This window comes from Psammomys obesus, unplaced genomic scaffold (assembly GCF_907164565.1).
Source record: "Psammomys obesus unplaced genomic scaffold, mPsaObe1.curated_primary_1811, whole genome shotgun sequence".
NCBI lineage: Eukaryota > Metazoa > Chordata > Mammalia > Rodentia > Muridae > Psammomys > Psammomys obesus.
The window spans coordinates 2,516,310-2,586,258 of NW_026596088.1; the positions used below are offsets into that span (position 1 = coordinate 2,516,310).

General features: G+C 49.1%; 2 protein-coding genes across 5 annotated transcripts; one reads left to right on the top strand and one right to left on the bottom strand.

Annotated features, from left to right (window-relative positions):
• Positions 1-4,533: 4,533 nt before the first annotated feature.
• Positions 4,534-31,225, top strand: Nsmce1 (NSE1 homolog, SMC5-SMC6 complex component). Its single transcript, XM_055627352.1, has 8 exons — positions 4,534-4,580; positions 10,865-11,011; positions 24,842-24,963; positions 25,115-25,192; positions 26,054-26,200; positions 29,603-29,719; positions 30,467-30,587; positions 31,018-31,225. Exons 2-8 carry the CDS (start codon positions 10,876-10,878, stop codon positions 31,095-31,097), a joined length of 801 nt encoding a protein of 266 aa, XP_055483327.1. The 5' UTR covers positions 4,534-4,580; positions 10,865-10,875; the 3' UTR covers positions 31,098-31,225.
• A 1,769-nt stretch (positions 31,226-32,994) lies between these two features.
• Positions 32,995-57,980, bottom strand: Kdm8 (lysine demethylase 8). Of its 4 annotated transcripts, XM_055627355.1 has the most exons (10): positions 57,863-57,980; positions 56,593-57,238; positions 54,646-54,850; positions 45,091-45,594; positions 41,864-42,030; positions 40,279-40,411; positions 39,619-39,663; positions 34,985-35,134; positions 33,457-33,549; positions 32,995-33,379 (listed from the first exon to the last, which is right to left on the bottom strand). In XM_055627355.1, exons 4-10 carry the CDS (start codon positions 45,583-45,585, stop codon positions 33,215-33,217), a joined length of 1,248 nt encoding a protein of 415 aa, XP_055483330.1. In that variant the 5' UTR covers positions 45,586-45,594; positions 54,646-54,850; positions 56,593-57,238; positions 57,863-57,980; the 3' UTR covers positions 32,995-33,214. The 4 variants fall into 4 exon arrangements, with proteins under 4 accessions (XP_055483330.1, XP_055483328.1, XP_055483329.1 ...); XM_055627353.1 differs by lacking the exon at positions 54,646-54,850; XM_055627354.1 differs by lacking the exon at positions 54,646-54,850 and having other exon boundaries at positions 57,858-57,980.
• Positions 57,981-69,949: the final 11,969 nt, after the last annotated feature.

The window sequence follows — 69,949 nt, forward strand, 5'->3', positions numbered from 1 at the left end:
CAGAGATGCTCAGTGGTTAGGAGGACTTCAGCTCTTGTGGGGACCCATGTTTTGTACCCAGAAGGCCTGCCCTTCCGCTGCCAAATTGTCCATCTAGCTCCGAAGCTTCCGCAGAGTGTCACTGTGTCTGCTGTGTCCCCTTTTATAATATTGTCTGTGCCATTTTATTGATCAACCTTACAAAGTGTTTATTTCACGGGTCTGTAACGCAGCACCAGCTTTTGGTTTCTATATTATTTTGTACCCATTTCTGCTTTTTTATTATTAGCTTCCTTCTGCTTTCTCTGTTTAGCTGACATTTTCCTGCCGCTTAGTTAATCATGTCCTTAGCTCGAATACCTGCTGGATCCCAGGCCGCCTTGCCACGCCAGCTTTGGCCCTCCTCCCTTCTGATTTTTGATTCTTGGGTCTGCAGGCTGCTTTACCATGCCGGCTTCACACACGCATTTCTGGGTGTTTTGTAATTTCCACACTGTTGTTCTTGTTAACCTGCATGTATTTTTCAGTTTCCAGATAGGTTATTTTTCTGTTTAAAAGAAAAGTGCAACGAAAATATTTTCTCATTCAGAAAGGCCATAAAGACAAATATAATAAACACCTGTGGGTACATTGCCACGCGCACTGCTTAGTTTCAGAAAGAAAACTCAAGTGTATACTTACAATTCTTATTTTATTTTGCAAATAGGTACTTACAGTAAAAAGAAAAAAAAATCGCCTGACTTCCTGGCCCCTTCCTCGGAAGCAGCGGCAGTAGCTGTTTTTGGGTTTTCTCACGGGCTCCTGGCCTGGCATGTTGTTGATTTCCAGTCTCACTGTGCTGTGGCTTGCTGAATGTGATCTGAAGATTCTCTGGAAGCTGCCAAAGCTTGCTTTGAGGCCCAGTGTGCAGTCAGCTTCTGTACCTGTTCCAAGAATGTCTGAAAAGAACAAACACATCAAAGCTCTTTTCTCTACACTACAGTTAAACTCACTGCTTCCTCTCTGATTCCTTCCATAGTCTTCTGGCAAAGGACCTGCCTGCTCAGTGTGACCCCTGACCCAAAGCTGTCTTCAGTCCAGGCCTTGACCTCCTCTGTCTTGCACAGCACTCGTGAGTGAAGCTCTCTGACATTTTAGACTCAACTTTCCTGGAGCATTTGAGCTGTGACGTAACGTATCAAAGCAGTAAACACAGAGCCAAAAAGACACTTTGAGTCTTCATTATTGGGGTGACAGGTGCCCCGTGGGGAACCTTTTCTCCTTGGTGGACCTCAATCATCTCTCAATATTTGTTCCTGCTGAAAGGTCTTGGATGTGAGCTCAAGAGGGACACTGAGGCAAACTGTTGAGAGTATGGAGTTTATTAGAAGAGTTACTAATGCCATGGACAGACAGACAGACAGTTAGACATACCACAGAGGGGCCTCTGAAGAAGGGAGTCAAGGGCCCACATAGTAGAAGCGGGAGAAATACTTTTCTGAGGATGGGGTGCTTTCACAGTACGAGCCTGCAGCTTTGCTTTCTGGTTCTGAGACTGATACCCTCTTTGACGTAAACTCTCTTCCCCAGGTGAGACATCCTGGCACCTGGAAGTCTGCCGGGGATTCGCAGACCGTGCCTCAGAAGGTCTCTGTGAGAGGGGAAGGAATCACTGCACTCTTAGACCCACGGAGCCAGTTCACCTCACTGAAGCCCTCTGCTGACTTATCCTTTCATTCTCATTTGCCGGAACTTTCCCACATCATGGCTTGACTGTGAATATCCACTAGCCTTCTGGTTCTGTCACCACCGTGGAAAATCACTTCACAGCAGTGCCCGACAGGAGCTTTACATCCTGGAGTCAGCTGCATGTGCCCAACTAAAGGCCTCTTTGAATCCCTAGTAGTTTTTCCTCTGAGAGGAGCAGGGCTCAGATAACTATCACTTCTGCAGTCATGGTATCAACCTTAGGCTCTCTTCTGCACTCCTCTGTTCCAAAGCTTTACGGTCCATCCTCTCACCCTTCTCCCCAGAACTTCCTCAGCTCCTACTCGGCAGAGTGATACTCTGTTATAGAGAAAATAGAAAACATAGTGACACCAGGCTGTACTTAGCCATTTACCTCCCATTTTCAGAGATGGGAGGTTCTTCCTCCTTTAGGTGGGGTAACCAGACCTCCATCTGCTCATGACACATCTCTTCTCTGTTTTTTTTTTTTTTTCCTCTATCCTTTAATCCAACTGGCTTTCTGTAGAAAGGCTTCCCTTTCAGAGTTCCATACTTCCTAAAGAGAGTGCTCAGCTGCCTCCACTTCTCCGATTGACTCCTTTCGGGGCCTGTTCTGGATTCCTGGCTGCTCTCTGTAGACTGCTGTGTCTAAATTGTACGCCTATAGACCACCTTCCTGGATCTCCTCGGACTTCTCTGACAGACCTGAGCACAGCCTTCTTCTCAAGAGTCTCCCCGGTTTTGGCTGCCCCGAACATTGCTCCCTTGTCAGCCTCCATTTCTCTGACTCTCCTTCCTTGGACCCTGAGATTGCTGGTGTTCCAGGGTTTTATCTTTGCTCCTCAGCTTTTCTCTTGTGCACAAGAGGAAAGCACAGCTTCATGACAACAGAGGTTAGGCTCTCCCCTGCTCCAAACAGGTGCTGCCAAGGCAAAATACTGGTTCGTGGTAGCCAGATGTCTTGCTTTCCAGATTGGCTGGATATGCCACAGTCTTTTGTGAGCTGCCTTGACTTTGAGTAATTCACTTGTGGTGTGCGTGTGTGTGCGTGTGTGTGTGTGTGTGTAGGTCAGAGGACAACTTTTGGGAGTCAGCTTTTCTACCATGTGGATCTAGTTGGAAAATGAGTATTTTGCTGTCACACAAAGAAACACACTACCATGTCAAGTTACCCAGCAGGGCAGTCTTTTTGTCAAAAGGCTGTGCCAGGCTTGATTAGCAGACCACACATGGTCAAAATGCCCTCTGTCTTACCCTCAATGCAAGGGGACCTTGGCTGTTCCTCAGTGGCTAAGGTTCAACCTCACAGTCTATCCCTGATTGGCTATGCTAAAAGGCAGCCTGAAAAAAGGGGCAGAGAACTGAGGGAGAACAGTAGAATATCTCATACAGTTAAGCATTGCAGCCATTCCAGGTAGCAGACTGCACCTGGTCCAACAAGCCTATTTCACCAATTACTAACAAAAGGGACTTTTTCAGGGGCCCTGAACACTAGGGGAAACAGGCACACAGCTTTTAAACCTGCTTGCAAGAAAAGGAAATGACTAGATGTCTCACTTCAGCTTTGGGGGCAAGTGCCTTTAACCCCTGGCCACCCATCACTCTGGCCGGCACCTTAACTTTGAGTACTGACAGTGGTTTGAAAGACTTTCCAAGACCGCAGGGCAAAGCAACTGTGCAAACTTCCATTGGTGCTGTGTTCTCCTCTTATTCTGATGCCTAGCTGACAGTTAAAAGTTCCCTGTCATCGATAGTTTAGGTAGGAAGGGTTTATTCATCCCACCTCCAGTGGTCCACAGCCCAAAACTATTTATCCTTTTTACAGATGTGGAGGCTAAGGGGTTGAGTGCTTTGTCCTAGAGCTCAGAGATTTGGGGTTCACGAACCAGAATTTGATCTTAGCCTTCCGCCTCCTAAGATCAAGCGTTAGTGACCTTTGTACTGTTAGTCTTCCTACCCACTTGAAGACCTCCCTAGAGGTTAAACTGTCCAAGACTGCAGGGGCAATGAGAGGCAGAGTAAGGATGTGTTTTCACAGAGATTAGACTATGTAGTTCGTGCAGTTGTATAATTAGTCACTTTTGGGCGAGGCTGCATTTCCAGCTGGGGTCTGGAATGCATTATAAAGGAAATGCCTTCAGCAGCCAACTGAAGTGATTTCTTCGAAACCCTTTTTGCAATTTCACGTCTTAGTACACTTAGGTAAAATCAGCTAAGGCTTTACCGGCACTTCTCAGCTGCTGTCCTAGCCCTCCCTGCACAATAGTTCTGAACACGTCAGTCTTCAGGACTTTTATTTGTGGTTGTGTTTTATTTGTGGTTTGTGTTCGTGAGCATGGTGTGGAGTCCAGAGGTCAACGTCAGACGTGGTTCCTCAAAAGCCCTCCACTTTGTTCTTTTGAGACAAGGTCTCTCACTGCCTGCCGAACAAGCACTTTACAGACTAAAAAACTATGTAGCCAACTCCAGAACCGACTCTTAATAACCCAGGAACGGCCAACGCTTAACCAGTATCAGCACAGCTAGAGGAAAACAAAACCCACATTCTTCGTGTCCCGTCAAAAGCCCACATTTTTCCACAAGACACGCCGTGGGCCGCGGATTGGCTCGCCCAGGGCTCTCCTCCGCGAAGTAGGTGGCGTGGGAGGCGGAAGCCGTTCCGGGAAGTACGACGGCCGCGCGGGAAACCACGAAGCTCGGAAGGCAGCCCACGAGATGCCAAGGCGCCATAGCAACGGCGTGGGCGGAGGGATCGGAAGTGCTCCCCGGTGGGCGGGAGAACGCACGAAGCTCACCAATAGCATCTCCATACCGACCCTTCCTCCGCCCCGGAGGCGGGTCCCGAAAGCGGCTTCCGGCGTGACTGCGGCGGGCCGGCTTCCGGGTGTGCGGTGGTGCGTATGAAGGCCGCGGGGTGCTGCGGGGATCAAAGCGGGCGTCGATGGGCGATGGGAGGGCGGCGTTTGGGTCGGTGCGGCGTACTCGAGCTAGCTCCGTAACAAGTTGTTTATTTTCAATTTAAGTAAAAAAAAAAAACAGTGTTGTTGTGAGACACGGCCCAGGCTGACTGCCTGCATCTCACGGTGGGGCAGGTGGAGAAAGTGCTCCTCGTAATTGTCGCTGTTGGATGACAGCTGCTTGTACCGTTTGTCCAAAACGACACCCCCCCCCCCCCATGCCTCCCCCCCAGCACACCCCGTTTGTTTGTGGAGCCCGTGTTGGAAAGCCCGTTTGTCCGATTTTGGGAAGTCCTAGGGTTGATGTGCTCCGTATTCCCTTGCACTTGGCACTGATAACCCCAGGTAACACCTCCAACCCAGGTCAAGTTCTCAGACGGAAGAATAGAGAAACATAGATGAGAAACCTGTATTTATTTATTTATTCATTTATTTATGATTATGTGTTTCGAGACAGGGTTTCCCTGTAAAACCCTGTCCTGGAAGTCACTCTTGTTGATTATGCTAGCCTTGAGCTCAGAGATCTGCCTGCCCCTTCCTCCTGAGTGCTGGGATTAAATGCGCGCGCCATTACCAGCAACCGTGGTTTTATTGTTCGTCCAGTTTTTTTTTTTTTTTTTTGGAAACCAACTGGAAGCGCGTTAAGAGCAGAGGCTGCCTTTGTAGTACCACCCACTTCACCATCGCTGTCACCGGTGTAACTGTAGCTTCAGCTCATTCTGTGAACGTTTGGTCCTGAGGTTCTGGTGAGTTCCAGACCAACATTCGCACTGCCCAGCACAGGCCACCCGTACTGTGCCCAAGCTTTGCTTATTGTGCAAACACTTGTGTTTTAAAGTTCTTTGAGTAGGCAGCTAGTATCCTGTCTCCAACAGTCCCTCTTCATATATGGTTGCCATCATAGCCACAGGCAAGCATGATTCCTGTGCATCTTTTCCACTCCCATTTCTGACCCCTCTCTCCAAATCACACCTTCGACCCTTTTCTGTAACCATACTTCTCTGGTTGAAAGTTGGCTTTAGGTACTTTTATTATGTAACATACCTATAAAAAGTGTATGAAGAACAAAAATGATGTGTGCAACCACCAAATTAAGAAATATATTATCCCATCCCACACACCACCACTGAATTCTGTTTCCTTGATGTTGGTAGGTCTCCCTGCCTTTATATGGTCCTGTGATGAACACCATATACAATTCTTTCAGTGTTTGACTTCCTGTGTGAATGTGTGACTTGGAAAGAGTACATGGTATGGCTCTGTGTGTGTGTGTGTGTGTGTGTGTGTGTGTGTGTGTGTTTTATTTTGACACAGTCTTTCTGTATCCATGGCTGGCCTGGAACTAGCAGTATAGACCAGAGTGCCCTTGAACGCAGAGATCTACCTGCCTCTGCCGCAGAGTGCAGGAATGAAAGGCATGCCTCACAGTGCCCAGCTTGCATGCAGTGTGTTTTGAGCGGTACCCCTGTTGATGCGAATAGCCTCCTTCTTCACTGTCCTGCATTCCACTGTGTGATTAGAATCTCTTTCTATGGCTGTTCCTTGGTTCATAGGCATTAGTAGTGTTTCCAGACTTCCATTGCATGATGCCTCTAAGGACACATTTCCCAAGGCCAGTGTGGACACTTTTGCAAGAAATGTACATAATAATTTTGTTTCTGGGGACATGCATGCTTGCCAGAACCTGTGTTTCCCCCAGAAGTGGATAAGTCTCAGCGCAGGCATTCCACCACTTTTACCCATCTGAAGATTCTTCTTTTTGCTCCTGTTCACTCCCATTCTCTCCCCTCCTTTTCCTTCTCCTCCTTTTGTTTTCTTCTCCCTAGATTTATTATCTGTATATATGTGTTTCTGAGTGTGGTATGTGCATGATGCCTTCAGAGGCTGGAGGCCTTGGACTCCCTGAGCTGGGCTTAGAGGTGGTTGTGAGTGGCTTACGTTGGTCATCCGCAAGAGCAGTGCATCCTCTTAACTTCTGAGCCGTCTCTTCTTTTCCTCTTGAAGGGCAGTCTCTCCCTATAGCCCATTCTGGCCTGAAACTCACTGTGTGTAGGGTCCAGACTGACCTCAAACTCGTTCTTCCTCCTCCTGAAGCCTTGTGAGTCCTGGGATTACTGTTGTGTGTTACTGTGACAGTGGCAGTGTGCCTTTTTATTCCCTTGTCTGATCACATGTTGATTGATCAGCTTTTTATTTTATTTTTATTTTAATTTTTTCAATACAGGGTTTCTCTGTGTAGCCTTGGCTGCCCTGAACTCACTTTGTAGACCAGGCTGGCCTCTAACTGACAGTGATCTGCCTGCCTCTGCCTCCCTGAGTGTTGGGATTACAGGCTTTTTAATGTGTTCTTGTTTATACCACCTCTTATACTGTCTCTGTGCCCATTCGTCTTTATTTTTTTCTTCTTGATCTGGAGGGGTTCGTAGTGTGTTCTGAAGAATACTCTTGTGGTTATGTGTATTTTAAACACCTTCTAGCTTGTAGCCTCCTCCCCTTCCTTCTCCTCCTTTGTTATTTTTGGCGAGGTTCTTTAATGAAGTCTGCCGGTAGTGTATTCTTTCATGCTTTGTCCTTTGTGGTTTTTGTATCTTTTAAGGATATCCTTTTCTACCCTTGGGTTATATATTCTCGTATGGTATAATTTAAAGTTTTTCCTTCCTTAGTTAAAACCATAGCCCTGTCTGTATGTTTCATTTTGCATATGGTATGAGGTAGGGGTTAAATTTAATTTTTCACATATAGATAATCAGTTGCCTTGGTACCTTTTGTGCGTGTGCATGTGCGTGTGCGTGTGCGTGTGTGTGTGTGTGTGTTGTATGCCACTGCATGTGGGTGAGAGCCAGAGGACAGCTTTTGGGATCATTTCTCTCCTTTCACCATGTGGGGTTGGGGTTCACACTCCGGCTGTCAGGCTGTCTTATTACAGAGTCGTCCTGTGAGCCCACCCAGGCACCTTTCACGGAGGGCTCGCTTTGACTTGAGCCCAGCGTCTCCAGCATACCATGTCTCCACACACATGCATTCCTCCTTCTGAGCTCTCCTCTCTGTTCCAGTGGCCTTACCCGACAGTTTCTGTACACTGCCGCAGAATGGTCACCACTCCTGTTTCTGATATCTGGTGGGACAAGTCTTCTGACCTTTTGTTCAACAATATTTGATCCTTTGCCTGTAGCGAGTTTTAGAATCAGCCTGTCAATCACATATGGACAATTCACAAAGCCTGCTTGAATTTTGCTGGGCTTTGTATTGGTCCAATGGCATTGAATTCAATTATATTTTGAAGTGGCTGCTTTCATCTTTTTGTTTGCTGCACTTTGCCACTTCATAGATAAAAGACATTTTCTCCAGCCCAAGAGTAGTAGCTCAATGGTAGAGTACCTGTCTAGCTTGTGTGCAGCTGTGGGTTGGACCCTGCCATTACAATACACACACACACACACACACGCACGAGTTCCCCTCCATCCCATCTTTGTTAGCTTTGTACTGTGAGCACATGTTATCAACTTGTTTTCTGTGTGTACTGACTCAATACCTTCTTTTCCCCTTTCTTTCCTCCTCTCTTGCCTCCACCCTCCCAAAGACTGGATCCTGAGGCCCTGGTATCACCAGATCTGGCTAGAAGAGATTATTTATAACTGCAGCCTTAGAGTCTGAGCAAATGGGCTTTCTTAGTTACCTCTTTGGTATTGGCTTCCAACATCCGTGTTTGTCATCCGTGCATTCTGTAGCTTGGCTTGGCCTGCTCTGCAGCCAGCACGATGGGCATGGCCATCGCCTTCAACCTTTGTAGATCGCTGTGCCTGGTGCTCCCTGTGTGTTCACCTCGTGAACCAAAGGACTGTGAACTCTCCCACTCTAGGGCGGATCTGTTCAAAAGCGTGACCTTGAGGCTTGTGAGGCTTCATCAGAAAGGCCTAAACGTTTTAAGCAGTTCTGTGTTCTTGTGTGATCTTTTGCCACTTTGTATTGATCTGTATTTCTGCTAATTCCTTTTTTTAAACATAAATGTATTTTGACTCATTAATAAAACCATACCACATCCACAGTTTACAGGATAGATTGGTTTCTAGCTACTTTTAAATCTAGTCTGACAGTTTCTAATCTTTAAATTGTTTTTCTTCCTTCTTTTGCCCTTCTTGTGTTTTTTTTTTTTTTTCCTTCCCTCCCTTATCCCAGGGGTTGAACCTAGGGCCTGGTGCATTTTAGGTGAGCTCTCTGTTATTGAGCTATTTTTCTTCATTGTTATTATTAATCTAATTGTGTAGCCAGAATTTATTTTGCTTGTCACGCAGGAGGCAGAAATTAAATACTTAAGCAATGCATATTCATTGAGCTGGCAATCTGGGCATGGTAGTTCAAATAATCTCAGCATGTTCTGGAGACAGACAGGCAGAGACAGAAGGATTTCTATGGGTTTGAGGCTGGTCTACATAGTGAGTTTTAGGCCAACCAGGCTACATAGTGAGACCCTTTCTCAAAAACAAAAATCTGTTTTCCTCTTCTCATCTTCAGAAAGCTAATTTACAGGGAGCAGGAAATAGAGGCTGTCAGTCACTGCGAAGTGTAGTCTTGGCCCTCTGGCCACATACTCAACCCAGCCTCTGACACTTGGGATGCTTCTCTGGGTATTCTGCGGAGTTTTCCTCTTTATAAGCTCTCCTTGGGTTTAGGGAGAGGAAGACCAGCGTATGATGCTTGGCTGTGTGGGTGTGTGGCTGTGTGGCTGTGTGGGTGTGTGACTGTGTGGCTGTGAGGCTGTGTGGGTGTGTGGTTGTGTGGGTGTATGGCTGTGAGGCCTGCCCTGTCAAAGCAGAGAAGGACTCCAAGGACAAGAGAGGATGAAGAAGGACTGACTTAGAATTTGTTGAAGTGTATATTTTGGTGAAGTGGTCTCAGAGATGGCTGGCATGAGGCAGTGTGCCTTTCCAGCTTGGAGGGCCAGCCCATGAAGCTGTGACAACAGTGACAAATATTTTTATGTTTCTTTTCTTTTCTCTGAGTTCTTGGTAAGCCTTTGGTAATCTTATTTCACTTAAATTCCATTTTTCTGCCTTAAAGATAAATTTTTTATTGCTTTATAGATGAACAGATTGAGCATAATAGCTGAAAATGTTTCCACACTCTCTTGGCCTAACATCTTGGCAATATGCTTGGTGAACGACAGATTACCTTGGGTGAACGGTAACTGCCTCAGAATGCTGTACCATGCCGCTAGCAACAGGCAGCAAAGGAGCTTAGTTGTAGGTGCTTGTGAGGACCAGGCCTGCCTGGTAAGCGGGGCTCTCGGGGCCTCACACCCATGTGCTTACACAGCCCCGCCTGCCTGGCAGGAGCAGGTGTTTTGATTTGGCTTGTGTTGTGTGTTTATCAGCTCTGATCTTTGTGGTTTGTAGAAAGATACATTTTTATTACGTTTATTTTTTTATGTACCTGTGTCGCTGGGTGTGGACAGACACACGCCATAGCATTCATGTAGTAGTCAAAGGACAACTTGTAGGAGTCAGTTCTCTCCTTCTACCTTGCTGGTCCTGGGGATTGAACTCAGGATGTGAGCCTTTGTGGCAAATGTCTTTACCTGCTAGGCCATCTTGCTGGGCCCAAAAGATACACTTTTGTGAGAGAGGATGGTAAAAATGCCCACAGTCCTCCTGTGACAGATGTTTCATTGGCAGCTGGGGAGAGAGGAGGGAAACTAGAGTCTATTAAGTCCTTCTCAGCCATGGGACTCATAGTCTTCTAGGAAGAACTCAAAGCCTTGGCTGAGTTTCTCCAAGGCTGTTGAGCTGGTAAGTGGCCCAACCAGGGTACAGATTCAGAGTTTGTCTACAGTGACCGGCACAGGTTTGCTGCATACTGTGGCACTAGGCTGTTGCCTGTGTTAACTCACTGAGTTACCGGAGTTCTTAGGAGAACATTTCTGTAATGTTCCCACTTTTCAGGCCAGAAACTGAATAACATGGAGACTTTAGTTGCTTGGTTTTCAACTTCATAAGTAGTTAGTCCAGGAGGGCTGGGAACTAGTTGTTCTGGCTCCAGAATCTCCCATTTTCACACTGCTCAAAACTAATGAGCCTGACCCCTGTTCTTTTCACTTCCGGAGTCATCAGCGCGAGCTGAACTTTAACAGTCACAAGCAGCGTTTGCTTCTCAACATAAAGTAGGGCAAAGCCTCCGCCATTGCTGTCGTGTGCATGGAGGTGACTGTGGCACTTCTTTTTCAGCTCCCTCCAACATGCAGGGCAGCATGAGAAGAACAGGAGTCATGACAGATGTCCACCGGCGCTTCCTCCAGCTGCTGATGACTCACGGTGTGCTGGAGGAGTGGGAAGTGAGGCGCCTGCAGAACCACTGCTACAAGGTCCATGACCGTAAGTGTTGTGTCCATGTTCCCAGAAGCCACTGGTACTGCACTGATCAGGGATCCCAGGTTGAGATAACAGCACTAGAAAAGTCATCAGGTAGTCCTGAACCAACCATCCCTCTCCACCTCTCTGAGGTGACTCTGGCGTTCAGTGTGATAGACAGAATCTTGGACTCCGAGGGTGTGAAGCTACAGTTTACACCAAGGCTACAGTGTGTGCTCCAGCCCTGGTGTCCATGTCTTCAAGGTGGGGAGAATGACAGTAACTCTCGGCATTCTGGGAGTTGAGGAGTGGCTCAAGCAGAATGTCTGGCACGGGAAGAGTGCTCAGGTGGCTGTTGTTAGAAAGAGGGCAGCTTAGCACATGGGCAGGACAGAGCGTTAGACCCAGCCAGCCTGGATTGAGTGCCAGCTATGTGCCCTGTGCTAGATGCATTTGGAGCATCTCTTCTGCAGGTCACTGGGAGGTTTAAGAGGGTAGTTGGGGATGAGGCTTGGCTCTCTCTGAGGCCTCCGGCCATTGGAAGGACAGTAGAAGCAATAAGGTCAGTCACAGAAGTTCCCTGAAATCACAGAAAGCCAAGTGTGTTGAGTGTCCATATAGGCAGAGTTAGTAAATGAAAAGGAAGATTGATGCTGCTTTATGATATTACTTGCTAGGTTCGGGGAAAGGGCGAAATTATTTTCTTTGCGTAGGAAAGTACGAGAGTGGACTGGGAGACTGCTGTGTGCTCCAGAGGTGGTGGCTTTTGCATGGCAGGGTGCAGAAGAGGATAGGATGGTCAGTAGGAACCGGGGACGTTTCATCTTATGCCCTGTTCCTTTACAAAAGAAAGAAAACTGGAAGTGAACATACTATAGCGTTGGTGGATTTTTTTTTTTTTTTTTTTTTTTTTTTGTGGGACGTTTGAGACCGGGTTTCTCTGTATAGCCTGGTCTGTCCTAGAACTCACTCTGTAGAGAGGCTGGTCTCAAACTCAGAGATCTACTTTGCCTCCTGAGTGCTGGGATTAAAGACCTGTGCCACCGTGCCTGGCTGTATAAGTGTATTCTTGATGGTTTCTTCATAACAATAGAAGTGTTTGCTTTTGTTCTGCATTCTTGTTTCCCTCCCTGTATTTCTAATTTATAACAGCAACAGCAGCAGCAGCAGCAGCAAAATGGCTTTTAAAAAAAGCAAGCTCAGGCAGAAGGCATGAGGAAAGGGGTGGAGATTGAGGGCTCACAGGAGTGGAGACGAGGGCCGCGTGCAGTTAGCGCTCTATAGAGGTGAGAGAGAGCCCGTGGAGATGGAGGTGAGTGTACTGAGAGAGGGAGGCAGAACCCAGAAATGGAGTTCCACAAGATATGCAGTGGAGGAAAGGAAAGATGGCAGCACAAAGCCTGTTCTCCAAAGCAGCGGGACACCCAGGGAGCAAGCTGCTGCACAGGAGCAAGCCCAGGCTGGAGACCTTGAGTAGGGTGGCCTCCTGAAGTGTCCTCTGCCCTGGAGCTAAGCCGTTCTGGCTGGCCCCGACAGGACAGTTGTTTCCAGATGATGAAGAGCCCTGTGCGTAGTGCAGACCTCTGGGAGGAGTTGAAGCAAGGGCGTGTGATTAGGGTCTGCTTGGAAACTGTCCTCTAGGAGATCTGTGAGCAGCAGTTGCCTGAACAGCATGGAAGGGAAACTTCGTTGAGGGCCTCCCAACCGAGCCACAGTCTTACACCTGTCCTCCCCACTTCAGGTCCCACAGGACTTCATGTCCACCCCTCAGCATCCTCCAGAGATGGCCTGGCTGTGAGATTGTTTCTTATGCTTTTTTTCTTTGTGTGTGTGTGTGAGAGAGAGACAGAGACAGAGACAGAGACAGAGAGACACACATACAGAGAATAGGAATGCATTTGTGCATGTGGAAATCAGGACAACCCTGAATGTTGGTCCTCACCTTCCCCTTTGTTTAAGACAGGGTCTCCTGCCCAAGGTTCCAGGGATTCTTCTGTCTCTGCCCCATCTCCCCATATGAGCGGTGGGATTACAGATGTGCACTTTGAAACCTGGATTTTCATGGTTTCTGGGGATTTGAACCCAGTCCTCATGCTTGCACAGCTAATATTTTCCCAGCTGAGAAACATCTCCCTAGCACCTAAGTGGAAGATTTCCAACTTGGGTCTTGGTGGAGTCAAGAGACAGAATGTCAGCTACAGGGCAGTTCTTTTGCTTCTGCCTTTTGGTTTCTTGTTGACAGGACAGGTTTGTGTGGTACTGGAGCCAAATGATACCTTAGTGCTGGGAATGAAAGTGTGTTTTTTTTTTTTTTCCTTTATTTGACCTCCGAGTTGCTATGACCTAATTTAGGAAAATCCTGTAGAGTATGTCCAGGAATTGAGTTATAGCAGTATCCCTCATCTGCTGGGATGCATTCCAAGACTCTCTAGTGCACGCCTGAAATTAGAGCTGGTACTGAATTGCTTCTTTCTCTCTGTACATTCCTGCAGTAAAATCTAATGTATGTATTAAGCACAACAGGAGACTACCGCAATGACTGAGCAGAACCTTTACAGCAGTGAGAAAGGTCAAGTGAATGTGTGCTCTTGTCCTCCTGCCACTGCACTGTCCTCTCCTGGCTTGATTGTGGCCGACATCTGACGAATTAAGCACCAGAAGCTGGCTCCTTGGCTAGGGAGGACTCTGCAACTGTATGCACGCTTTTCTTTCTGTTTTTCTTTTGGTTGCTTGAGACTGGGTCTCTCAGTGTAGTCCTGGAACTCAGGATGTAGACCAGGACGGCGACGGCCTTGAACTCACAGAGATCCACCCGCTTCTAACTCCAGAGCACTGGGATTAACGGTGTGCGCCACCACGCCTGGCCATATGCACTATTTTTTTGTGTGCCTGCGTGATGCTGAGGTAAGCAGAGTATAGCCAGGCTGTCGTTCCCCATCTGCTAGTAAAGAAAAGGGCCACTTCCTAAGAGTTCTTGTTGCTAGAGAGACTGTAAAATAACTGATGATGGAGATAAATGATGTAAAATCTAACAGACTTATAAGACCCAGTATTGTTTCTCTTTTGTTCTGAAGTAGTGCCCAGGAAAGTCCCTTGTGCAATGGGAAACCATTTTAAGAGAAGTGCAGTACAGAGTAGCGACTGACCTGTAGGTCGTTGCCTGCCAGTACCTCATTTATGCACATCAGATGCACCCTTGACCTGACCTCTCTTACTGCCCTTGGGGGGGTGTTTATTTCTCATTTCCCCTGCCAGGCAAGAGTGAGATGTTGTCCTGCAGTCCTGCCGCAGAGCCGTCTGGCTCCTCAGAAAGAACCTGGAGGCCTGTCTGTGTTGTTAGAAGACCTTGGGTGCGATTCAGGGCTTATACCCATTGCATGCGCATTGATCCAGCAGCACTGCCCGAGACTGTCCGCTCAGCTCTGTGCTAGGGACTGATGGCCTTGAGTCTCATGAGTCCCATCATGTCTGTAGAAGACCCTTGCTGGCCACAGGCATGGAAGTTTAGAGAACAGAGGTTAGGACCTAAGTGGAAGATTTCCAAATTGGGTCTTGGTGGAGTCAAGAGACAGAATGTCAGCAAAAGCCAGTGAGCTCCTGAGATACTGCCTGGGTTCCTGCCTCACACTAGATAGACACATGCTGTCTGTTTATCCTCCGGAGAGTGGCTGGTGTCCAGAAATTCACTTAAGCCTGACACTGTCTTCATGAGATTAGCATCAGATTCCACAAGCAAAGGGTGATGGTCCCACACACTGTCCCAAGTTTAGGTGCTAGCCGCAAGTCTTGGGTCACCTGTACTTCAAGGGCTTTCATGACCCCATTGTCCTGTTAGATAATTTGCTAGGCTGACTCAGCACTCAGGAAAATTCTTTAAGTACATTTGCTGGTTCATTAAGAAGTGAGGTCTCTGACACTTCCTGGGATTCCACTAGTGTTCAAGGGTTTTATGAGGGGCTCATTACACAGGCCTGCTTGATGAAAGCTTGCCTATCTAAACTGATGCAGTCTCTAGTCCTTCCTGTCCCTAGAGTTTGGGGGATTCTGATACTTAACGCCACCTTTCTGGTGACCAGCCCCTACCTTGAAACTACCTAGAATTTCCTCATTATAACAAAAGGTGCCCCTATCTCCTCTGTCACCCTGGAAATTCCAGGGCTTTTAGGAGTTCTATGCTAGGAACTGGGGGCAGAGGCTGGGTGGTATTTCCTGTATGACAGGCAGGAATGGGGTGATATGCAGCTGTCCCAGCTCTCAGCTGGGCATTCAGCCATGGCAGCCTGCCCAGGCAGAGCTGGAGGAACATCTGGAGTGCTTCCGAGGTTCCCAGTATACCAGGAGAATCTCCTGTCACCAAAGGAGTAACCGCTTGAAGGCTAGAGCCAGGCGGCTTCTGGGAAGACTGGGATTCCCTCTTCTTAGCCCAAGAACCCTCTGCCATAAACTTAAGTAAGAAATCTAGGCTGAAAGCTAGCTGGCGAGATGGCTTAGTGGGTAAAGGTGCTTTCTACAAAGCCTGATGACCTGAGTTCAATCCCTAGGACGTACATAGTGGAAGGAGAAAACCAATTTTCTGGCCCTTGCAAAAATAAACGAATGTAGAAGGAAAATAAAATTTAAAAAGTACAGATTAAGCATTTCTAAATCAAGTGTTCCACAATCTGGAGCCTTTCAAGCACAGCCTGACACATGGAAGATGCCACACTCAGTCTTTCATTTCATAGTGTTCTTTAAGCTGTTATATAAAATCATCTTTAGCTCATCATCAGGCATATAGGAATCCTGAGTGAATTTCATATTTAGACTGGGGTCTTATTCCAAGATACCTTGTTATGTAAAGTCAGGTATTCCAAAGTCTGAGAAAGGTCTAAAATGCTTCTCTATATTACTAATCCTGCCCTGGCCCTGAGTGGATTGTGACAAGAAGGAATTACCTATCCTCATATTTTATGAGGTCTGCATCATTGTCATGTCAAAGGCGTTGCAAGGAAAGAAATCACAGACCTGTGGTTTATCGTGAGCATTCTAAAGCTAATGTTGCCGAGTCTAACTCAACAATATATAAGAAGGATGACACAACATGACCAAGTGGGCTTATTCAAAGAGTGTTGTGTTAGTATTTGTCTTACTTTGGGTTTTATTGCTGTGTAGAGATACCGTGACCACAGCAACTCTTATAAAGGAAAGCATTTAATTTGGGGCTGGCTCAAAGTTTTAGTCCATTATTATCATGGGGAACATGGCACTGTGCAGGAAGACATGATGCTGGAGAAGATGCTGAGAGCGCTGTGTCTTAGTCCGTAAGCAGCAGAAGGAGACCCTGTCTCACACTGGCCTTAGCTTGAGCATATAAGACCTCAAAGCCCGCCCCACAGTGACACACTTCCTCCTACAGCCTCCTAATAGTGCCACTCCCTATGGCCAAGCATTCAAACACATGAATCTGTGGGGGCCATTCCAATTCAGACCACCACAATATTTGAAAAGTCAGCCAGTGAGGTCACGTAGCTTAGTTGGTAGAGTGCTGTTGTAGGATGCATGAAGCCCCGTGTTCTAGCCCTGTACTGCATAAACTGGGGATGGGGGTGCACGCTTGTAATCCCAGCACTTAGGAGGTGGATGCTGGAAGATCAGAACTTCATTCTTGGCTACAGAAATGGTTCAAGGCCAGCCCAGGATACATGGTAGAAAAAAAGAAAATCAGTCCATATAATTTTGTAATTCAGCCTATTAACAAAGTGGGTTCCAGGCACAGCAGTACACACTCATTCAAGGTTACTTAAGAAACACTTTACATATTTAAAAGTGCTGTAGCTGTGGAATTCAGTGTGTGTTTTTACACGTAGACTTTGGGGGGGCCCACAGCTGACGTGCTCAGCAGCTACATGGGATAACTGTAGAGTGTTCTTCAGCTCCTGTTGTCTGAAGCCTCCTCCTGGTTAGATCCAGACTGCACACACTTGCAGAAGTGCGTGCCTCATGGAGAGATCCTTTAAAATGCACCTTCTAACACTGTGCGTGCATGGTGAGTGTAGGGCTGCCCTCCAGGGTGTGCTTGTGGAGGAAGAGGTGTCTGCGTGGGCGTCTGTGGAGTCTGTTGTGTCCTTCCACCCTTCCCTGGGTTCCAGGGGTTGAACTCAGGTTCTCCTGCTTCCATGGCAGGTGCTTTGTCAGCTGCATCCCTGAAGCCTGGGGGGCATTTGGAGACAAGGTAAATGTCCAGGTTGACCCCCTGGCTCATTGCCCACCAGCATTTCTCCAGAACTTTTCCCCCTAGGTGCTGCTAGTGCCACTGACACTTTGTAATTGATTTTGCTCTTAATTTTATGTTAACTTTTAGTCAAGTTTAAAAATTAAGGTTGGGCTTGGTGGTGCACACCATTAATCCCAGCACTCAAGAGGCAGAGGCAGTCAGATCTCTGAGTTTGAGGCCAGCCTGGTCTACAGAGTTAAGTTCCAGAGCAGCCAGGGCCACACAGAGAAACCCTGTCTTGAAAAACAACCCAACCAACTAACCAGCCAATCAGAGGACCCAGGACCTCAGTTCCCAGCACCCACATTGTGGCTCACAACCATTTGTAACTTCAGGGATCCAGTTCCCTTTTCTGACCTCTAGCACATGTGGTGCCCAGACATACATGTAGGCAAAAAGCCATAGACAATAAACAAACAAGCAAACATTAAGCTTTGAAAACTTTGTAGCAAGCCTAACAACAAATACCTGAAATCTGTGTGAAGAGCTCGGTGAGCCTGCTTCACCACGGAACTTGGGAGGCTTCCCAGTGTTTGAAGCCTTTCCCTGCCTCACCCAGGTGAGACTGTAGCAAGCTGCTGACACCTCTGCACCTCTTCCCTTGTTCTCGTGGTGCGTCACAGGGATGCTGACATGTCAGCTGCGTTCCGTTCTGTCACATTGGGTGCCCACCTCTTCCCAGAGAGGACTTAGTGGTAATCAGAAGCTGGCTCCAAATGCAATGCACTTGTGCTTTAATGAGTTCATTTTTTTGGCTGTGATTAACAGTCAACGAGCTCACCTAAGTCTGGGTGTGCTATCCCTGGAAGGAGTACTGAAAGGGGAGGAGCTCTGTGCGTGAGCCGTGGTCACTGTTCACTGGAGCTCATCCCCGGAGACTGGAGGGAGATGGGGCCCGGTTAAGAGGAAAGAGATCATCCTGGAGGTGGGACTGGCGTCTGGCTCCAGTCAGACAACATACGGAGAGGCCAGTCCACTGCCTGAGTGCAAGCTGCGGGGGCTCAAATGAAGGTGAACTGGTGGTGTGTGCCGAGTGCGAACTTGGAGGCATTATGACAGTGCGTGCCCACACCCACGCCTAGCCCCCAGGGTTGGCACTGTTCCTCAGTCCTGCAGGACAGAGTATTGACAGACTAGCGCTGGGCTGCAGAGCGGCTTGCTGTGAGCCTGTGCTGTACGTGGTGTGCTCCTCCTCAGGAGGAGGCGTGCAGAGGCCTTAGATGGCTCACAGCCTGGGGAAGCTGAACGCAGCCAGCTCTGTAGGGATGCACACTGTAGTTGAAGCAGGGAAGCTTTCAGGTGTCAACCCTGTCTTGGCCATTCTGAGCCTGCCAGCTCTGGATAGGTGCTTTGTTCCCTGGGCTGGGTGTTAGAGCTGTGATCGGACTTACCACAAGTCTACTTAAGGAGCTGGCTTCCTGAGCTAGGTCGGTGGCTTTAGGGTGACTGCCTGGGCTGCTGGCTCACAGTTAAGCTTTTATGCATGGTTAGCCACCGCCTGTCTGTCCAGATTCTGGAGAAAAGTGTTCACCATCTTGCCTTAGTCAGAAACTGAAGCTCTTTATCAGACAACCAGGGGACAGGGTGGACCCTTTTAAGTCTCCTCACAGGAGGGTTCCAGCCCACACCAGAGTTTGAAACTGTAGAGCCCTGTAGTATGCGCTGCCCTACAGTGGTCTAAGTCAACATGTTAAAAACAAAAAAACACCAGGTTTTTGTGTGTTCGCTTGTTTTTAATAAAAACCTAGCTGAGTGTGCGTTGCTGTAGCCTGCCAGCTGACCGTGCCGGCCAGCACTGCTGTCACGAAACCTGAGAAGAAAGTTCCACATCAGAGACACAGCAAGGTGAGGTGCTCCGTTCTCAGCCGGGCCTCTCCCGCTGCACATGGAAGCAGGCGGGAGACGTGTGGCACAGAGCCGTCACAATTGTAAAGGGTTGATGGACACCTGCAGGCGCAGCGGGATCTGTACTACCAAGGACAACAGTAAAATTCTGCTGAAAGTAGTTTCCATACGTGGCCATTTACGTTGCTGTTCAGAGCTCAACTGCGATGGAAAAGTGGCAGCGTGGAGCAGTGCTCGCAGTGGAGCCCTGGGCAGAGGGATGTCCTTGCATGGATATACGGTACGCATGGGTGGCAGTGCTCAGAGATTCAGCCCGGAGGCAGGGCTGCTTGGTGCTACAGAGTGAGCACACCACTCTGTCCTGTGGTGCAGCTGAGTAGGCTTGCTCACTAGAATGTCTTCATTTGTTAAGCAGTGGACAGCATGCTTGGAAATGGGCCTCTGAACAAAGCATCTGAAACCCAAGCGAGTACGCCAAATCTAGCTGCCCAGGCAAAGGCTGGCACAGGAGGACCATAAGTTGAGGGCAGCCAAACCCTCTCTCAAAACCTAAATGGGAACCAAACCAAAATGCTCACATCCATTTGTTAGTTTTATGTCAACTTGACAAAAGCTGGAGTCATTTGGGAAGAGGGACCATCACAAGAGCCAGGCTGGAGACTTTTCTCTTTCTTGACTTGACTCCTGAAAATGGAGGAGTTGTTATATGGGTGTAAGCCCAGGGATTTTTTTTTTTTTTAAAGCATTGTTGCATGGAAGAACAACCACAGGAGAAGGAGGAAACAGTGCAGGAGGCCCTCATCACTTGCGCTGAACCAAAAGGGTGGCTGGAGTCAGAACGTTTGAGAGACAGCTCTGCCCGGCACTTGGATCTGTGGCAGGGCCTGGCCTGCTGGTACACTTAGCCTTCTTGCTGAGGGTGGCAAGGACTTCTTGCTGTCACAGGGCATGTTGGCTCACAATGGTTTGGCCCCAAGGGGATGATTTTTAGTCTTATTTTTCTCTACCTAAAAATAGCATTTCTATCTTTGGTGCCTCATTTAGAACAAAAATACTTGTTGGCCAGAGGTGAGGGCAGCAGACTTCCTGACCACTTGCTGTTAGGGCACGGTGTGCAGTGAACTGTAAGCCCCACACGCTGTGGAAGCAGGCTATGATTTAGCAGGAAGTTCCTGCTGTATGATTTACTCTGTTATAAAAATGGGAAAAAATACATCCAAGCCAAAGAAAAGTGGGCCGAACTCTTGAGTCAGAGAGGCCTGTTTTGTCTAGTGTGAGGCCAGGCCCAAGGTTCTCATTGCTTCTCTGTCAGGCATGTCCTAATGGAGGCGCAGCAGACCACCCGTCACGGATCTTTATGGGTCTTCGCCTTTCTTCAGCCATCCTAGGGTGGGACCAGACAAGGACTGCATCGATGCCAGGCATGCTGACATCAGCCACCTGACTTCATCTCTGACTTCAGCAGGCCCTTGGGTGACTTCATTCATGGCACTGGCACTATGGTTTCTGTGCTCCTCTCGCCCCTGGCAGAGCCCCTTCTGCGACCAAAATGCTGTGACGCTGCCAGGGTCTGGTGGAGGAAGGCCCTCAGGTTTCGTCTACTGAGGGTACATGGCTTAGTGCCCGGACTGAGGATCTGGAGTCTGGCAGGCCAGCTCCATGTCCAAGTTAGGGAAACTCTGAGCGAGTTGTTTACTCTCTTTAGGCAAGCAGTGTATAAAGAGAACATGAACAGTGCACCTGGCAGGGTGGCTGTAATGATGAATGCACGCGGCAGTGCCCAGTGCCCAGCAGGCCGGAAGGTGCATCAGAGTTACATGATCACAGCCTGGAAGAAAAGCAGGTGCCTGCATGACAAGTAAGGAAACATCCTGGTTAGGGCCAGGGCCTGCTCTCCTTGTAGCCAGGCACTCCACCCTGCCGCTGCAGACTGCCAGGGAAGCAGCCTCTGATTGGCTTGCATGACCGTCGGTGTTTGAAGTACGTGCCATTTTCTCAGTAGGTTTAAGAGTGCTAAGAGAGGTTTGGTGTGAGTAATGGGAATTAACTCCCTTACATCCTTCACAGTAGGATTTCATGACTAGAAATAGTTTCCTGAGAGTTCCATGGTACAGCCTGTCTTACTCCCATGGACTCAGAATATGGGGACACATATTTTATCCCTGTGGCTCTGCAGGTTTGTAGCTTCTTGACCAAGAGCCCCTGGAGCAACAGAGGCAGAACAGTGACCACTCACTGTTGAAAGACTACAGGGAAGGGAGCACCGCCATGTGTAATCTTAACGCTGAGTTACGGCATCCTCAGTCTTGGTAGCACAAAAGAGACCCCAGTGCTGACCACCTTAGAATGGAGTGTGCTAGGAGGCTCCTGGGGAGGAGATGGGGCTGCTTGGCCTCTGAGGCCAGGCTTGGGACTGGGCACAAAGTATGTGCCAGAGTGGTCTTCCTTTTCCTAGCAGCTGCTGGGCTGGCAGCATTGCCAGCTGGCCTTTGTCCTAGCACATATCCATAGGCTGTTGGGTGGGCTGGCCTGAGTTCTGGGTCCTCTCCTGGCTGACTTGAGCCCTCAGCTTCTCAGGGGCCTCCTGGGTCTGCTTCTCTGAATAAAAGTCCCTAGAATTACTCCCCCCCAAGCCGCATGATAGGGAAAGACCGCTTAAAGAGTCTGGTCTTGGTAGGCAGGGCATTGGCTGCGAGGTAGCCAGACATTATCAGCCGGCTCCTGTGTGGGCGGCCAGATGTGATGATCAGTGATGGTGATGAGGTGCTGCCTGAGAACCATGGAGGGCAGAGCTGGGAACTCTGGCTAGCTTGTCAGGATGAGCCTGGCTGGGAGGTTGTGGAGAGTAGAGGGTGCTGTTGAGAGCTGTGTGTGGCCATCGGAGTGGCTGAGAGAGGTACGGGAAGACAGGCTCACAGAGAAGCAGGTCTTTGCTGCTGGCCCGTTGCCACCAAATAGCAAAGCCAGTTTGGAGACAGTGAGGGTGTGGGCCTGTGAACACAAGGTCATCAGTAGAGGCAGCCACGTGGATATGGCCCTCCTGGAGGATTGTGTGAAAAGAGGGTTGGGTCTCATCTCGCCCCTGGAGTACTTGGAAAGTACAGTTTGTTAGAGGGCCTTTGATCTGCCCACAGAGTACACTTTTCTGAATGACACTTGAGGTACCTCTCTGGTGGAAAATGTGAATTGTCTTTTTCAGAGGGAGGTGAGACTTGTTTCTTATGTCACATTGGGGTGAACAGGGCTGATCCTGTTTACAAGGGTAGTATTAACTGGGTAATGTCCTTAGCTAGTGGGAGGTGGTGATGCAGAAGAAACTTAAGATAATAAAAGTGATGTTATAAAGGACTCAGTAATGAGAGATTTGCTTAGGAGGCCTTAAGTAGAGTTTAGCTAAAGGATCGCTGCCTCCAAAACCCAAAGGTAGTCTGCCAACAAGGACTGTTGGAGATAATCGAGATTTAGGATGTAAATTTTTTACTCACTAGGAGTGAATATTTATCCTAGGATGTTTATTCACTAGGAGTGCCCAGCCATTAGGTTCCATTCCTGTAACAAAGGAGACAGCACTGGCTTAGAACCAGCCAGGAGGCCCATCTCCAAAGACAGCTAAAGAGGGCGGTGCAGGGTCACAGCCATCTGTAGTCCTGTCTGCCATTAAGATCCCTGTGTCCTTATCAGGAAGAGCACTAGTCTGCCAGGTGGCTAGATGGACCTGGGTGACAATAATTCAAAAAGAACAACACTGGCATACATTAAAGATATTTCTGACAATGTCTTTGCTGTGTAAATCTCCCATCCACCCAAGTGGACAGACTTGCAGCCTCCTGTCTCTTCAAATTGTTCAAAGTGTGACTTGGGGCTGGGACCTACGAGAGATTTAAAGATGACAGCATATGTAAAATGCATAAACCTATGGTATGTATAAGTTAGTAGAATCTTCTGCTCAAGGCAGTAGCCAGAGCTGGACACACTCTTCCTTCATCTCCTAGGTGTGTGGAGTGACTCCTCACTGGGAAGCCATGGCATGTCTATTACAGTGACTCTTGAGCACCCGACTCTTGTGTCAGAGTCAGTGTCAGTCTTCCAAAGTTGGTACGTGGGCGTCAGAACGGGTCCTCAACCTGCATCAAGCATGGGCTGTGTGGACAGCCATCTCACATGCCCAGGAGAGTGCTTCAAGGGAAAGGCCTTTCGCATTGGCGGTCATGACAGGAGGCAGCAGTAGGAGGTGTGAATGTCAGTGCTGAGTCCTGGCTTCCTTCCGCATCATGGTTTTCCACTTGTTAGCCACCACTGACTTTTCATCTAACTTGAATTTATTAAAAAGAAAGGGTAAAAAGCCAACACAGACACATGTATGCTACCATTACAGTGGTGATCTGTCACTCGCCCTGTTCCTTTGGTGAACCTGTGAGCTGGGTCTTCCTATACCCTGAATATGTAGCATGTCTTGCCCCGCTACCAACATGACCTTTTGCCTTTAAGGCTGTCTTCACTTTCATTGCACAAGGTTGGAAGTGCCCCCTTTTGGTAGGAAGCCAAAGTCACAGCTCAGGTTCCTGATGCCCTTTACATGCGTCTCCTTCCTCGTGCTAGCTTTAGTCATCTGTGTGGAGCAGAGAGTGACCTAGTCTTTCTCCTGTGGACGATTTTGTTGTTTCTGTTATGGTTTTAGACGCAAATGGTGCCATGTTTTCTGTTTTTGTTTTTTTCCTCAGTTCTTTTCCCCGCTCAGAGTGAGTTTGTTTTTTTTTTTTTTTTAAATTAAATTTTTTGTTTTGACTTGATTATTTTGAAACAGGGTTTCTCTGTACAGCCCCGGTGTCCTGAAACTCATACTGTAGAGTAGGCTGGCCTTGATCTGCCTGCCTCTGTCTCCTGAGTGCTGGGATTAAAGGCATGCGCTACCACCACCACCTGGCTTCCCAAAGTAATTTTAAAGCCTAAATCTTTTGAAATTATTTCAATAAATGAACACAGTGATAGTCTTGTCTTGAAAGTATCACATTGTGGAAGGGTAATTCCAGTGTATGAGGCTGGCCATATGCCTTCCCTGTGTCTGCTGCCTACAGAAGGGCTGCATCTCCAAGCCAGGATGATGGAAAGTATGTCTTTTCCCTTTACAGCCTCTCCAGTCCTGTCCTACCAGCTAGTTAGTATCAGTCCCCTGCAGTGCTGGCTCTGGATTTACCCCCCCTTCCCAGCCTCGTGGCTCTTGAAAAGGTTTCTGTCCATGGCCTCCTGATGGCACAGCATGAGCTTCTGCTTGAGCCAGTCCCCCACAGCTCACACCAGCTCACACCAGCTCCAGAGGGCTCCTGGGGCCTGAGAAAGGTCAGTGGGAGGAGGCTTGGGCAATGACTGCAGGGACCATGCTCAGAACAGGACCTCTCCTGCCGTGAGCTCCTCTGTGAGCCTCCCCTAACCTGCTGTGGCTCCTAGGTCTAGGCTGGCCCAGAGCCATCAGGTGTGTCCTAGATGGCTTCACGTCACTGGCCAGAGGAAGGAAGGCTATTGTCTCAGTGGTCTGAGGTCACACTCTTAGGGGCCCTTCTACCTCACTACATCCTCTCTGTCGCAGCTTATCTTTGAGCACTCCGGGAAGAAAGAAACCACACAGTACTGGCATCTGTCCAAGAGAGCCCAAACATATCTGGCTAGGCTTCCAGTGTGGTCAGGTGCCAGAGTGATTGAAACGGGCTGTGTGTGCTTTTCTGATGAATCCACCCCCCTCCCCACCTGCTTACTTCCAGGAAATGCTACTGTAGATAAGCTGGAGGACTTCATCAACAATATCAACAGTGTCTTAGAGTCCTTGTATATTGAGATAAAGAAAGGAATCACGGAAGACGATGGGAGACCCATTTATGCACTGGTATGTGTGAGGCAGCGCCCTCTAGTGGAGCTTTGGGAAACTGGCGCAGAGGCCTTTCCTGACCCACTCTTTGGAGAGAGGGAGGAGAAAGGCAACAGTGATCACCTGTGTGGTGGAGACACAGCCTGATTCTTATGTGATTTACTTTCAGGTGAATCTTGCTACAACGTCAGTTTCCAAAATGGCCACGGATTTTGCAGAGAACGAGCTGGATCTGTTTAGAAAGGCTGTGAGTACAGTACGCTCATCGATGCCATAGGCTGTGCCTCTAGTGGGAGCAACTAGAAACTGAATTGTGGAGGTCACTGTCATACCCCCAGCTTCCTGGGTCACACAGGGAGTGACAGGCCTTAAGACACTTGCCAAACAAGTCACCTGAGAACTTGCTGGAGTGCGTGGGTCCCAGTCCCTGCCCCAGAATGCTGAGCCCGAGCTTTAATGAGGTGCTCACTGAATGGCTGACCTGCTAGGGCCCTGTTCTTCCACGTTTGCTCAGCCCATCTGTCACTCACCTGGCTAAGACAGTGCCTCCCGGTCCTGGAAGCACATTATTGGAAAGATAGGAAAGGAATGCCCCTCTCCAGTTTCACCTTGACTGAGACCTTCAGGACAGGTAGGCCTTCTGGTTTATGGTTTCCTGGTGCTCCTGGGCTGTCAGCAATGTCACGGACAACGAGGCCACACCCCTGTGCTGACACAGGACGCCTGACACCTGTCCTGCCGCAGATGGAAGTCTTAGTGAATATGCCTGGAGCAGCCCATGCAGCCTCCTGACCCACACCAGCTCTGCTCCTTTGCAGAGCTGCTGCAAAGGAGCAGAGGAGCGTGCTGCCTCATACACGCAGCCATTCGGTTTTCTCCTTCTGGGAGATGGAGGGAGGGCAGGAGTGCTACTCTGGGATGGTGTGACAGGAGCGGTCATCTTGTCAGTTGGACTGGACATGTCTACTGATATTCTCTTCCTGAAGGGCTGTGTGTGATGGTTTGCCTGTACTGGGGCCATCTTAGCCCATCCCTGCAAGGGCTTCCTGGTGGCTAGGTGCTGTGTTTGTTCTTCAAATAGATGAACAGGCACCCCTTTCTCTTGCAGTTGGAACTGATCGTTGACTCAGAAACTGGCTTTGCTTCTTCTACAAACATTTTGAACCTGGTTGATCAACTCAAAGGCAAAAAGATGAGGAAGAAGGAGGCAGAGCAGGTGCTACAGAAGTTCGTGCAGAGCAAGTGGCTGATTGAGGTACCCTGATGGCCTGATTCACTTGGAAGTGTGCAGCCGTTGTCTTCTGAATCTTTGTTTATATCAGTTGAGCCAGGCCCATCTGTGGTCCCTTCTCTGCTGTAAGCTTTCAGTGACCTATGAGGGGTGTCCGTGTCCCCTGACACTCACATGGTCTGTCTTGGATGCTGCAGCCACAAGTGGAAGAGGCTGGAATCGATGAAACGTTCATCTGAGCTGTGGCGCAGATAGAAGCATCGCATGGCGGTGTGAATGAAAATGGCACCACAAGCTCAAGTTTGAATATGTGGTTCCCAGTTAGTGGAACTGTTTGGAAAGGGGTAGGAGGTGTGGTCTTGTTAGAGGAGATATGTCTGGAGGGTGGGCTTGGAGGTTTCAGAATACTCCCACCATCCCCAGTGTGCTCTCTGCCTCTTGACGTAAGCTGTGGGCGACTGCCCCAGCACCAAGCCTGTCTGCCTGCTGCCATGGTCCCTGCCATGATGGTCATGGTCTTTAACCTCAGCACTGGGAGCCCCAGATCAAATGCTTTCTTCTATAAGTTGCCTCGGGCACAGCGCTGAACATGGCCCTGACCCTAACACCTGCTGGGGCTGATCCCTGGTGCAGGTGACTGCTCTTTCATTCCTGTGCCTGGGGAGAAACGAATCCTGGCCTGGGAGGGGCAAATGGGAGAGTGTGAAGGGCCTTGTTGGGCCACCTGCTGTAGGAGACTTCTACGCTTGTTGTGAGCTGTTGTCAGCACCATGTCGCAGAGGGCCAGTGCCCTTGGCCCTTCCATGCATGACACTCACCCTGGAGGTGCAGTGAGGACCTGTAGACACAGTGGGTCTGGAAGAGGAGCAGGCCAGGGAAGCCTGCTGCCTGGGAGAGGCAAATGCCCCAAGTGTTTCCCCATAAAAGGTACTGACCTGGGCTCAGGTTGGCCGTGTTGGTCACAGCTCTGCCCCGTGAGAGCCCCAGCTCACTGCCAGCAGTGCTACATTGCCCCCAGCTTCCTCCCTGCGTAGTCAGTGCATGGCCTGAGGCTGCTTTCTGTGGCCTGATTTGCCCTTCCCTCTCTGGGAACCATGGTAGAATTCTAATCTGGGAAGAGAGATAGGCTGGCCATGGGGAGGGAGGGCCAGCCGCATATCATGTGTCCAGTGAGGGCATGTGGTGACCTTCACAGCTTGGTTGGTTTGTTTATGTTGACACCCTGCCAACATGGAGCCCAGGTAACAAGGCTGGTTGGGAGCCTGCAGCACACATCAGCGGCTCTCACAGTTGCTTGTCCTCTCTGGGTGGGTTTGTCAGTGTAGACGGTTCTCGGTGTGCTCTCTCTGGGGGAGACTTTTGGAGAACAGGGCTTTGACTTCACTGCCCTGTTGCAGAATTTGCCTGACCTGTGGTGCTCAGTAAGTGCTTGCTGGAGTGGGTGACTGGGTCAGCAGATGCAATTCCAGACACTTGAAACTTAGGGAGTAGTAGAAAGGTTTGCTCACTGGGGACAGTTCTTTGCTGCTGGCCACAGAGAGGAAGCTTCCTACCTCCAGCATCTTGAGGCCTACCATGGTGTCCATGGCATCCAGGCCCCTGTCCTTCTGGTGCCTTCCTTTCAGAATGGAGATGCTGCCTCTGCCTTCTGCAGAAATGGCTCTGAGTTGTTACAAGGGCCTAATCGGAGCTCTGAAGAATTCTATGAGTTGTGGTGGAGGAGAGCATGGAGTACCTCCACCTTGACACCTGACAGCCAGTCCCTTAGTGTCCTCAGTCCTGCCACTGGGCATCTCTTGAGTTCTTGTTCACCATGTATCTGAAGGAAGGCACAGGCTCAGACAGCAGGGGGCGTGGTTGGGAGAGTACCTCCTGGCTCCTCCACTGTTCTGGCTGTGTTTTCTGGCCTGGACAGCCTGAACAGGGCTGCTGTGAGTTCTGTAGGGGACCCACTGATGGGCTGTTGACTGGGCTGATGGCTGCTCCCTGCCTAGCCTTCTTGGCCCAGCCCTTGAGCAGAGGGACTGGGTTTTAGAGTCAGTCATCTTTGGCCTCATCTTTGGCCTGCCTCTGCTAAGGTTTCCCACAGGGTTGTATCTTTCAAGGGCATTTCCCTTCCTGGGGCCTCTGGCTTGGCTCTGAGTTACTATGCAGCTGTGTGGTTCACCAGGAGGCTCTGGACTAGAGGGTGGTAAGTGCCTGGTCACCTTCAGAGCCTGGTCGCTGCTGACTAGCCTCATCTGCATTCCAGGTTGGCTCCCTCTGGTGGGGCCCAGCCTCAAGAGCAGGGGAAGGAGGGTCAGGAAGCTGGGTGACTAGCGGGTCTCCACAATGGGTCTAGTCTCTTTGAGAGGTACCACCCACAGGACTGAGATAGCTTGAGATAGCCATGCTCTCACACCTGCCTACCCAGCAATAACCACTGCTCAGGATACTAGTGCTTTGTGCACAGAGGCCTTTCTATTTCTGGGCTCCTTTCCCACTGCCCCTCTTGCTAGTCCCACTTTCACTTGCTTCTTTGGTCACTAGGCCCTTCATAATGGCCCCCACCCCCCCACTTCTGCCTTGGAAAGGAGCCCAGCTTCCATAAGCACCCATCCCCATTGTGTGGTGGGTGGGGAGGGAGCTCAGGTGTGTAACTGTCCCAAACTCAACTCTTGCTTGTCACAGCAGGAGGACTGTTGGGGCTATCTCCTCAGCCTCCTCCTGTTACAGTGCCTCCTTTTTATGTGGCCTGAGCTGGCAGCTTCCCTCTACCCACCTCACATGCCCAGGACCACAGAGACTCCATGCTGCCTCTTCTAGCTTCCCCTCAAACAAGCTGGCATTGCAGGGACCGTGGCTGAGTCCACATTGTTCACTGTTGACTGTGATGAAGCACCCCAGCGTTCTCGCCTCTGCTCATAGGTGGTGGCGTTTGCCACACTGTTACAAAACGGCATAGCTCATGTTTCCCGGCCTTCCTAGGGTGTGGACTGTGCGCAGACATGGAGATCAGGAAGCCTGGCTTCCTTTGGAGGCTGTGCCAGGCACACGTCAGCTTCATTTGTGGAGTGGCAGGGCTGGCAGTGGCGTCGGAGCACTGGGGGGCATGATGGGAGAAGTAGGCGCCCGGCTGGGGTTGCCTTGGGTCACCAGCCGGAAGACTGCCTCTCTTACCTGGACTCGGTCTTCCCTTGGTGAAGACACGGACTCTGACTCGCCTGTGGGGCTGGGGTGGCTGTGAAGATGGGTTATCCTGTCAGTTGACAGTAAGGGAGGGTGAGAGGACTCTCACCTCCACTGTCCTTTTGACTTTAGTTTCCCTTTCTTGAGGTTTGCTGACATAGGGCTGGCTGGGATTAGTGACAGCCTGCAGTGACTAGGGCGTCCGGACTCTGGGCTGTGGGAGTCAGCGCTGAGCTAGTGCGTGTTGTGTCCCCGCAGAAGGAGGGGGAGTTCACCCTGCATGGCAGGGCCATCTTGGAGATGGAGCAGTTCATCCGAGAGACCTACCCGGATGCCGTGAAGATATGCAACATCTGCCACAGCCTCCTCATCCAGGTACCGAGGGCAGTGGTGGGAGGCGGGCCTGAGGCTAAAATGGGGCCACTGTTTAGCCCTCAGGAGTAGGCACCTTCTGGGTAGGCCATGAAACATGATCCCCTACTGATGCACCCGTAGTTCTCGCCCTGGCCTTTCTGTTCTGTCTCAAGGATGCTGCTGGCTGCTAACTTTTCTGTCCAAGCCTGGATGTCTGTGTGACACATGTCGCTCTGTACCCACCATTCTGCTCCTCAACTGCAGCTTTGCAGGCTTTCCCTCCATTCAACCAGGCTGGGTGCCCGTGTTTGCTTCTTTCTGATTATCCTGGGCAACCAGGCCCCATGCCGAGCTTCTGCGTGCATATCCACAGGTGCCTGTTGTATTTCCATGGTCACACTCTTGGAGGTGGGGCCTCTGGCCTACACCATGCTCGTCTTGATCTTAAAGCATGTGATACGTGTTGCCCCTCAGCCTACTGCAAAGCTGTATACCTGTATCTCCCACCAGGGGCTCTTTGGGCGGGAGCCTGAGCTTGGAGTTACAGGGGCTTGGTAGGGAGTGAGGTTTTCAGCTTCTCCCATCTATGTCCCCTTGTTCAAAATTCTGTAGTAAAGGCTGTAGTGTAAGGGCTTGGGGTTATTGCCAGCATTAAGTTGGGGCCTGGAACTTTAGACCTTTCAGTCTGCTAGCCATTTTCTTGCAGCTTTCTGAAGGTTTGTGAAGTTGAGAGACGTACTCCATGGTCATCAGCCTTTCTTGTTTCAGGGTCAAAGCTGCGAGACATGTGGTATTCGGATGCATCTGCCTTGTGTAGCCAAGTACTTCCAGTCCACCTCTGAACCACGCTGCCCCCACTGTAACGACTACTGGCCCCATGACATACCAGGTACGTGGCCCCCAGTGGAATGAGGTGGGGTGGGCTTGTGATGGGCTGTCTATGGGACCTCTGTTCTGAGTCTGAACCCTTAGAGTACCCTTGGAGGGAGGGCTAAGGAGGACTCTGAGCATGAAGGTCAGTGCTGCTGAAAACTGCCTGTTCCCCTTGTTCTAGATGGCTCTAGAATCCACTAGAAACCCCAAGGCTTCTGAGGGTCTCCAACAAGCCACCCAGGGACAGGGTTTGGGAGAGCCACTTCCCAGCTCCCTCAGGGAGCTATGCTGCCTGGCTTGCGGTGCTGGGGAGGAGCGTTAGCAGCGAATCTTACAGACAGGGCGTGTCCTCTGCAGGTGACATAGCTCTAGACCTCAGCTGTGTTCTGTGTGATCAGTCCCTTCATCGTGCTGCTCACTGTGTCTCCCTGCTGTTCTATGCACAGAAGTCTTCGACCCTGAGAAGGAGAGGGAGGCTGCCATCTCCAAGACGAGCAGAAAGTCCTTGCGGACCCGGCAGCACTAGCTGGTCTCCTATCGTCCCGGCTCCTGGTGGGCTGACCCTCTCGGCCCATTTAGAACTGCCTCCCTTGTTGATATTTGTTCTTAATATGTTTTTAGTAAATATTTCCTGACGGCTGCTGTGCTCTGCAATCTAGAGCTTGTGTGGGGCTAGGTTCCTCATGGTGAGCTAAGTGGACTGGCCCTGAAAGACAGCACTGGGTCAGAACCACTGCCAGCCCTGGGCAGTTGTCTCTGTGTCTGGCTCTGGGTGGTTTTGCTTTTGTTGCGGTTTTGGTCCACGACATTGGCCTTGGTGTCCACAGCTACAATAGAACCTTACTCTGGCCCCAAGCGCAGTAGCGTCTGCAGGCTGTACTATATTTGTGCTGTTCCCATGGGCCTTTTATTGACCATCAGCCCACCAGTTATTTCGGCAAGTAGCCTGAGAGTCAATCCAGACTCTTTATCCCTGGCATCCGTATCAGGTTGTCCTCAAATCCTGTTCAGCCTGCCATTTGGCCCCACAGCTGTCCAGACTAAGTTCCATCCGTCATCTCCAGCTGCAGCAGCAGCTGCTCTGCTCCTGGCTCCATTGTCCCTGGACAGGATACCCTGCTAAGATCCTGTTTGATTTCGGGTGACTAGGTTGAGTTAGGACTCATGGTGAGGGTTCTCACCTGCTCACCTCAGCCTTCCTTCCTTTCTCAGTTCCTCCCCTTTGGTCCTTGGGCTCACCACTACAGTACTCGGTGCCCTTCCTTGATCAGTTCTTGTCACACTGTGGTTCTCTGCCTGCTTCTATTTGCCCCAACAATATCAGGACCCATACTGAGGAAGGATGTGGCCACAGTTTCCTTCTGAAGGGGCTTTGGCTGGTGGTTTCTGTGATGCCACCAGGTCACCCCAGTTTTTGCCTCTGTCAAACTCTGGCACAAAGGCAGAACCCATCTAGAAAACCCAGAGCTTGGAGTTGGGGGCTCTGGGTTGGCAGCACGAGTCCCTAGTCCCAGGATCCCCTGTGTCCAAACAGCCTTCAGGGTGAAGCTCAGGGGCAGTCCCTAGACCCCTGCTTTCAGGACTGCACTGGGCAAGGTGGTTCTCCAGTGCCTGCGTTGGGATAGCTGCCTGTAAGTCCTGTGTTGCGGGGCACAGCTCAGGCCATCCCTAAAGGTGACCAAGGAGCTCTGGAGATAGCAGTGCTCCTGCCACCTGTCTCCTGCCTCCTGTCAATGATCAGCCATCCCTGAGGCCACAGGGATTGCCCCAGGCCTGGCCACCCGCATCCTTATGATGACCCTTGGTTTGCACTGAAGGGACCAGCAGTTGATACTGGTGGTCAAGATATGGGGAGGGAGATGGAGTCAGAGCTGATCTCCTCCCTGTTCCAGACAAGGGAAAACATTAAAACCAAGTGGAGACCAGAGAGGGAAGGAGGGGAAGCATGGAACAGAGGCCTGGAGTGCTGTAGGAACCCACTGGATTTACAGAGGTTAGTTCAAGATGGGTTTTTATCACTGACAAGCCAGGCTCAGCTATCGGAAGCTGGGCCTTCACCTTAGTTCCAGCCTGTAGTGCCAGCCTCCAGCTACCTGCAGGCCCCTAGGCCTTAAGACTCAGCTCCTGCCTGGCTGTGCTCTGCTCCTGGCTTGTCTGAGGCAGCTTCCTTTGTGAGACACTTGTGGCTCTCCCTCCTTCAGTGCTTCTGATGGAGCGTCCATGGGTGGGGTGTTTCCTTTCCCTTCTAGGGGCCATGTTCCTACTTTTCCTTGCCCAATACCTCTTTTGTTGCCTGCCCTACTTACAGGCAGCAGGGGGATTGGAATTTGGTTGAAGACATGTTTTTTTTTTTTTTTTTAATTAAGAAAAAAATTTTTTTTTTTTTTTTTTGAAAAAAATTAAATTACAAAGCTAAAAAAAAAAAAAAAAAAAGAAGAAGCATCCATAATCTAGATGGCCTAGGAACACACAGCAGCTTGGCCAAACGTATGTGGGGTACACAGAGCAGCTCTGCAATACACACATGTATCTTACAGACACTGGCTGGGGAAGCAGGGCTGCTGGAGTCTAGCAGAATCCTCGGCCCACACCTTCACTGGGCTCACTGCCTTTGGGTGAGGTGTCTGCCCCTCTCTGGCCCCATTACGACCACCAGAAGCTGACAGAGAAGCTCAGGTCCAGGGCACGCACGTAATGCCAGTACTTAGCAGGTATAAAGAGGGTCTCTCCTGGGGACAGGATGCAGGACAGGAATGGGGCCTCAGTGAACTTGGGGAACTTCTCGAGGTCAGGGTTCTCCACGTCAACCTACAGAAAGCAAGAAGTCATTTGCTGGTCTCTAGGGACAGCAGGCACCATGTCACCTTGATTCCCCGTGTGCCCACCTGGCTGGTGTTATGAAGAATGTGCGTCTCGTGAGGGTAGACTGCTTCAGACTCTTGCGGGGAATACAGCCGGATGTACTTCCTTCCTAAGACCTGGGAGAGGAGAGGCTCATCAGCGTTGGGTAGTGAACTGCCTGACTGACTACAGGCCTTTCTGTGGTCTGTGTCCTACTGTGCCTTGCCCCACCACAGGCTCTGATGATCTGAGAGTGCTCACCTTCAGGTACCTTACAGGTCAGTGTTCTGCAGTAACTCAGCCCAGCACTGAGTGTTGGCCTAGCTTAATCTCAGAGAGGTCTCCTCTTCACCTCGGCTGTGCGGATTTGAGGCAAAGAGGTAAAGTGAATTGCCCAAGTTTACTGAGGTGACAGCTGGGACCATGCTGGGAATTGGGCTCCTGGGCTCCCGCTCTTAGCTGCTACTGAGCTGCCTACCAGGGCTGGCCCAGTGCATTGCAAGAATGCTCTCATTTACTAAGTTTCTAGTGACGGAGCCTATGACAAGGTCTTAGAGCAGTGAATGCATGCTGCTTTCCTCGTGACAAAGCTGCCTGAGTCTCCGGAAACATCTATCAGTGGCTGACAGGCTGGTTCTATCAGCCCTTACCCACAAGTGCAAGTTAGCAGTGGGAGTGAGGGAGGTTGGCAGGTGACAGGGTGCTGAGGCTGCTAGAACGAGTTAGGTCCCCCACCCACGAGCTTTCCTTTCTGGCCCCACAGAAATCCCACTTGGTGCAGCCTTGACCTGGGAGAAGCCCTATCCCAGGACCTCAGGACTATTTTTTGGTGTTCTGCCTACATTCCTTTCACTCCTTGTTGTAGGCAATAAATGAATGTTGGGCTAAATAATGTTATTTATTATTTGCCCTGTAATTATATCAGCGGTATTATCTAACCCACTATCACAAAGAATAAAACAAAGACACCTGTTAGATTTTATAATTGCCTTATTACCTTGGGCTAGGCAGATATTTCTAGGTAGACTATCTCAATAACCTCACCGTCCATCTTAATCATTTCTATTTAGGCTACCCTCCATCCATAATTCAAAGATACTTGCTTGTATTCTTCATCTGTGCCTTTTCATGCTGTTATTGGAGTCCTTCCTCCTGGCCCACGTGGTTTCTTCTCCACACTAACCCATTATGGAATCCTTCTCTCTCCTCTCTGTCCTTCTGTCTGTTTCCATCTCTTGAACCCCAAGCCTGGGAATCTTAGCCATGCCTACCCTATTCTGCCCTGCCCAGGTATAGGCTGATTACCAACCAATCAGGTATAATGTCTCAGGCAGGTTTACACATCAAAGATAGATGTATCCTGGGTAGTAACCAGACCTTGAGGGCCAGTAACTAACATCAATATACAAGCATCAGACCAACCCCCCAACAATTCTTCTTTCCTTCCCCTCCCCTTCCCCCCTTTGAGACTAGGTCTCATGTAGCCCAGGCTAGCCTTGAACCCCCCAAGTACTAGCATTATGGTAATTTACCACAAGCTCCTTACTTAGCTGGTCTGGCAGCAACTCCTACCTGGACCAGGAAGTTCTGCTGGGGATCCTGATGCAGTGGGGAGATGGTTCCTTGGGGACCAAACCAAGCATTGATAGTGATCTCTTCCTCTTCTCCTTCCCCCAGGCAACAGTAATCAGGGATGCTGATGTCCTGTTTCAACTCTGGGATCTGAGGACAGTGGCAGAAAGCACAGGCCAAGGCTAGTTATGCCACTCAGGACCCAGCTGACACCTGACTGCTTAACAGCCAAAGACACACTCGTAGATGTGTTTTTATTGTTTTGTTTTTGAGACAGCCTTTCTAGTTCTCATCCTCTTCCCTCAGCCTCCCAAGTGCAGGTATTACAAGTATGTGCCAATGTGCCATACTCCCCAGCTTAGGCTCATATTCTAATGAATATAATAGAAATAGTGGATATAACAGAAATAATAAATTATAATCTTGCTTCATGTTTGTTTCTATGTCGTGTAGATTCTTTTCAGAAACCAGGTATTGTTGCTTTATACTTTTTGTTTTGTTAAGCACCCTGTCATAATGTCTTTTGCTGTGTTTTGTTTTTAGGGTGGGCTAACTCTGTAGTCCTGGCTGGTAGATTAGGACGGCCTCGAACTCCCAGAACTCCAGCTGCCTCTGCTGGCATTGAAGGCACGAGTCCCACACCAGGCAAGAATTAAGTTTAAAACAACAATAAAGAACACCATAGGTGTTGAGCTTGTTGGTGCACACCTGCAGTTCCAGCACTTGGAAGGCTGAGGCAGGAGCATGACAAGCATGACCCAGGAGGTCAACCTCGATGACATAGTGAGCAATCCCCAAAAGTCAAATGCATAGTTATCAGACCTCCGGAGGAGATTATTTTCAAAGTTACTACCAGTGAAGAAATCCCAACCGGTGTATTTTAACTTGATTACTGCAAAGAAGTAGGCTGCGTACTAAACTCACTCTGGGAAGGGAGGAGTTACTGAAGAGTGTTTGGAAGCCAGAAGAGAACTTTAGGACCAAGTGCACACACTTCCCAGTCGCCAGGGACTAAAGCAGGCACTCAGAAGTGAGTTAGTGAGGAAGAGTCTGGGCCTAAGTAGTGGGCTGACCTGAAGCAGTGGTCAGCATTTCCCTACTAATGACATCACCAAAGGCTGAAGGCGTGATCTGGTGCAACGGGGATGGGACAGGCTGCTGGACCCTGACCCAGACAGCCACTCAGTAACCAGTACAAGACTTCAAGAGCACCAAGGGCTGACCAGCGGGAAGGGGACACACTGAATTCTATGGTGACTCCTCAAGGAGGCTGTGGCCTCAGTCACCCCAGGAATAGCAGTGATGCATGGTACCCTAGCACCAGGTGGCGTTGTAAAATGCCCCCATGATGCTCCTAGCACCAGGTGGCGTTGTAAAATGCCCCCATGATGCTCCTTTGCTTCTGTCCCCACTCCCCTCCCCTGCCTACTACACCCTGTTTGAACAGTGTGCATTCTGATCCCTCTGGGATGGTGCACCTGTAACAGTGGCATGGATTTTTCTTGGTTTCTGGCTTCTGGCACGATGGCACTGAGCAAAGAAACCACCTAATGAGACATGTCTTAAAGGGGCATAATGTAGTGATACAGAAAGCTTCTGGGCTAGCCTCTGCCAGGGAATAATGCCACTGTCAGGTTCTGTGTGAAACTCAAATATGTTGGCCTGGCCTCTGGGAAGAAGAAACTACTTTTGGGGAAGCCCCAAGTGGGCCCTTTGCAACTTGGATCTGAGCCCAGGAGTGCAGGCACAGCCCCTAGCACCAGGCAGCTTGATGCCTCAGGTCCTGGGGATACTTTTCAAACTTGAGATGAATGGAAACAGGAGCCCTTCAGAGAGCACATCTTCCTTGCCATTCCTTCAGTGACCTTACTACAACCTGTTGCAAGTCAGAAAACAAAAGGCCATTCCCCAAGCCTCTGGCAAGCCCGAATGTTCTTTCAGGAAGGTCGAACTAGCTACTTCTCTCTATCACGTGTAGCCAGTGCTGTCATATAGGCTGGGCATGGGGGGGGAGGGTTAGTGTTGCAGGGGTCCTTGGATAAGTCCTACAACTCCCAATGTGGCTAGAACCCCAGGCTCCTACCATACCAAATGACTACTTTGATTGAATGGCACCAGGCCTTGCCACAGGATGCTGAGCATAGCTCTGGTTCCTGGTGATGTCATCAGGATTTTTGAAGGGTGATTGGTTTGCAGGATCTCATCATCAAAATAACTGGCCAGGGATTCAGAGACCCCCTCAGAGAACACATGCTTCAGAGATGTGACTATCGACAAGCCCAAGGCAGGGGCCAGAGGCTTCAGAGACAACACTCTGGGAGGAAAGTCCATGCAAGGGTCCTGGCAAGAACTTGTCAGTAGCCAGAGGTCCTGGAAAACAGACTGTGCTCTGTCCCCAGGATGCATGGCTGCTCAGAACCCTCCTTGAGGTATTCTAAACAGCAGAAGAAAACTAGGGAGCTATGGAACAGACCGCATGATTTGGCCTAAGCAGCCTTACACAGTTCTGACTCACCTTAAAGGTTATAGCAGCTCTGCCTTCCAGCCCTGGGGTTAGAGTTACTTAGGAGACACTGCTGAGAGAGCGAGTGTGAGTGAGTGAGTGTGAGTGTGTGTGTTTCCAGAGAGGTTTAAGGTGGAAGGATCCACCTTGAATGCAGGTAGTCCTATTCTATAGGCTGAAGTTCCAGACTCAATAAAAAGGATAAAGACAGCTGGGCACCAGGTTTCATCCTTTTGACAGTGAATACAGTGTGACCAGCTGGCTGTCATGCCTTTCCCATGATGGACTGTGTCCCCTCACGTCAGAAGCCCAAGTCAACCCTTAAGTAGCTTTAGCTAACTGGGGTGAGCCCCAGGCCGAGCTGAGGTCACTCCTGGACTTTCCATGTTCATCTACCAAGGGTTTAGTTGAGACTGAATATGCTTCCTCCACTGCTCCTTCCCTTCACCCTACCGGTCTGCGGAGTGCACAGCCGAAGCTGCCCCACGCCTAGCCCGCCAGTTCTCTGGTCTGGCAGCAGCCTCCTCCACTTGCCTGCCATCAGTATCCGTGCCTCTCCTGATGATGGCCCTGGCAAGCCACCGCCCCCCCCCCCCCCAGAGGTCCTAGCCTTCCACTGACCATGCCACTTGAGAGCCTCTTCTGCTGTACACCTGTAAGGCTTCCCTTCTGCTTCCTTTGAGTCTCCTGGCATCAGAATACTGAGGTTGAGAAGTGCTCTTTCCTGTCCCCAAATCCTCAGGGACTGGCACTGGGCTTGGAACAGGGAAGGGCTCACAGAGCATCCCACACTGAACATGGAGCTCCCACTGTGCACCTTGGCCAAGGCCCCAGAGAGGCAGGTAGGGCCGGGCAGGAATGAAACCAGATTAATTCCCCAGGATGAGCCCTCTGCCATTGTTTCAATATGTTAACCAGATAGCGTTGAAGGATTCCCTATGCAGCTCAGGTTGGCCTTGAACTTGGGATCCTCTGGCTGCAGCCTTCCAACTGCTGAGATTTCAGGTGTGTGCACCACACCCAACTAGAAGCAGCTCTGAAGGCACACAGAGTCTGTTTTCCCACAGTGATGGTCAAACACGCAGATGACATGGGAGCTACAGGCAGGGGAAGACCGGGCTGCTTTCTGCCTTCTCCTTGCTCTGTGAAGTTAAATTCTGGTTGAAAACTAATTACATCATGACAGTACTAAGAGGGAAGAGAGACATTAGGAGGTGACTCAGTCATGAGGGCTCTGCCTTATGGATGGACAGATGCCATTAACAGACTTGCTTTTATAAAACCAAGTCTGTCCCACCCTGCCTAATCTGGTGTCCTTTGTGGGCTCACTGATGTGCTAGATCACCCTCATTGTGTGGCCTTTTGACCTTCCCAGACCACAGAACTAGATACCACAGAACCAGATAAACTCCTATTATTTATAACTTAGCCTTTGTGTTTGTTACAGTAGTGCTCAGAGCAAGTCTGTATCCTGATTTTCTTTCTTCACCCCCAACCAGGCAGCAGCGTTACCAGCTATCTGCTCTCTCCTCCACTCCAGCTCTTCATAGCATAGTGCTGTGGAGGCACACCTGCTCTGCTAGCCACCGGCTAAGCCTGCCACTGCCTCCTAGAGGCTCCCGGGCTGCCAGTTCTGGGTGGCACTGGGCTAACACTAGGAGGGGCAGGCCTAGTCATCTGCTCTTAAGAGCCTGATCCCTGCAGAAAATAAGCATTTCTCTCTTACACTGCCCGGGATCTCCAGGGAAGCCAGCCTCACCATATCCAGGTTAAATCCAGATTATGGCCTGACCTTCAAGGCCTCTACCACCTGGCTCTCCAGCTCTGGTGAATAATCTCCTGGCTGGTGCTCTCTGCACTCTGCTCGTGTTCTGGTGCTGTGGCACTTCTCAATGGGAACATTCTCCCACCTGATCCCACTCCAGCTTGGCCGACCTCCACCTTCAGTCTTTGACCAGTCATTGGGGGATCCAAACTGGGCCTCAGACTCAGCACACTCAATTTCACAGGCAGCCTCACTGCTGCCTGTGGTAACTTGGGAGACTGCTTGCACCAGAAGATAGCCATGTGTGCTTCTTGGAGGAGAGGAGCAGGTGAGAGGTACAGCGCAGGGACATGGTCTCAGACTCACCTGGTCAAACAGCTGGTGCTGAGCAAGGTACCCGATGTCCTTCGCCTGACCCAGAGGAGGAAAGCAGAAATGACCACTTGTTAGTTTGTGTCAGCCGCTTTTCTTTTTTTTCTTTAGATTTATTTATTATTTATACAGTATTCTGCCTGCATTTGTGCCTTCAGGCCAGAGGAAGGCACCAGATCTCACTATAGATGATTATGAGCCACCAGGTGGTTGCTAGGAATTGAACTCAGGGCCTTTGGAAGAACAGCCAGTGCTCTTAACCTCTGAGCCATCTCTCTAGCTCCTGTCAGGCACTTCTTGATGGCCCTGTTGCTTAGTTGGATGCTGAGCCCCTGCCATGGCCCTACATACACCACTTTCCTGTGTGGCTGCTTCCTCAACCTAGGATCTGATGTGATCAGTGACTTCCCAGGCAGGACAGAGCTGAAGGGCAGGGGCCTTCCTTCTGCTCTTTCTGAGTGAGGCCTTAGCCCCTGCAGCTTCTCCCTTACGTAAACAACACAGGTGGAATGAATAGCTAAGGGGTGCTGCTTGTCATTGGACATTGTTTTAAAAATCGTGGTGAGATGTACATGACAGAAATTTTGCCTGTAAGTTCAGTGGTGTTAAGTTCCAGTCACACTGTCCATTTGTTAAAGAGTAACTCACACATACCTCACTCAGGATGTATTTCTGGATGAACTCATTGACGGTCATGAGGGTCTGGGACCAGTCTTCATCTGTGTACCTTGAACCCACTTCCACGGGGACAGTTCGACAGCCAGCAATCTCCTGGATGTACTGCAGACTACAAAAACAGGCACTGACTTCATCACCATGATGCGCGTCAGCATGCGTCATTGCTACTGGTTTCCTTTGGTTCTCTTCGTACCACAAAATCTCACGACCAGTGTTGCCCTCACTCTCCTGACAGCAGTCTCACCACAGAGAGGCGAGGCTATTTGCCTGAGACCACACAGCTGATGCGGCTTTGCATGTGGATCTGGGTGGCTGCCCACACCGTGCCCAACCCTCAGGCTCAGCCCCAGTCACATAGACTGTACACTGACCGCCTCTACTGCCCAGGATCCTGCTGCACTCTGCACTGTTCCCATTGCCACTGAACTGAGAACCCTTGGGACAAAGGGAAGGCAGTATGGGGGATAATAAGTGCTGGCTCTGAGCCCTGATAGCCTGGGATGGGTCAGGGATCCTGTAGTGAGTTACTTCATCTTCCAGAGTCCCTACTCCCCATCTGTTAAAGGAGGAGATGCTGGTACCAGCCCCATTTGCAGCATGACTGCTATGCTGTGTCTCCTACAGAATTCTTCCTCCTGTAGTCTCAGGGCTACTTCCTCCACAAACAGACAACAGGCCAACTGGACTCAACCCACTCCCTTGAGCTACAGTTGTCTCAGAGAGTGCCCAGGGCACGCGCACATGACCCCTGTGGATGCTGAAATCTCAGGATTCTCCAGGCTTTACAGGAACATCAGTGTTTGCGAAGGACCTAGCGCTCCCCGTGTCTGAAGCCGTCTCCTGACTACTAGTGCTGCCCACGGGCCTGCCAATGCCATTGAAAGAGCTGTTCCACTGGGTAGCTGGGGAATAACAAGAGAAAGCAGGGTTGTGCCCAGGCAGCCCACATCCTCACAGCCCACACTGTTTCTGATTTTTAATGAGCTGCATTGGAGGATGTGGAAGAGGGAGGCCACTGGACCCCTCATTCCCAAACCTATTCTCAACTGCAGATTTGACCTCTTACTCTGAACCCAAGCAGGTGCCACCTCCTGGGAGATTCTAGTCATGGCCTCAGGGAGTGGAGAAGGAAAAGCTGTGGGATTCCTAGAATCCCACACTACCACCTAATAGGTTTCCAGCCAGTTACTCAGGCACTCGTAAGGATTTGCTCAGGGTAGGTGCATGTCAGTGAGCAGCTTGGACCCCTGCAGAAACTCAGGATGCCCATGTGCTGGGAGGTACACCTGCCACTGTGTCATGTGCGGGGGCCAGAAGACAACTTCGTGGTTCTCTTCTACCTGTGTAGGTCCCAGGGCTTGAACTCGGGCCATTATACTTTTGCAGCCATTTTGCCAGCCCTACAGTACCCCACTTTAAAGTCTTCATTAAACCTCTGCAATCAATCAAGGGGATTTTGGTCTGGGGCAGTGACTTATGAGGAGCCAGAAGAGGCCTTCAAGTGGTCCTGGAGACATACAGGTAGGAGGAAGGACCTCAGTTCCCCACGGTGGCTACTCACCTCCACTTCTTCATGCACGGCCAGTGGTCAGCCACACCTTCCAAGATCACAGGCCTCCCAGGAACTAGAAAGTGCTTCCTGAAGTACTGCAGGGCTGGACAGCGAAGCCTGGGTACTACCCGCTCTAACACCACGTCAGAAGCTGAGTTGGAGTCAGGCTTTGCCTTCTGTTTAGAATCCAAACAAAGCAAGATGGCAGCTGTCTCCGGGAACTGCCCCAGTGGCAGGATGTCTTAGGTGTCGTGAACAGCAGCAGACAGCATTTCTGTCTTGTTCTGATCTGTGCGTGCACACGCGTGTGGAAAGGACAACCTCAGGTGTTATTCCTTATCATGCACGTACTGTCTGCCTTACTGAAAGGGGGTTTCCTCCCTGGCCTGGGACTCAGTGTATTCAGCTAGGCTGACTGGCTAGCAAGCCTCTGGGATCCATCTGTCTCCACCTCCCCAGCTCTGGGATGACAAGTACATGTCACCATGTTAAGTCTTTTACGTGGCTCTAGGAATCAAACTCCAGTGCTCCAACTTGTGTGGTAAGCTCTTGACTGAGCTATGTTGTGGTTAATTTAAAGGAATGGTCTAATAATGTTTATTATTAGCCCTATAATTATTATGGTGGTGTTACCTAACCTGATAGCAGAATCAATAAGACACAGACACCTGGTAGATTTTAGAGTAGCCTTATTTTACCTGGGTCATGGCAGATATTACCTCCTAAACTACCTTCACCTGCCAAACCCCCATCCCACGCCATCTGCTCTAATAATTTCTGTTGGGCTACCTCCCATTCATAATTCTATACTTGCTATTTTCTCATCTGGGCCACTTCCTCCACCCATGCCGATCCGGCCATGTGCTCGCTCCTCTTCATGCTAACCCATCAAGGCTCCCTCTTCCTCTTCTGGTCCCTGTCTCCTTCTCTTTCTCATGATCCTCCTGTCCTCAAAGTCTGAGAACTTTGGCCACACCTACCCAATTCTGTTCTGCCCAGGTTTAGGCCTTTTAATCAACCAATCAGGAAGAATTTCTTACGTTGAGGTAGGTGAGTGTCTGCTCATAAAAGACAGCAGGCAGACCTTAGGGAACAAATTAATAATAAAATACAGAGCACCAGACCATCCTGTTACAGAGCTATCTCCCCAGTCCCAAGTTTTGTTTTGTTTTTGAGACAGTCTCAACAGGTAGCCCTAGTGGGCCTCACACTCACAGATGTCACCTGCTTCTGCCTCCCAAGTGTGAAGGGTAAAGGTGTCCACCACTACACAGAGCTATGCTTTGTGTTTTTGAGGCAGGTCTCCCTAGGAAGTCCAACATGACCTTGAACCCAGAATCCCCCTGCCTCAGATTCCAGAGTGCCTGCTGCACCCAACAGTAAATAAGATTTCTACACCATTTGCTTTCATGAGCTCAAGGTCCCTTTTTGCTTAGCCATCTCAATCTTAGAGCACAGCCGGCCCAGCAGTCCTGATGAGTGACTAGCTCTGCCTCGCATCCAAGCACTGTATCCTAGGCAGTTTCCACGCTGCCACTCAGTCCTTGAGATGTCACACAAATGGCTGCACCATACTTTCCCTATCCATTTCCCTTGGGTAAGCCGAGCAGGGCCCTGACTGTACCGGAGCCTCCATTTCCTCATCTGTAAACTGGTGGTGACAGCAGCACCACGTTTGGTACCCAGGATCACTGGCTGGCCTCTTCTGGCCCTGCTTCCTTTATACTGTCCCCACATTCAACATTTTCTTGCACAGAGGCCTCCTCCGCCCCTCCTCTGGCAACAGAAGCTTCTCCAGCCTCACAGGAACATAAGCTGTGGGGGTGGAGGTGGTGCTATTCTGTACACATGCTCAGCCACTTCATCTAGGCCACTGCAGCTGCCCTGCAAGGTTGGTAAATGGATACCCGCTTCCAGTAAGGAGCGAGGCACAGAGAGGAAGGGACCTGTCTGATCAGATGGGGTGAGCATGGGAACTGAGCCCAGGCAGGCTGACTGAGGTGCCTGTGCTCTCTCCTCTTTGGCTGTGCATCCCCCCCCCTCACTCCAGTGAGGACCACTTTGGGCAGGAGTCCACGTTACATCTCCTTGGGACACACTGATGGGAAGATGGAGGGGTGTACCCTCAGGCCAAAGGAGACATATTTGTCTCCTGAACTGTAGACTATCCTGTTCTCTAAAGCTACCCCGCGACCCCACAGATGGTCAGTGGCACCCATCATCCCCTAAGCTGGCTGCTGGTACTCCCCAAGGCTGTCTGCTTCTCTCTTAATTTGTAACTTATTTCTGTTATTATTTGTTCAATTTTTTTCCAGGTGAAATCTCACTACACACCTGCCTGGCCTCAAACTCCATCCAGTGCCTCTGCCTCCCAGGTTCTGGGTTGACAGATGTGTGCCATCATGCCTAGTTTCTCTTTACTTAGTAAACAGAGGCAGCCACATTTGATTAATAGCTCTACATCTTTAGGAATGGTTGGCTGTCCAGGGCTCAGCTTTTCCCTTCGGACCCCTCCAACTCCTGACACAAAAGGTTCCACCTGCCTTTCCTCCAGGCTTGTGTCTCTTCCCACTGTGGTCACACTCATGTGCTAATGATAACCATCAGATCTTTCTTATACATAAGTCACACTCAACAGGACATGCTAAACCTGCAGGAAAGCACTGAGGACTACTTGAGAAACAGTCTAGAATTCCGTGGCTGGCATCCAACACAGCCCCTGCCTTTCCTCTCTGGGGCTCAGGACCTATCTGACAGTCTACAGATGAGGACACTGAGGTCCAAAGGAGCTCACTCAGTGGAAGCTGGGTGAGGTCTGTGTGTATGCAGCCTTTGAGTGAACTGTGCTCCAGGCTTGGAAGGAACTCTAGGATACTTAAACACCATGGCCAACCTCCATGAGGGTAGGAAGGGCACGACACACCGACTCCCTGAATCTCAGTCGGCTAGCTGTGCTATCTCTCCCAGACTAGGTGGTGCGAAGACATGCTGGATTTCCTTCAGCGCTGCAGCAGGCTGGCTCTGCCTAGTTCCTGTGAGCTGTACCCCCACTCCCCAATTAAAAGGGCACTGCCTATGCAGAGACGTACGGGTCCAGCTGCTCATTCCCCAAATCTACACAGTACTCTTTTCTGCAGGGATGCTGCCTGTGTGAGAATGTACCCCAAAAGAGTATTGGATCCTTCTGGAAGATGGTTTGGGCTGCTGGATGGTTCACATGGACCCACTCCCCATACCTTGGTAGCAGGCTGGTCCTGGTGGGGGCCACAAGCAGGCTGCTTTCTTGGGAGCAGGTGTGCCTGGAGTACTGTGACAACTTTGAGAAGGATGTCCCCAAGGATGGCTGCCCCCATCAACAGCCCCATGTCGCACACCCGCAGTGCTTCGGCCACAACAGTGGCCTTCTGTGGTGCCTGGCACAGGCACAGGGCCTTTAGGAGGCAGCCGAAAGCGTATACGCGGCGCCATTCCTTGTCCACATCTCTCCAGGGCCCAGTGTTGAGCTTTTCCCAGGAGTAATCCAGGATGGCCTCGCTGGCCTGCAGGCACTCCTGCCAATGGTCTGTATAGAATAGCCCCACAGCCCGCTGTAGCAGCACGACCATGCTTCTGTCCACCTTCTCACCGAGGTCCAGCTTCAGCTCCTCCTTTGTGTCAGGCAGGAGTACCCTGAGGTCCTTCCAGAGGGTGCTGGACCCCATCGAGGGCTCTGCAGTGTCCTCTGTAGACATGATCTGTACCTGGGAGGAACAAGGCAGGAATCAGAGACCGCTCATAGCCCCTGTAGCTCACACCAGTACTTTTCAACGAGGTCTTTGCCACTGGCTGCCACACTAGTGCAGGGCTTTCTTTTGGGGTCTCTGCTCTATTTTCAGGGCCTTGCACAATGCCTACCACTAAGTGAACACCAGGCAGATACATGTTTTGAAAGAGATGAGTGTGTCCTCATCTGGAATGACCCCAGCACGCCTCCTCTGCCTGGCAAATTCCTACCCAACTTTTCAGGCCCATCCTAAATGAGCTATGAGAAGTCTGAGGAAAGTCTCCCCGGTGTTTATTTCCACAGCCACAAGGTACATCTACAAGTGTGTATGTGTGTGATTTGCCTCTCCAAGTCTGTGCCATGGCACGTGCCATTTTGGTTTCCCTAGAGCCTAAGCCTACAGGTGCAGAAGGAAGTGCTCTACTTATGTGTCCCCAAAGGCCTATGTGTTGAAGGCTTGGTCCCCAGCCTGTTGTGGTACTGGGGGATGGTGAAGACTTGTTTAGAGCTGTAGCCTAGTGGGAGAAATTATGGTTATGAAGATATGACCTTATAGTTGGGACATTAGGACCTCAGCCTGGCTTCTTGGTCACCATAAGGTAAAGCACCATCCTTTGCCTCGTGCTCCCACAACGATGTATTGAGCTGCCACAGGGTTTTCTGTGTAGCCTTGGCTGTGACTTGATTTGTAGACCAGGCTGGCCTCGAACTCACAGAGATCTGCCTGCCTCTGTTTCCTCGAGTGCTGGGGTTATAGGCATACACCACCACAGTTGGCTTGTTTGTTTGTTTGCTTATTTATTTATTTGGTTTTTCAAGACATGCCTTCTCTGTGTAGCCCTGGCTGTCCTGGAACTCATTCTGTAGACCAGGCTGGCCTCAAACCCCAGAGATCTGCCCACCTCTGCCTCCTGAGTGCTGAGATTAAAGTGCTGTGACTAATCTTTCTTCTTTGTAATTTATCCCAGGTATTTGTTACAGAAACAGAAAGCTAACAAACACGAAAACCTACAGAGAAGAAACTGCTCAGCACTGGGAGTTTGGTGGCCCAGTCTGAGTGTCATGTGTGGATGGCTATACTAACACTGACAGGACCTGCACCCCGCAGACAGCCCTGGCCTCTCTGTCCTGCTCCATGCTCTCAGCACTATCCTAATGGCTGTGGCATTTGCTATGTTGGATGTGATTTATCCCTAAATGTTCATGGGCTGGGAGTTTGGCCCTCAGTAGGGGATATTTAAAAGATGAGGCCCAGGACGTGATTAGGTCATTAAGGGCACCGCTGTGAGGGGTCAATGCCCATCTCTTAAGAGTGGCCTAGCTCCTATAAGGCGGTTGTTATAATGTAAGGTCTCCCTCATTTGCATGTGTCTATGCCCCCTCCCACTTCCCTGCCACGTGGGTGGCCCTCACCAGATGTCTGTGTCAAGCTTTTGGGACCCCGCACCCATCAGGATTATGAGACAAGGAGGCCACCCCTGTTCATACACCCCAGCGTGTGTCAGATGGTCTGTTATAGCCAGATAGAGTTAGGGAGACACATACTCTGCCTCCCATGATTTTGAGTGACGGGACCACGTTTTTTGGACAAAAATGAAACATCAGGCTTTGTTGGCCACACAGTCACAGTTGCCACTACTCTGGAATCATGAACCAGAATAAACACATAGGGGTGGTTGTGTTCCATTAAAGCTTTATTTATAAAAACAGTAGGTGCCAGATGCAGTCTGCCAGCTCTTGTTCTTTGTGTACTGGAGTTTTACCCGCTGGATTTCATCTCTGGCTTGAGGTAAAAGAAAAGAATGGAAAAGAAAAGATACCCTTTTATTTATTTATTTAGCCCTGACTGTCCTGGAATTCACTATGTAGACCACGCTGGCCTTGAACTCAGGAATCTGCCAGCCTCTACCTCATGAGTGCTAGTATTAAAAGCATGTGCCACCACCAGCAGGCAGAAAAGTAACCCTTTATCTTCTTCCTGGTCCAGTCAGACAGGCTTCCTACGTAATTCATGGTAGCAGAGGCAGTAACTGATGTCCAGCCACAGACACCTCCCAAAGGTCCCCTAGAAGGTGGAAGTAGAGGAGGGCTCTCAGGCTCCAGGGAATGAAAGTGCCACATGGAAAAGGGAATTGTGGAAAGGCCACTGAGCCTGGGAGAGCCACATGGGAACAGTCTGAGCAAAAATAAGCACACTTAGCTGGTTAGCAGACTGCAGCTGGCGCTTCTTACAGCAGTTAGCCTCTGCTGACAGACAGATGACAGCACTACAGACGCTCATGTCCTAACTTTGAATGATGATTACGTCACCTAATGGGACAAAAGGGACTCTGCATGTGTGACTGAGACTAGGACCTGACATGGAAGATTATCCTGGGTTATCTGGATGGGCCCATGGATTACATTAAAAAGACTGTTTTGGGCTGACATCAGATTTGGAAGGACATGTGACTTCAGAAGAATGGTCACAGAAAGGTGAAGTGGTTGGCTTTGATGACGAGTAAATGGGCCACAAACTGAGATGAATTCAGAGCAACTTCCAGGAGCTGAGAAAAAATGAAAGAAACAGATTCTTTCCTGGGGTTTTTGGATAGGAAGGCAGTCCTGCTGTCCCCTTGATTTCAGCCCAGCAAGACGGGCAGATACCAGCCCACAGATCTGCAAGGTAGCCAGGCTGGTGTTTACCGCCACCATGCTCATGACAAAATAAGATAAGATATATAAGATAAAAAGAAACCAGTGGTAGTGGGAAGTGACAGGGCGCTGCCTCTGTGGCTAGGCATACAAGCCTGGAGCTCGTATGTGACTGTGGTGACTCTAAACTGACCAGTCAGCTAGCATGTGTTGGCTCATGCCACCATGTTGAAAAGCTACGAGGCGAAGAGATGAAGGTTGCCTATAGCTAACAGAGAGCAAGGAACAGAGGCTCTGTGTGCTGTAGCTGCCCACACTCATACGGAGTTCCACCAACAGAACCTGGGGCGTAGGTCTGTTAAAGCAGCCACTTGCTTTTTCCTCCCCTGTGCAGCTGAGTCTGTGAGAGAGCCCAGACCAGACCATAACCTTGTAAGGGATTCTAACACAGGACCTGGCTAAACCACGCACACCACTCGGCTCAGAAAACCAGGTCCTGAAGGCCAGCTTGAGTATGATGAGCATGGCTTGGGCAAGCCTTGCTCTTCTCTCCAATTCCCTCTGCCTTGCAATATAAACCGTTATATTCCATATCTAAAGCTGGCCACCAAAAGCTAGCTGTTCCCTTCTTTGGCCACCGTCTCCTCCTGAGGTTGACTACCAAGGTACAGCTATCAAACTACTGAAGTCCAGCAATCAAAAGCCCCCTTGGTTCACCTAATTAACATGCCCAATCAAAATACACCAGCACACCCTAGCCCATTCCTCCACTTTTTCTCTTCCTAAAAGTTCCACCTGCAAGGTCACTGGCTGCTGTTTTCTGCCTGAGTCAGAAAGCAGCTGCTTTAACTTTTCTTCCCCACTTAATAAAGGATCTCTCTGTGAGAACAGGTGTTTGTGTGTGGCTTGTGCTCAACCTGGGTCCAGGAGAGAGGCTAAGTGTACACTGTTCAAGCCACTGTATTTATGGTCCACCATGCAGTGGCACATCTAACTCACACTGCATCTTGACTTCAGGGACATGCCCAGCAGGGGAATTTCTGTTACTCAAGCTAAGTAATTGGGTATTCGGAAGAATAAAGATTTCGCTGGCTCACAGTTCTGAAGGCTGGAAGTCCAAGGGTACCTTGCAAACATTTTCTTTCTAGCACTGGGGACCACATAGTGGGTAGAGGCTTTGAACCCAGCCGCTGGCCTGCAGAGCCCATGACTGTATAGATGAGGGAACCGAGCCACAGTCTGGAATCAGCAAGTGATGAAGCAGGGGAGCCGAGTTAATTATCAAGACCCTCTATGGAATTACTCCTTCCGAATTATTACTCCTTTCACATGAATTACTTCAGGTGAAGAATGTGTTTCTCAAGCCCCTTACCCAGGACTTTGCTGGTCTCTTTAACTCTTTCTGTGTCTGGATCCCTAATTGCTCAAGCATAGCATATGCCCTTTATGGAAAGGCCCATGAAGAACCTCCACCCTCTCCAGTCTCACCAGAGGCTCTAGAGGTCATCTTAAACATGCCCTTTCCTAGGTTCTACCCTGATGTTTCCGGACTCCCTCAGGCCCCCTTTCTTTTTCTTCACTCCATTCAGGGATGAACACTGGCAGCCCTTATGCAGGCTTCCAGTAGAAAGTGTGGCCCGGATTAGATCAGCAGTAAAGATCTGGATTAAAGGTGTGTCTTCCTACCTCAAAAACCCAGATGAGACCTGGATCTTGCCACTTCAAATTAAGCAGAATCCCTTACAGATGTGCCCACCATTTGGGGGTTTTATTTAATTCCATATATAGTCAAGTTGAAAACCTACAACAGCCATCACACTGTGGAAAAAAAAAAATTGGTCTCAGATGGTGTCTTAATTAGGGTTTCTATTGCTGTGAAGAAACACCGTGGGAATTTTAACAAAGGAGAACATTTAATTGGGGATTGTTAGGACCAATGAAATGATGATGTGCACAGTAGATTTTATATGAAAGAGGTTTATTGGATGGAGATGGAGAGAGAGAGAGAGAGAGAGAGAGAGAGAAGGAGAGAGTGAGACATGATAGGGGGAAGGGAGAGGAGTACCCTGACAAGAAAGGGGAGAGGGCAAGAGGGTAAGAGGGCAAGATCGAGAGGGCAAGAGAGAGACAACGTGGTGGGTTGAACCTTTTAAGGAGAAACTTAACCATGCCTGCCAGGTGTGGCTACCTGGTGGGTGACACATGATGACATCATAGGTTTCCAGGCAACCCAGAAGCAGGCTGCCTAGATACTAACATTCCTCCCTTTTTCTATAATTAAAAAATGAGGAGCTTGGGGTGCTTCTCATATAAGGCAAGTTAAAGTATATCAATTTAGGTTCACTGGAAGCAGCTCTTGGGGCTAAGCATGCAAGGGGCTAAGAAAGAGAGAGAGAAAAAACAGCAACAAAATGTCCAGATTACGTGGTCAAGAGGAGGAGGGGAAGCCCCTGCTCTGGAAAGTTCAGGGTAGAGGGTTGCCAGTAGAGAGTTGCCAGCCAGGCAAGGCAGTAGGTAGAGACTGAGGAATGGTGGGAGAACCTGGAGCTCCCTGTCCTGGTCCTGAAGCACCTCAGGGATGGCTTATAGTTTAGAGGTTTAGTCCATTATCATCACAGCAGCAAGGATGGTGGCACAAATGCAGACATGGTGCTGGAGAGGGAGCTGAGAGTTCTACGTCCAGATCAGCAGGCAGCAGGAAGAGAGAGTGACACTGGGTCTGGCTTGAGCTTCTGAAATCTCAAAGCCCACCCCTACTGTCATACTTCCTCCAACAAGGACACACCTACTCCAACAAGGCCACACTTCCTAAGCACTCAAATATAGGAGTCTATGAGGGCCAATCTTATTCAAACCACCGCAGATGGTTAGCTAATGGCAAAGACCTCCCTCCAAAGGCCACCCTCCACCTGGAGGTAAAGGCTGTGGACATCTTTGTCTCCATCCACACCTTGGATCCATGAAGCATCTCAAACTCTCTCCCCTCAGAAAAGCCAAGCCAGCCAAACCCCATCCACCCTCTTGATCTGAGGGCTCCCTTCCTTAAAATGCCTGTCCTCAGAATGGCAGCCAGCAAATGTTCTCTAAACTTCAGCTTGACCTCAGAAAAGACTGTTGGATCTGTCTGAGGGCAAGGCAAGTTACAAAGTTTGGCACAGGTTTAACCAATGACTCCACATCCAAGCCCTGTCTTTGGGCCCCACCTGTACAAGCCCTGGGCATAGCTGACTATGTGGCCCCCATCCCAACTGCACCAGGCTAATCCCCAACTTGAGAGCCCCCAATGACACCTATTTTACACGCCCCACAGCCTCTTCTCTTGCCAACCCTCATTACCCGGTGTGCCAGTTTGGACACTTAGTTCCTGATCTTACAGTTATTGTGGTCATATAATAAATTATCAGCCTACCGCTACCTAAACCAAAAGGTGTGTCATATTACTTGCATTCCTACTGGTAGTGACCATGGCACAGCCTGTGGGTCTGTGGGGAATGGTAATTGAACTCCAACAAGTACAACACTGCCAACATGCTCAACAGTTCAAGGCACTGACACCAGTACAGAACAACACTGAAAAACTCAGACTCAGTTGGACCTGGCAGCCATGGTATCACAAAACAGACTGGGATCTGATCTCACCATGACAGAGAAAGAAGGAATCTGTGCTGTTAGGAGAGAAATATTGCTTCTACATGAATTTCTCAGGTGTCTGGGGGAGAATGCCAGGTAGCTAAAAGAAAGAAAAGCATCACAAGCCAGATGCCCATGTCTGAGAGACAGGCTTATGGGACACTTGGGGAACATGGATATCTCCCTGTATTGGGACCCCTATCATGATTGTTCTAGCTCTAATCTTCAATCCTTTTGTTTTAAAATTCCTCATTAAAAATCTGTTATAGTAAAGAGTACAAGCCCTAATCTCCTCAACATTGCTCAACTCTTCCTGATCAAGGACTGCCTCAGAGTCCCAGAACCACATGAGCCCCAACGAGTCAATATACAGGCTCACAGAACGGAAATACATCTAAAGACATGACCCTGAAAACCGCTGTTTTTTTGTTTTTTTGTTTTTTTTTTTTAATCTCCCCTTACAAGGATCCCACTCAGCACAAAGCAAGGGGCGCTGCGCTGTACCCGACTCCAGGGTCCAGAATGACAGAGTGCAGTAGTTGTTTAAATTATGTGGCCCAGATTAAAGGTGGGTCTTTCCACTTAATATCAAGTGTAGAAAAATTCCTCAGAAGTGCACCCAGTCACTGGGGGTTTGATTAATTCCAGATGTAGTCAAGTTGACAAACAAAAATAGACAGGAATGTTTGTAGGGACAGCCTACAAAGATAATCTGTCCTTCTTGAAACAATTCCAGGAAAGAGGGGCTGCTGACCCCCATGTGGTCCCCTCCAGCTGCAATAATGTCCTCATTCCTAAGCCAGCACCCCATCCCGATAAAGGGTTCCAGCCAGCTTTTTCTCCTACAGGCACTCCTTTTCCCACAGGAGAGTCTGTCCTTCACTGTTTGAATAAATAGCCCCATCTATTGACGCCAGGCTCTGGTCTCTTTCTGCCTTCTGTCTCTAGAAACCTAACAGTTATAAACTGCTACTTCCAATGGTCTTGAAGATTAGGACCCCATGTTGTAGAGACTACATGAAAGCATTCTGGGAGAGGGCCTCACACCGGCTGTGGTAAATCATCCTCTCTCAGCCACATGAGCTAGTCTTAGTAATTATAAACAATTTGAATTATGTTTGCGTGTATGTGCATACATCTGTGAATGGTGAGCTTGTCCCATGGTGTATGTGGGGAGATCTGATGATAACTTCAGGGCTGGTTTCCTCCTCCTACCATGTGGGTGCTGGGAACTGAGCTCAAGCTGACAAGCCTGGTGGCAGGCGTGTTCACTCCCCGAGTCCCAACTTAGTAATGTTGTTTGTTTTGTTTTAATTCAGGGCTCCTCAGTGAGGGTCTGACGAGGTGGACAGTAAAAAACAGGCTACCAGACGTGAGAGGTTCAGTTAGGTGTCTAAATTTCAGTCCTGTAATGGTTGTCAGACTGCCTTGGGGGCTGCTTGAAGTAGCTTCTGACAGGACGACTGAAACACAAGTTTCCCATAGGGTCTTGACAGCATGACGAAACTACAGAGTGAGTGGCCTCACAGCTGTTCCCACAGCCTCTCTCAGAACCTCTCGAGACTTGGCCCTTTAAACAGCCACTGTCCTTGTATTATACAACAGATGTCCATCCAAAATTACTTAGTGACTCATTTTAAAAACAATTCATTATAGCCGGGTGTGGTGGCACACACTTTTAATCCCAGCACTCCGGAGGCAGAGGCAGGTAGATCTCTGCGAGTTCTAGGCCAGCCTGGTCTACAAAACAAGTCCAGGACAGCCAGGGCTCTGCTACAAAGAGAAACACTATCTAGAAAAAAACATATTATAGATTTCTGAGGGCCATGTTTTGGTGGTGCAATATTATGTAAATATCTCATATTCTAAACAACTGGAACTTAAAAAAAAAAGTTGTATGTATTTATTATTTATACAGTATTCAGCCTGCATGTGTGCCTGCAGACCAGAAGAGGGCACCAGATCTCATTACAGATGGTTGTGAGCCACTATGTGGTTGCTGGGAATTGAACTCAGGACCTTTGGAAGAACAGCCAGTGCTCTTAACCTCTTGAGCCATCTCTCCAGCTCCCCCTACTGGAACTTTTGCTGGACCCCCTACCCCAGCCACAGTTAATAATACAGTCTGAGGTCACTTCAGACTGCCACCTTACTGTGTAAATAAACTGTTTGTTTAACCTGCCTTTAAGAGAACACTGTATCAATCAACTTCACTTGTGCTGGGTTTCCCATGTAATCAACTTTTACAACCTAAGCTGATGCATAGCTCTAATATTAAGTAATGTACACTTTCATGCCCCTGAACCAGACAATGCAGTTGAGTCATTTGTTGAAAGCAGCAATTACAGAAGTTGAAAGCAATTTTCTAAAAAAAATTTTTTTCTACCAAAAAAATTAAAAGCAACATTTATGGATATTGGTTGATAAGCAATGATGCTTATGTCAATGGAGCCAGTCAGTAACTTCACCCGTTATGAAATTCTGTTAAAGATGTCTGTAAAGTATCCCATTCCTTCCCCATGTGACGCTTTCTGTGCTGTTCAGTGAACACAGAGTGAAGCTCTTTGTAAGAGACACACAGTCACACAACACACAGAGAGACAGACAGTCACAGAAGACAGAAACACATAGAGCACACAGACTCAGGGCCAAACAGATTCACAAGACAGCCTTCACGCAGGCACAGATTCAGACTCATGCAACAGACAGACAGATGACAGAAGACATGAGGAGCATGAAGTGGAGAATTCAAATCTGGACTCACTGTTGGCTAAATGACTCTCCAGGGAAGTGCTCTGTGCTGGTTTGAATAGGGTTGGTCCATGTGTTTGAATGCTTCGCCCATAAGGAGTGGAACCATTAGGGAGTGTGACCTTGTTGGAGTAGGTTTGTCACTTGGGCAGGCTTTGAGGTCTCCTAGTCTCAATCTCCATCCAGTGTGGCACCCAGTCTCTTTCTGATGCACTTGCCTGCACATCAAGATGCAGAACTCTCAGCTCCTCCAGTACCATGTCTGATGCTTCCCACCGCGATGACAATAGACTAAACCTCTGAAAGTGTAAGCCAGCCCCAATGAAATGTTTTCCTTTATAAGAGTTGCCTTGATTATGGTGTCTCTTCACAACAATGAAACCCTACATGCTTTTCTTTCCTTAACATGACACTGATACATTATTGGTAACTCAGAGTTAGTAGCTAGTAGGTATAATCCATGCACCAGGAGAAGCCACATTTTCCTTGATTTTATAACCAATTTTTCAAGGTTTCCTTATAAGAGTGCCAGGATTCAGCAACTGTCCCTTACGTGGGCTCCTAAGCTCCATGACTGTCTGCAGAGTTGCTGGCCTGGTGGGGGCCTGAAGCAACAGCCTTCACAAGTTCAGCCTTCATAGAACAGGCCATCCAGTGTACACTCCCTGGATTTCCTTTCTCTATGGCCTCAAGTCCAGGTTTCAACAACCCCCAGCCCCCAGTGCTTCTGCACACCCTGGCCTGGTACAGATGGAACCAGCCTGAATGGCCCCATGATCTGGCTTCCTATAACCTCATACTGAATTGCCTCATAGAAAAGGCAGTATTAACCAAAAGCCCTGCCACATTTGGTGTATAAACCAGTCTTTCACGGTGTACGAAGATTAGCCTTTAAATCAGCATCTCCGAGTACCATGCAAGAGTTTATTATGAGTTCTGTAAATAGGCCTCCAATAGCCAGGTACAGATAGGCAAACTATGGAATTTGCCATCTAAACTAGGATGCTATAAATTTAAGTGCCTAGACAAAACAAAAGTGAAGATTACTGGTAAAATGATACCTATAATCACCCAAACACAGGCCACATGTTACAGTCTCAATGGCCGCACACACTCACATTACAACTTTCTCTCCATGTCCATGTGTCAGACCAAGGCACTGCTTTCAGGTAAAGGCGAGAAGCAGCTTGCACAAAACAACTTTTCTCTTTGATTCTAAAAGGGAAGGCCCATTTGTTGGTGTGCAAAACGATCCTTTATGGGAAAGGGTGTCAGTTAAAGGGTACGGGATCTAATTTAAGAGGTTCTGTCTGGGCTTCATAATTGAACCAACCAACCTAGCAGGAGCCAAGGCCTCCTGCTGCTTGGACCAAAAACTAAGGAGCCAAGTACAGGCCGGGTAACTCAAGCCTTGCTTCCTAAATGCACGTTTTAGGACTCATTACAGAATTTGGTCTTGGCTGCTGGCAGCCTTAGCATGAACAAACTTCTAGGAAAGCACTGGCAAAAAAACCAGCTGCTCATGCTCCTCGGCATAGCTTGGAGGAGGGCGTGCTAAGGCCTAGGCAGAAGACGCCCCAATTCCCAGGAAGTCTCAGGTTGGAGGCTCTGGCCTCTGTCAGCTTTTTGGGGAACAAGCGGGTTAGAGGGTGGAGCTTGGAGACAGGCCTTTCCCAGCAGTGGCCGCGCCTTCCGGACAGATGGCGCAGGTCTGTCCGCTGGGCCAGTCTCAGCATTCGGCCTGTCCCCTACAATGGAACCTTTAACCAAAGCCGGGCGGGCAGAGTATACGCACGGCGGTTTCGCGCATGCGCTATTTGACGCCCCGGGAAGCTTACGTGACGCGCGGGCCCTTTTTTTCAGGGTATGTAACATGGCGCCTGCGCAGCCCGTCCTTCACGGCCAGCGGCGTGTCTGAGCAGCCTGAGCCGCCTGCGCGCCCCGCGGGGCTCCCACTAACCTCCGTGGCGCTTGGGCCTAGCCGTGTCTCTCGTTGCGGGCGTCCACAGGTGCCGTCGGGACGAAGATTCCACGGCTGGCCTTTCTGTTGTCACGGACTACACGGGGAGCATCGATCTCTCCCGACTCGGCTGATCGCGACCAGTGCCCCGCGGAGCGCCGAGCGATCGATGCCCGGCCCCGCCCTCTTCGGGTCAAAGGCTCAGCGGCTTGGGCGCTTTCTTCCGGGTCGTACCCCGCAAAACAGTTTCTCAACAGGGATTTTTAACCCGATTCTTCCAACTTAGGTGATTAGTTCTCCGTATTTTACAGAGTAGGAAATCTAGGTGGAAGGAAAAATAGCCACATAGTGTTGGGGATCCCATGTGTAATTTGAACACACAGGTTACGGCATCCAGGGCTGGTTCCGGTGAGCTGGCTTCGGATTTCCGTGCAAACAGGCGGGTGGAGAGTGGTGTGGGAGTCACCTCCAGTTTTGTATTTCGAGCGTTCTTTCCCGGTGGACTCCAGAGTTGCCTGGTTTTACCCCGCAAAGGCCCACGAGACTCGGGTTTGGAACGTCTGAGTAGAAAAGCGTAGGGAATTCATTTGCTGCTCAGCCGAGGTGACTCAGGGTGCCGCACTCCTTGGTTTTCATCTCAGCAATCCTGCCAAGTAGAGATGGGGGAGTCGGGGATTTGTCTCAAGGCCAGTGCGACGGACCATCGTATAATAGGTGCTGTGGTGATGATAGTCTAGAGGTCTTCATCCGTTTTTTTTTTTTTTTCTATTCCAGTTAAAGAATTAAAAGGAGAGAGAGAGAAAAAAAACAAAACCCCGAGCTCAACAGGTAGCAGTAGAGAAATCTGAAACACCATAAAAGTCAGCAGACACACAGAAAACAAAAACAAAAAAACCTTGTGCGAAGCAGGGATGAAGGCTGGTGAGGTGGAAAGCTGAAAGAAAGGGTGTTTGATTGTCCTGCAGCGTTGTGTGACACGTCCTGATCTGGCCTTGAACTTTGTTGAGGCAATCCATTACTAGGGGTCCTGCTAGAGGCAGACAAAGTCTACAGGGCCTTTATTTTAAGCCGCCAGGCTTTTGTCAAGAGTGAGGAAAGTCTTGACAATGTGATACCTTATTAGGTAGCCTTGGCCTTGGCTCCTCTGTCTGCCTACATATCCTTTGAAAACATTAAAACCATAGCTGTTGCTGCTATCAGCATCCCCAGCTAGGGAGGGAGGAAATACAGAACAAAAGGTTGCTGTAACCACTGAGCCTGCTCACCTTACCTCCACCAAGTAGTGAGTTCTGAGTTTTACCTGAGTGCAGTACCCCCGGAAAACAGTAAAGAAACACATCTCCTCCTCCCTCTGTATTGCAGCGATCAGCTTACTGAAGAGAAACATCCTTCCCGTAGGAGTTAGGTAAACACCAGAATACCCCCTCATTCCCAGTGACAGGCCAGGCAGTCCCACCAAACCACTTGTCCCCATTTATCAACAAACTGTTGGAAAACCACAATAGGTCCCTGAATGTCACTACCTACACAGCTGCACACAGGCTGATCAGGGTGCAATATCTCTGACCTGCTGTGTCAACAGGCCACCCTTTCATTTCACTCAAGAGTTTTCTAGCTTTGGGTTTTTCTCCCTGTGAAAGAAAAGCTCAGACTGGAAAGCCGATCAGTCAGTTAAGTGCTTGTTCTGCAAGTGTGAGGACCTGAGTTCAAATCCTCAGTACCCATGTAAAAAGTCAAGTGTAGGGGTCAGCACCTACAGTTCCAGGACTGGGGAGGCAGAGACAGGAGGATTCCCAGGGCTTGCTGTCATGTTAGTCCAGCAGAATCAGTGAGGTCTGGGTTCAGTGAGAGACACTGTCTCAGAAGTAAGATGGGGATCAATTTGGGAAGATACCTAACATGATCTCTGGCTTTCATTTTCATGTGTTCTTTCCCACACCCCTTTCTGCTCTTATTGTCTAACCTTCAGGGTATTTGCAGACTTTCTGGCCGCAAACCTGATAGACACTCTGAAACAGCAATGTGAGCTATGCAGAACAAGGGAAAGTATATAAATGCAGGTTTATATACTGTAGGAAGCAGCTCTTGGCCACATTGCAGGGAGAGGGGCCAGGAACCAAAATATCTGCATTATATAGTGAAGGAGGGGAAGCCCCTGCTCCTGGGCTGGAAAGTTTGGAATAGGGTGGGGTATGCCAGCCACGCCCCATAGCAGGTAGGGAGCAGGGGATGCTGGGAGAAGCCCAACAAAGCTCTCTACTACAGTGGTAAGCTGTAGTCTTTTTCCTCCTTTAATCTTTCAAAAACAAAACAAAAAACCAAAAAGCCTCTCTTTAAGTCAGTGGTTAGTGTATGAGAGGTTGCTACAGAGGAACTTGTAGGGTGGACGCTAGTTTCTGAGCTGTCCAAACAGCTCCCACAACAATCACCAAAGGAGTTTTGAACCCAGAGCCTGCAATTCCCAAAGCCATCTTGCACAGTGTTCCAGAATGGAATTCTGGCAGCAGTATGTGGCCTGGAGGGCTGCCAGCCAGAGAGACAAACACTCCTTTGTCAGCTTGATTATATCTTTTGTTTAGTGCTCGGGATAAAACCCAGGGTCTCACACGTACCAACACAATCTCCCTCTGAACTCCAACCCCAGCCTTGTTTGTGTATTCAAAACTGGCTTGTTATGATGAATTATAGGCACAAAGAAAATGTTTTCTTAAAAGAACTGTCATTTTCCCCACTGTAGGGGTTTTACTTCCTGTCATCTCTTTGCCCCCCTGATTCCCAGCAGCTTTGGAATTGGCCATTAAGCTGGCAGACCCATTTGAGAGCCGTGAAAGGCACCAAACAAACAAAAGGAATCATTTGAGCCCATATTTGTGATTTTTCTCCATTAGATCAGAAGGCTGTAATTTAAATATGTCCAAGTGCTCTGGGAACATTTGTGCCTTAATTATGAAATTTATTTAAAATATACCAACAAGACTCTAAACTCAAAAATAACATTTAGTGCGGCTGTGGGAGAGACATTTAATGCACTTCAATTGCTCAAAGAGAAGAGTGGCTACCTCCCAGTTCCCGGCTCTTGCTTCATGTGCGATGGAGGGCTGTTCACTTATGCTGTTCCTTTACTCCAGTTACTTCATTGCCTCAGCAGTGAGCTGGTGAGCAAGCCTACAATAACCTCAGCAAGGAACTAGGATTTCCAAACAGAAATGGCTTTGGATGTAAGAACAATAAAAGCCCACACACAGAGTTAGGCTCCCTGAGGGCTTTACAGTCATCTTCCTCCTCCATGGAATGGACATAATAATCTGTGTCCAAGAAAAGAAAAGACTGCTGGATATCCCAAGCTATATTTCCTGTACAGCCTGTCTCAGAACCCATGTATTCTAGCGCCTCCTAGTAATGGTGGGTCATCATTCCTGGTGCCAGCCTGAGGTGCTGGGTGGCACTTTCCTCTGAACTGAAGTACTCCATCCTGAAGGGAAGCTGGTTAGGATTCAAGAAATTCTAAAGAAGGGGTCCTTAAGACTCAGGAAGTCCCTGAAACTTACCAGATGCACAAAGTCCTTCCCTCCCTCCGGTTACATTAGCAGTAAGGACTGCTGAACGGTGGGGGCTTGCTAACATTCCCAGCTGTCTACACATGGTGTAGAGAGCTCCAGGGTCCCATCTTCCCGATCTCCCAGGGATTGTTACTATTTATTAGGTTTGAAACTTAGATGTTCTCCAACACTTCATTTGTGGACAGCTTGGTTCCCACCTGATGGTGCTTTTAGGAGATAAATAAAATTTTGGGTTCTAAGTTTTTTTTTTTCTTTTTTTTTTTGAGAAATTTTGAAGTATCTTTTATTGGCCTGATTTAGTTGTCATCTCTAAGGCTTTCTGCCTTCACCTACTAACCTAGGCCTAGTCCTGGAAGTTTCTAGCCTCCATAGAGTCTAATCTAGGCCTGGGCTGTTTTCAGCCTCTGAGAGTGCTGAATAAGCTCACTCTAGCCCATTCTGATCTCTTGACTGGCTGGTTCAATTCAGTTATTTTGGCTCAAACTCCTTTCCAAGCTGCCTAATTCATTCTGGCTTTCTCTTGGCTTCTGACTGAATTACTCTGCTTGGCCTCAGACTAACTCTGGTAGTCAATTCTAATCTCCTGGCCCTTTCTCATTATTTGGCTGGTTCTGTCTTCACCTGTGTTTAGCTTGTTCTCTCTTCAACCTCTCTGTAAAACTCTCCCAGTAAAAATTGCCTCTGAATTCCGTGAACCGAACTGCCATGAACTCAACTCCACTGTACTGCCTGTCAACTCCCTGACTCAACTGAACTGCCTGAGCAGAACTCCAAGCTTTTCATGCTTCTGTCTCTTGAGTGCCAGGATTAAAGGCATGCACCACCACAGCTGGACCTAAACTTTTCTTTACCTGAAACTTGCTGTATACAAGGCTGGCCTTGAACTCAGAGATCTGCTTGCCTCAGTCTCCTGGGATTAAAGGCATGTTTGTATTCCAGCCAGGGTAGTCATATTGCTGGACTAAAATTCCTCTACAGAGAAAGTAGATTATTAGAAGTGTATCTCTGAAGGAAATACTAGGACCCTAGTTGCTTCTCTTATCCTTTTTTCTTTGCTTCCCAGCTGCCAGAAAGTGAACAGCTTTCCTCCACTATAGGCTCCTGCCATGATGCTCTGCCTCAGCACAGACCCAGAGTGACTGGGCCAAATGACCATGGACTAAAGCTATGAGGAACATATACCTCATACTCATAGACCTCCTCTCCTTCGAAGTTGATTTTCTCAGGTATTTTGTCAGTGTGAGAAGGCCGCCTAATGCACTAGTTTGAGCCTGTGAAGGATAAAAGGTCTTGTTGGATTGTCTTTCTTTCCCATTTGTATTAGTTACTTTTCTCACTGCTATGACAAAACCTAATGAAGGGTCTGTTTTGACTTCCAGTTTGGCAGCACACTCCACTCCAAAGGGGAAGGTGTGCTGGCCAGAACATGAAGTCGGTCACATTGCTTGAGTTACCAGGAAGCAAAGCAGTGGGTGCTGGGACGCAGATTTCCTTTTCACTCAGTCCTAGAACCGTCAATAGAATAGCGTTGCCCACAGTTGGCTGCGTCTCTCCACTTCAGCTATACGATCTAGAAACTACCTCATAGACATACCCAGAGATTTGCCTCCTTGGTGATTCTAGATCCTGTCAAGTTGACAATCAGAATTAACTATCATTAAGTTAAGGAGGTACTCTTGTCAGTAAAGGGACTGCTCTGCAAGCATGAGGTCCTGAGCTTGGACAGGGTGAAGTTTTAACTCCTGTGGTGGTGAGATGGATGGCAGAGATCTGTCAGCTAGCCTAGTGTCCCTGGCAAAGTTGTAAGCAAATGAAAGGCAGTGTCCGAAGCAAAAGGTCGAGAATACCTGAGGAACTATCCAAGCTTGCCTAGCACCCTATCCTGTTAGGAAGATGGAGAGGCACATTGCATCTTAGGCCTCCTGGAGCTTACCATTGACAGGAAGAAGAAAGATATAAACTCCACCATGTGCATAGTCATGAGGTTATGTTATGAAGCACAGAAATCCAATTCAGATCTCAGATCCCACTCAGTAAGCCTGAGGACAGAACTGGTGAAAGAATGCTCTCTGATCATGCACAAGGCCCTGCCTTCCATCTCAGTGCCACAGATAACGACATCAACAAAGACAAACATCACAAGTCATAAAGTAAACATTTGTTACTGAATCGTGGCAGAAAACCCTGGGGGTTATTTTGGCTTCTTAGTTTAGCTGAGCCTATGTTCAAATGATGTCATAGCTCAGCTCCTATAACGTCTACTTGCCTCTGAATAGACATTATTTCCAGGCAGATTCTTCTGTGGTGTCCCTGGTGCCTGTGTGTGTGCTCAACATCTCAGAATAGAGGACCTCTGTTCCAAGAGCTCTAGCAAAACTCCTCGAGAAGGTGGTCATTGCCTTGACATAAGTGACATACGTCACAGTGGTTATGTTGTTCCTGGCTGAGATATGGAGATGCTTAAGTAACTGACAGTGAAGGCTGGATAGTTCCATGGGAGAAAATTGTGGTATTCCTGCTTAGAGCAAGAGAGCAGGTGTTAAGGTTAAATCTACTGTTATATTACAATAATAAAATACCTGATAAAATCAACTTAAGAGAAGAAAGGATAGCTTGATGAGGTGACCAGGTGGGTAATGGTGCTTACCATCAAGCCTGAGGGTTTGAGCCTCAGGAGTCACATGGAGGAAGGAGAGCCAGTTCCTGCAAGTTGACCTCACCCTCCACAGACATGCTCTAGTGTGAGCACGCAAATAAATGAATTACTTTTTTTTTTTTTAAGGGGAAAGTTCTATTTTGCCTCATGTTCTTGAAGGCTCCAGTCAACAGCTACTTGGTTCATTCTTTGGGCCTGCAATGTGGCAGTGTAAAATCCACTCACCTCATGGCCAGGAAGAGCAAGATCAGGAGGGAGGGGCTGGGCTCTCCATTCCCACTGCCAGCACCAGCAGAGGGCACAGGCCGGCAAGCCCTCTTTCTCACACTAGGCCCCACCTCTGAAGGGTTCTACCTTCACCCTGAGGCCAAGCCTTCAGCACATGGGCCTTTGGGCACATTTTCACATCCCTACTAGAGCTCCCACACACGTCTATAAAACCAGCTTTGGGAACGCAGGAGTGTGCTGTCAATGCCTTCCTTTCTAGTGAGGGAAACGGAACAGAACTCTCAGGTCCCATCTGTCATTTGGTCATTTCAGCAAAAGCAGTCTCATCATTTCTCTGGCTGGTCTCAGCCTCTATCACTAAAATGGACATAATGAGAGCATCTCAGAGTTCACTGGGAGGCCAGATCACTGAAAGAACAACAGAGTAACACACAAAGGCCACTACAAATAATGACTCACCTTTTTGCCCTAACCCTGCACAGACAGGGCATCCTTAACCCAAATCCCTAAATCCCAAATCTTCCATACTTTGAAACCCTGAGCATTGATATGATGCATAATTTCATTCACAATATTGTGAAAAAGAAACATATAAAATTACCTACCAATTAAGTGGATAGGGTGCATTTCATATTGAGATTTGGGTCTAGCCTCAACATTTCTCATTATGCATGTGCAGCTATTTAAAAGTCCAAATGTATACCCAACAGGAAACCCCAGTGGTCCCAAGCTTCTTGGCTAAGGGATGCCTCGCCTGTGCTGTCAGCCCTTTGCTCTTGCTTTCCTGCTCCTCCTGGGCTGGGATGTTTGTCCTCTTCCAGGTCAGGAGCCACATGCTGGGAATGTCGGCTGCCCAGTACCCAGCGGTCAATGCACCCGTGTAGTGGACGCCAGTCACTGGGGTGAGCCTTCGAAACAGGCTGCCTCTTTGTAATGCTGTGGAATGAGCCTCCCTGGCAGCCAGGGCTTGGAAGCCCGTTAGGCGTTTCTGAGCACGACCTGGTAGGGACAGGTTGTCTGTGTTTTACTTGGGGACAGTAGAAACCCAGAAGCTGAAGATGATTGCAAAGTTTCCTCACACATCTGGCACCTGGGCTGGGAAGTAGCGAGCAGATGTGGGTGGGGCCTGGGAGTTTCCCAGCATCCCTGTCTTCAGGTGGTCTTTCTCCATCATCTCTTTGACATGTCTGCCTCTGGAAGCTGGACTTCTACCTCAAGGCACTGAGATGGTTGTCCCAAAAAAGGTATGTATCCAACAGGAGCTATATACAAACAATTTACAAATAACTACACTTTGATTTGGGGCCAGGATGGCACTCAGGATTTCATGCATGCTAAACACACTCTCTGCCTCTAAACTACAAGCTCATTTCAAAGTTAATTTTTAGAACACTTTCAGATTCATGAAAAAGTTACAAAGATAGTTCAGAGTTTCCATATACCCCCAGCTCACTGAATGTTTGTCACCATTATTGTACAATGTGGATAGGTGCTTATGATTAAAGCCCCTGCTTGTCCTCAGATGCCCTCCCCCATCAATCACTAATTTAAAAATTCCCTACCGGCTTGCCTGTGGCCTGATCTTATGGAGGCATCTTCTCAACTGAGGCTCCCTCCTTTCAGATGACTGTAGTTTGTGTCAAGTTGACATAAAACTAGCTAGCACAACCAACCAGTAACTGAGTCTTGGCACAGTGGTCCGTATGCTAAAATATTCATTGTCCTGATCATATCCCTTCCAATTAGGTGTCATAAATGAGAATTTGGGTGACCATATGTTTTACTTTCGTGTAATGGCTTTAACCTTTACTGAGTGTGTGAGCGCACATCCGTGAATGTGTATGTGTACGAGTGAAAGTGTGTGTGTGTGTGTGTGTGTGTGTGTAGTTGAACTTCTCTGCCTTTTTTCAGTCCTCTCCCCTCCTTTCCTTATCCTTCCTCTCTTGAACAAGTAGATTCATCCCTCTAAGCCTCTAAGCAAACCAAGGGTACTGTACTTAGTAGGTAAGGAGTCTCATGAGCAGGGAGCCGTCAGCACTAGGCTTTGTACACTGCAAGTGCTCAATAGGTAGACATTATCAGCACTTGCTGCACAGCGGAGTGCTTGCCTTCCCTAACCTCATCTGAAAAATTGTGGGGTGGGGGTGAGATGGCTTGGGGGGTTAGAGCACTTGCTGCTCTGCAAGGGAACCTTGGCTTGAGTCCCTTCATCAACGTGGCAGCTCCCGAGCAGTCTCCAGCCCCAGGGGATCTGATGTCTTCCTCTAGCCTCTGTGGGTGCTATATGCATGTGACACACAGGCATACAGCAAGCAAAGTACACATAATATAAAGAAAATTTTAAAAAGACAGAAAAGCTCATACTAGTCCCTCTGCTTGTTTATTAGATACCTGAAGATCATTAGACATCCTTCTACCTTGTACTCAGAAGGTGGGTGATGAAAAGAAACGAACGAATGAATTCGGGAACCCTCGGCATTCCAGAGTCCCTTCAGTAACAAAGTCCGTCTGAAATCCGAGAGACTTTCCCCTTCCACCACATTCTGATGCCGAGAGGCCCACATTCCTGTAGGATGGCCTGCCTCCTGTGAGGAACTCGGGGTTCTTTTACTGGAAGGTGGGGACAGAGCCTGCCAGGCCTGCTGATTGTCACCTCTCCCTCCATTCCCTCAGTCTTTCAGTGAATTGCTGAACATATGAGGACTGAGAGATGTGTCTAGTTGCATGCCCAGGACAGCATGGGGAAGCTGCATCGCATTTCCCTGGATTTTAGTCCCTAGAAACCGAGAAGCCAAGAAAATCTTAACTGCTTCTGAGAGTGAGTCTGACTAGAAGCCAGACTACGGAGGGGGAGAATTAGAGAAGAGAAACGAGAGGGGACAGTGCCTAGGACAGGAGCCTCTCTTCTACCCTGGGGTGGTGTCACAGCTGCCACCCTGTCTTCTCTCCCTGTTCCTCATTTGATTGCCCTCTGGAATCTGTCCTCCAGCTCTGCCATTGTTTGCCTGATTTTCATTAAAATGCCACTGAGACAGGGCTCTGCAGTCGCCACTTCAGTCCTAAGTGGGGCATTTCTGCTGGATGGATCAATTTTTTAAATGACAGCATCTGCTTGCTTGTACACATTTATTTATAATTCTTCCCTTGGTGATTAGATCGGGGGAGTTGGCAAGCAGGAAACAGCTGTTTGCATTAGTGGGAAGGGAGGGTGGTGATTTTATCAGAGTTTCAAAGCCCTGGACAGAAGCAATAAAAAAGGAACAGATTTTCCCAAACACACAGTCCCGGAGAGGAACCCATAACTCAGATGCTGCCAGCCCCAGGGAGGGAGGGGCTGGAGAGTTGGTGAGTGAGGAGAGCCTGGGCTTGTCTGGCTTCCCCGGAACCCAGGGAAGCCTGTGATGGAAACATTTATAGAGTGCTTACTGTGTGCTCTTCTCCTCTTACCTCCTTCCCTGGGCCTTCACTTTCAAATCTGTGTTCACAGGTTATTGCTTAGGCCTTCCTGTTAGCCCTGAGACCACACCCCTGCTCCCTCACCTTAGATCTCTCAGGCCCCTCTCCTCCTCCCGTCTTTTACTTTTTTTCCTCTAATACTTGTAGTCTTTCTAATATAAAACTTTGTGCTAATAGATTTTCTGTCAGTTGCATGGAATTTTCATGGGGTCTGGGCCTGGTGTGTCTCTTTCAACGCTGACCCACCCATGGCATGGAACAGATGCTCACTGCGTACAAAAGCAGTGCATGGACCTTCACGTTGGTGAACATGCTGTCAATTTTTTTCCACTCATCCCCTGAAATATTGGGGTCATAGAAAGCTGTTGTGGCATAGTGCTTAGTATGTAACTGTTAATTTCTTGCCTCCCTCCCACCTCCACAAGATCTTTACTGTTCTCCAAGGAAACCCTCACATATACCAAGTGATGCTCTGAAGAGAGAGGTTCGGGAGAGGAGGAAGGAACAGGTTGCTATGGGTTATCGTGAACAAGAAGCACATGGCAGGGAAGAGCATGCGCTGAGGGTTGGCGAGAAAAGGATGGAGAGAAGTGACCCAGATGGAGCGTGTGCATGTATTTATGGAAAATTTGGGTGTGAGATAACAAGGTAGTTTAAGGGGTTAAGATCTGCCCAGCCCCAGTGTTTAAGGCATATTAAAAATCTAATAAAGGTGGTGCACACCTTTATTCTCAGCACTCAAAACCAGAGGACATTCTGTTTTCTTTCTTTTCCACACCCACCACCACCAGGTGAAGACAACAGCACCTCTGGGGCATGCCTTCCCTGCACACAAGCCCTGCCTCTAGCTCCTCTTGTGGAAGCCAGCCACCATCACCTTGCTTCAGTTCCTACTAGATTTTGGGTATCCCTTTTGGGCCCTTGTACTTTGATCTCTACACAAACTGATCTCACAAAACTGCCAATCAGATTGTTTTAGTTAGGGTTTTATTGCTGTGAAGAGACACCATGTGACAATTCTAATACAGGAAAACATGTAATTGGGGCTGGCTTAGAGTTTCGGAGGTTTAGTCTGTTACCGTCATGGAGGGAAGCATGGCAGCATGCAGGCAGACATGGTGCTGGAGAAGGAGCTGAGAGTTCTGCATCTTTATCTGAAGGCAGCAGAAGGAGATTGTGTGCTACAACTGGGAATGTCCTGAGCATAGGAGATCTCAAAGCCTGGCCCCACAGTGCCACACTTCCTCCAACAAGGCCACACCTACTCCAACAAGTGCCACTCCCTATGGACCCAGCATTCAAACACACGAGTCTTTGGGGGCCATACCTATTCAAGCTATCACACAGATCAAGTTCATCCTAAGTGGCTCTCAAGATAAATCCCCACTCCTGACTACCATCTTCATCACAACCTGGTCTGGTTTATCTGCCCTCATCCTCCCATTCACTGGGCTTGGCCTTGCTGATCATCTTGCTCCCTCTGACCATGCTCCAAGCCTTCTGCACTTGCTGCTTCCACTTCCAGGACAGTCTTCTCCATGACAGGTTTCATGAGTGACTCTTTTGCCCTTCAGTATCACCTTCAATGTGACCTCCTTAGGGAGGCCTTCCCTGACCACTCCATCTAAACCAGCGACCTAAGAGGAAAGGTAGGAGGCAATGGATGGGCTCCATCAAGACAGAATTAGACCTCTCCCTGACCTCCCTTTTGCCTTTGTGCACAAAGCTGTGTGTTGACATATTCTTCTATATCCTTTGTTTGCTTCCTCTGTCCCTATTTTTATTCTGATCACAGTAGATATTGTCTTGGAAGGAAAGGCTAGAGCAGAAGGGAGGGCAAAAAGAGCCCACATAGTTTTGGGGTTCTTCTCTTGTAGGAGAACCCAGAGAGTTCCCACCAGGGGCTTCAAGCTATGTGAGATCAGGACTCCCTTCTGAAGACTGCAGAGAGACCTTCTTGTTTGGGGAAGGAGGGAAAGGAGCAGTGGGCTTGGGTAGTGAGCCAGATGAGTTTTCCATGTCTCTGCACGTCACATCGCTGGGGCTGTTGCAAAGACCTGCAGAAGCAGCTTTGTAGAAGTCCTGAGTCATGCTTGCTTTCGCTCATGCAGAAGTCGAATTAATAATACAGGATAATCATACTAAAATCTGTACACCTAAAGAAACCAAGAAGGAGGACCCTGGGTAAGATAAATGCTCAGTCCTCATTCGAAAGGCAAATGGGATAGGCATCAGAAGATGGAGAAAACAGGAAACAGGGCAGGAGCCTACGCAGAGGGCCTCTGAAAGACTCTACCACAGGGTATCAATGCAGATGCTGAGACTCATAGCCAAACCCTTTGCAGAATTCACGGCATCTTATGAAAGAAGGGGGAGACAGAAAGACCTAGAGGTGACAGGAGCTCCACAAGGAGAGCAACAGAACCAAAAAAATCTGGGCCCAGGGGTCTTTTCTGAGACTGATACTTTAACCAAGGTCCATTCATGGAGATAACCTAGAACCCCTGCTCAGATGAGCCCATGGCAGCTCAGTGTCCAAGTGGGTACCCTAGTACAGGGAACAGGGGCTGTCTCTGACATGAACTCACTGGCTGGCTCTTTGATAACCTCCTCCTGAGGGGGGAGCAGCCTGACCAGGCCACAGAGAAAAACAATGCAGTCAATCCTGATGAGACCTGATAGGCTAGGGTCAGATGGAACGGGAGGAGGACCTCCCCTATCAGTGGACTGGAGCAGGGGTATGGGAGGAAAAGAGGGAGGGTGGGATTGGGAGGGGATGAGGGAAGGGGGTACAGCTGGGACACAAACTGAATAAATTGTAATAAATAAAAAAATGAAGAAGAGGCAGAAGAAGAAGAATCATCATCATTAGCAGCAACAGCAGCAGCTGAGATGACTCAGCTGGTAAAGGTGATTGCCACCGAGCATATTGATCAGAACTTTTTATCCAGGACTCACATGGTGGAAGGGAGGGGGGCCAGTTTTCCTCAGTTGTTCTCTGAATAAACAAATGTAATTTTAAAAAAATTGTGGTTGACATTTATAAGATTGGATATTTTAATTTATCTTGGAAATTCAGCCTCCAATATGCACTTTGCCTAGGAAAATAAACCATGTGGTAATAGGCTGTCTTGAGGGTTCACTAGGGACCTGGCAGGACCTCAACATTCATAGTTCCCACCTCTGCCTGCCAGGGCATAGCCTGTTATGCTGCCTGCTCAGCCTGGCCCTAGGGTAGGTGTATCTGTGTGTGTGTGTGCATATGTGTGTGTGTGTGTGTGTGTGTGTGTGTGTGTGTGTGGTGGGGATGTGGGTTTCTTGATTTCTCAGGCTCCAGAGATACTTGGGCCAGAGGCAGCTTCAGTGTTAGTTCTGGGATCCCCTGTGTCCTCCAAGAGACACAAAGGACTTCTGTTTTGGAAGAGGTCACATGGTCAGGAATGGTGGGGCTCCTGAT

Excerpts from the sequence above, each read along its gene's own strand:
- Nsmce1 (XM_055627352.1), top strand. The coding sequence starts at position 10,876 with ATGCAGGGCAGCATGAGAAGAACAGGAGTCATGACAGATGTCCACCGG. Across the intron at positions 11,012-24,841 it reads CTGCTACAAGGTCCATGACC|GAAATGCTACTGTAGATAAG; the intron begins GTAAGTGTTGTG and ends GCTTACTTCCAG. Across the intron at positions 25,193-26,053 it reads TGGATCTGTTTAGAAAGGCT|TTGGAACTGATCGTTGACTC; the intron begins GTGAGTACAGTA and ends TTTCTCTTGCAG.
- Kdm8 (XM_055627353.1), bottom strand. The coding sequence starts at position 45,585 with ATGTCTACAGAGGACACTGCAGAGCCCTCGATGGGGTCCAGCACCCTC. Across the intron at positions 42,031-45,090 it reads AGGACCAGCCTGCTACCAAG|AAGGCAAAGCCTGACTCCAA; the intron begins GTATGGGGAGTG and ends GATTCTAAACAG. Across the intron at positions 33,380-33,456 it reads TTCTTCATAACACCAGCCAG|GTTGACGTGGAGAACCCTGA; the intron begins GTGGGCACACGG and ends TGCTTTCTGTAG.